This window comes from Zingiber officinale, chromosome 5B (assembly GCF_018446385.1).
Source record: "Zingiber officinale cultivar Zhangliang chromosome 5B, Zo_v1.1, whole genome shotgun sequence".
Taxonomy (NCBI): Eukaryota; Viridiplantae; Streptophyta; class Magnoliopsida; order Zingiberales; family Zingiberaceae; genus Zingiber; species Zingiber officinale.
In genome coordinates, this window is record NC_055995.1 from 90,193,506 (window position 1) to 90,264,608 (window position 71,103).

At 40.6% G+C, this 71,103-nt stretch overlaps 4 protein-coding genes and 1 non-coding gene across 8 annotated transcripts; 2 read left to right on the forward strand and 3 right to left on the reverse strand.

The window, feature by feature from the left end:
- The first annotated feature begins 728 nt into the window (after nt 1–728).
- On the forward strand, nt 729–2,900 carry LOC121984945 (WRKY transcription factor 22-like). 2 transcript variants are annotated; one of them, XM_042538134.1, is made up of 3 exons: nt 729–1,160; nt 1,494–1,637; nt 1,916–2,452. In XM_042538134.1, exons 1-3 carry the CDS (start codon nt 787–789, stop codon nt 2,355–2,357), a joined length of 960 nt encoding a protein of 319 aa, XP_042394068.1. In that variant the 5' UTR covers nt 729–786; the 3' UTR covers nt 2,358–2,452. The 2 variants fall into 2 exon arrangements, 1 of the variants encoding a protein (XP_042394068.1); XR_006113026.1 differs by adding an exon at nt 2,521–2,900 and having other exon boundaries at nt 760–1,637; nt 1,916–2,387.
- A 2,318-nt stretch (nt 2,901–5,218) lies between these two features.
- TRNAL-CAA lies at nt 5,219–5,302 on the reverse strand. Its single transcript has one exon. It is a non-coding gene; the product is annotated as a tRNA-Leu (tRNA).
- A 1,351-nt stretch (nt 5,303–6,653) lies between these two features.
- Nucleotides 6,654–11,989, reverse strand: LOC121984946 (bZIP transcription factor 1-B-like). 3 transcript variants are annotated; one of them, XM_042538136.1, is made up of 13 exons: nt 11,785–11,989; nt 11,366–11,661; nt 11,194–11,259; nt 10,980–11,066; nt 10,242–10,325; nt 10,070–10,129; nt 9,810–9,979; nt 9,654–9,708; nt 8,276–8,318; nt 7,927–8,204; nt 7,496–7,573; nt 7,284–7,409; nt 6,654–7,169 (listed from the first exon to the last, which is right to left on the reverse strand). In XM_042538136.1, exons 2-13 carry the CDS (start codon nt 11,414–11,416, stop codon nt 7,035–7,037), a joined length of 1,233 nt encoding a protein of 410 aa, XP_042394070.1. In that variant the 5' UTR covers nt 11,417–11,661; nt 11,785–11,989; the 3' UTR covers nt 6,654–7,034. The 3 variants fall into 3 exon arrangements, with proteins under 3 accessions (XP_042394070.1, XP_042394071.1, XP_042394069.1); XM_042538137.1 differs by having other exon boundaries at nt 7,927–8,114; nt 8,175–8,204; nt 11,366–11,989; XM_042538135.1 differs by having other exon boundaries at nt 11,366–11,989.
- A 395-nt stretch (nt 11,990–12,384) lies between these two features.
- Nucleotides 12,385–24,441, forward strand: LOC121984947 (probable plastid-lipid-associated protein 3, chloroplastic). The gene is made up of 3 exons (XM_042538138.1): nt 12,385–13,117; nt 23,384–23,579; nt 23,966–24,441. The coding sequence occupies exons 1-3, from the start codon at nt 12,483–12,485 to the stop codon at nt 24,281–24,283; spliced, it is 1,149 nt and encodes a 382-aa protein (XP_042394072.1). The 5' UTR covers nt 12,385–12,482; the 3' UTR covers nt 24,284–24,441.
- Nucleotides 24,442–24,612: 171 nt separating this feature from the next.
- LOC121984948 (nucleolar protein 12-like) lies at nt 24,613–27,146 on the reverse strand. The gene is made up of 6 exons (XM_042538139.1): nt 26,463–27,146; nt 26,318–26,376; nt 25,728–25,797; nt 25,466–25,588; nt 25,242–25,373; nt 24,613–25,062 (listed from the first exon to the last, which is right to left on the reverse strand). Exons 1-6 carry the CDS (start codon nt 27,105–27,107, stop codon nt 24,775–24,777), a joined length of 1,317 nt encoding a protein of 438 aa, XP_042394073.1. The 5' UTR covers nt 27,108–27,146; the 3' UTR covers nt 24,613–24,774.
- Nucleotides 27,147–71,103: the final 43,957 nt, after the last annotated feature.

Genomic DNA, 71,103 nt, shown 5'->3' on the forward strand with positions numbered 1-71,103 from the left:
TCGAACAAGTTAGCACTTGCCCCCCTTTTATAGCCATCAAAGTCGTATGTTTCTAACTCATGGCAAAGTATGACAAGGTGAATTTAGCGATTAAACTCGATAACGGTATTAGACTAAGTGAGTAAACATGTACATGGATGTGTTGTTCATTTTTGAGACACATATATGACAAATTGAATGGCTATATGCATGTTATAGAGAAAAAAGGAAGCATTTTTTAGACAAGAAATTTAGGGTTCCGTAAATCATTTGATTTGACAATTCAATCGAAATCAAAATAATACAAAACACTATTTCATTCAAGAAGGGACGATGTCCTATATAATATTGCCAAAACACCAATACAATGCCACATGAAACTTAATGCCCCTATTAACAACTAATTAAAGAAACTATCTATTATCAACAAGAATTAATCCAAACACCACAAGCTTAATTAGAGACAGACAAAGATTAGCCAGTAGCTAACTAACTAATTAATGAATGCATCAAACTAGAGCATCATCAAAAAATGAAGGTTTAATCGAAATATATATCCTCAGTAAATTGTAGTTTATCCTTCCACCAATCAGCTAAGTAAAGAGGGAACATGGATCCTGTTGGAAATCCCTCAACCTGATAAAACAAATGCTAAATCCACAAGGATGATTAATTATTAATTAATTGTTTATTTTTTTCTCTCTTTCTCTCTATTTAGTATTTAGAGGAAGTCAGCTTCTTCTACATATAATAATACAACTTGATCAGTCTCCTTGAGTCCAAAGGAGTTCTTCTTTCCACATAGTCATGTGTGACTTCTTCTGGCCAAGGGTGGAGAGCAACAGCGGAGAGCTTGAGGATGTCGTCCGATCAGGCAGCCGAAGCGGCAGCCAGTTGGAACCGGCGGCCACCGCGGAGGAGGAGATGGGTTTCCCTTTGTCGAGAAGCCTCGGTGTTGAAGATCCTAATCTTGTTCACCTGCCTCTCGAGTTCTTGGATGTTGGGGGAGAGCAAGATAGCTTGAACAGGCCTTGTGATGACTTGCTGAGGGTTCTACAGATCTCTCCCGGAAGGCCGTCACAGCAGCCGCTGCCGGTGGTGGTCATGGCTGGTGCTCCAGTGGATCACGGCGGTGGACTACTTGAGATCTCCTCTCCTATGGCTCAAGGGATCAAAAGAAGGTCATACTTATTCTCGATCGACATCAATATCTTATGGATCATTAATTGCTTCTTGTCAAGTTTAATCTCTTCGATCGATCACATATACATTTCATAGTTGTTGAAGCTAATTACTAGCTAGCTAGGTTTAAGCACATTGAAATGGAGGTAGTTAGGGTTACTTCCTTTCTTGCTTAATTGATGGATCTCATTTCTCTTTTTCATCTCGAGTTTATAAATTTGTTGCCAAATTATAGCATCCAATAATACTCTTTTAGTGATCTATAGATATGTTGTTCTAAGTTAAGTATACTTTGTGTTTGTGTTCGTGTTTTTGTTTGTATGCTTGTTCAGAAAAAGTCAGGCCAAGAGGGTGGTTTGCATTCCGGCACCAATAGTGGCAGCGACCGGGCGACCAAGCGGTGAGGTTGTTCCTTCTGATCTATGGGCTTGGAGAAAGTATGGCCAAAAACCTATCAAGGGTTCTCCTTATCCAAGGTAAAAGGTTTTATATATATATATATATATATATATATATATATATATATATATATATATATATATAGAAAGTGAAGAACAAAGAAAATTAAATCTTGTTAATTTAATCATCTTTGTTTTTATACTAATTAATTATTGTCAAGTACAAGCAATGTAGAAGTTAATAATTAAACTGAATAAGTTAACAATGGTTTGACATGTTTAATGATCTTAATTTATTCTTCTTCTTCTTCTGTTAATTATGAAACAAAAATTGAATTATTTTTTGCAAAAAATAGGGGTTACTACAGGTGTAGTAGTTCCAAAGGATGCTCGGCAAGGAAGCAAGTAGAGCGCAGCCGAACGGACCCTAACATGTTGGTCATCACCTACACCTCTGAGCACAACCACCCTTGGCCGACTCATCGCAATGCCTTTGCAGGATCAACTCGATGCCATGCCCCCAAGAACCACCCTAAACCAACCCTAGAAGAACCGGTCGAATGCGTAAAGCAAGAAGCACTACACATTGAGTCGACCGAACACAAGGCAACGATGGACCGAGCGGCCGAAGAAGAAGTCGACTTCGACCTAACCACCAACAATCAGACGGCCGATGAATTGGCAGGGTTCAAGGGGGTCGGCCTAACGAGCCGAACCTTAGACATCGAAGGGAATTCAAGGGGGGACAAGAGCTTAATGGACATGTTTGACTGGTCAGAAGCTCTGGACTTGAACTGAGCAATAAGAAATACTGATCTGAACAAAAAGGTGTGTACTAAGAACACTAAGAATTACTGAACTTAATTAATTCAGTAGATAAAACTTTTTCTCTATATACTTTTTCTTTTTGGTTTTTGTGATTTGGTATCCTTGGAGTTTGTGACTTTTGGTTGTTTAACAGAAACAGAATGAAGATTATGAGATGAGATGAGATGAGAGAGGGTTAAAGGAGTTGAGATAGGGAGGAATTGAGGCCTAACAATTGTTTTTGGGGTTTGGAATATTTTGGGATGGGACAGAAAGCTGAGGAACAGAAACCCTAAACAGTTGCACCAAGTACAACATGCATGCTCTGTGGATGTGACTAGGAATGCCTTAAAATTTGTGCGTGATAAGGTTTCACACTTTTCTTCTCCTTCTTTTCTCTCTCTTACTTATTCCTCTATCTCTTCCTTCTCTTCATCTTTCTCTTCTTCTTCCTCTTCTATATTTATGTTAAATTTAAGTCTAAAATGACAACGGTATTATAGAGACGAGCTGCCTTCTAGATGATTCGTACAATTAGTATAATGAAATTTGAAATGAGTTTGACGAAGTTTGTTCACAAATTAAGCATTTGTTAAATGGGGGTTTCAAATGAAATCTATCTTATTGTAGTTGTGTTTGAAAATTTAGTACTCGTGTGAATGTTTATGGATAATATTATCAAAATTTATGAAGAAATTATGAAAAATAAACCTCAAGTGAAAATTTCTTAAATGTTATGCTAAGTAAGAAGTAAAACTTGCACGAGGAACTAACAACACGCAAAAAGGAAGAGAAAAGAGACGAGAAAGCAAAGGGGTAACAATAGACATAAAGGTGGATCAATCGGAGAGGATAAGATAATGGGGCTACTCGTGAATAAGCTCACGTGACTACAATCATGTGAACTTGGAGATTTTTTTTTAAAAAAAAATAGTAAAAAATACATTTTTTCTAAAAACACCCCAACTATTTTTTAAATTTTTTTTATAATTTTTAAAATCTAAGAAAATTAATGATAAAGTAGGGCATCAATTAATATTTTTTTTAAAATTATTTTTCCCCTCCTTTTTTTATTTAAAATAAATAAAAGGAAAAAACCATTTAAATGTGGTTGAGTTGGATGTGTACCTGACTTGTCATGGACAAATAAAATCAGTGATACTTTTTGTCTCCTTTGGACGTACTCAAACTTCAGTAAAATAGTGAAGGGAAAAAGATTGGTGCAATTTAATTAACCCACACGTGCAATTGCTTAAGGTGCAACAACTTAATTACCACCTAATTTTTTTAAATTATATGTAACTTTTTCATAATTATATTGCTTAAGGTGAAACAAACCCTCACCCTAACAAATGCATGCATTTGCATTGGAGGTTGATGATTAGGATCTTGCTTAGTTCTTTGTTAACTCTTGTACTAATTAAAGAAGAGCTTCATAAAACATATTGAAGAACTCTTTCACTTGTTTAATTAATTCCTAGAATTAAATTCTCTGGTTAATTAGTGCAAGAAGTAAGAACACTCATCTCCTCCTTTCTCATTATTATTAATATAATGCTGTGAGGTTGGAATTTCAGATCATATGATAAAAAGCAGAGAAATAGTTCCAGTGTCTCCTCCAATAATTAACTTATGGTCTTCTTTGGCTGATGTGAAGTGTGAGGAACATGGAAAGCACTGTGGCCATTAAGCAGCTGTTGGATAAATGTTATATTTATGCCAGGAGAAGAGAAGAGAAGAGAAAAGAAGGGAAGTGAAGCGTGAAGCAAGAAGCACTGTGGCACTGTGAAAAAAGAAAAAGAAGCCTCTCTCTCTTGGATTGGATTGGCTTGCTTTTCTCCTTCAATTGTCATTTCATCATCATCAGCAGCATCAGCTTCAGCTTCAGCTTCTTCTCGCTTGAGTTCATGTGCTTTGACAATTCAGTTCTGCAAAAAGCTTCTTCCCAGTTGGTGCATGATGCCCTCCATCTCAAGCCCCATCTGCACTGCAAAGAATCTGCATAGGACGACGACAGATCATTAAGTCACTCGCTCAATCGATCGGACGACTAATCATGGCTGGGTTCTCAAACCTCAGTGGAAAGCCTGATGCTCTGCAAATAAAAAAAAAAAAAAAGGCCGAATCTTTCTTTAATTTTTATATTAGATTTTATAAACATCACTTTATTTTAAGGTTAAATTATCCTAAATCCTGCAAATTCAACTTTGTTCTCAGTTTCAACGTCAGAAAACAAAAATATTCTTTACTATTTACATGTAAACTTTTCTTGCATTTAACTTCCTTCCAATTTCCTAATGCACATCCATTTATGTAGTTATCCTATTTTAAAATAAAAAAGTCCAAATCCATTGGTTAAATGGAAAAAAATATTTAATTTGATAGAAAATATATTAAATTTTAATTTAAATGTACTATATTTAAGAGGAATTATATCTTATTTTAATTTTTTTAATAAAAAAATAAAGATAATTAGATAAATCAATATGTATTTAAAAAATTAGAGCAAAGAATAATTTAAATATAAGAAATAAGAATACATTTTTTCTTGACATAAAAACTAAACACATAATTAATTTACTCAAGATCATAGGGCTGAGTAGAAAATATATATATATATATAATCTTTATACAATTATACTCTACTTATATATATCATAAGTATATCAAATTTATTTTATATTTTTAAAAAATGCCTAAATATGAAATAATTTTTAAACATATTGTTTGCTAAAATATAATATATACGAGAAAAACTCTCCTGGAATTATGAATTTTATTTTATTTTTAACAAAAGTTTTTCTGGCATCTTTGATATTGTTACAAATTAAGAGAAAAAGAGATATACATCATGTCAGAAGTGGGATTTGAACCCACGCTCTCTCACGAGAACCAGAACTTGAGTCTGGCGCCTTAGACCACTCGGCCATCCTGACTCCTACTTCAGTAATCATATTACTTTATATATTATATTATATAGTGATTTTTCCTCACATGTAAATATCTAATTACACTCCCCCAACATTTTCAGTCTGTCCATCAATTATACCAAGAAAAATAAATTACAGAATATATAACTAATCATCAAATTATTTTGTACTATGTTCAACTCTACTCAGACTGATAAGCATCATTTGTACCTTCATTAAATTTCAATTCTATGCATTGACGTACTCAATTGGGCTTTGGATTTAATTATTATTATTATTATTATTATTATTATTATTGTTTTAATAATTTAAATGTCCGAACTTCACCCCTATTAATCTTGGAAATACTAATTTCCTCTCTTAAACTTTTCTATTATTGTTACTTTTCCTTTTTCTTTTGATAGTTAAAAGGTCAAAATACTATCCAAACTTTATAATACTATAAATTGTATTATCGTAATATAGATATCATTATAATACATCCTAGAATTTATGTAAGCACATTCAATGATGCTTTATTACTAATACGAAACTGAAATTCACTTGATCCATTTCACAGATTTGATAATTCAGAAAAACTTTTGATCTATTTCACTTTCCATGGAGCGTTTTTACAAGTGTAACTATAAATATAATTAGTTATCACGCACATGAATTATATATATAATATAATAAATATATACGTATAAATTAATATCCAGATCTATAAATTAAAACTGATAAGGGTATACTAGGTCTATGCAATAGTGCAAGACGACACTCGAAAATCTAACAACAATAAACTATTGTAACAAATTCTCTTGTAACAATTAAAAGAATAATATTACACTTGATCTTAATAAAAAAGACTTAAAAATGTATATTTTTTAACGTCATTAATCCAAAATATTTATAAAAATTTTTTTACTCGTGATTATCCATCATAAGATGTGAAATTAAAAAATAATGTAGCAGTATATATTTTTTATATAAAAAATAATTAAAAAATATTAAAATTATTTTAACATAAATTTTATTTTGTACTTCATCGAAAATTAATTATTAAAACACCCAGATTTATTATTCATAAACTCTATTTAATGCTGAATAAATAAAGTTAGATGAAAATTAATTGATGCTCCTTCACCAAACGCACTGAAGGGACAAGTAAGGTGCGTCCAATCAATCTAACGTCAATTCAACACTACCATTCTTCTACTGCACGTTAAATCTTTGCTGCAGCCACAGAGAGAAAAAGCGAGAACCAATAAAAAAACAAAAAAGTAAGTCAGCAGTTTCCTAACTTTCAACGAGGAAATGTCAACTTCGAAGACTGCAATCTGCATCCACTCGACAAAATAACTGCTTATGTGCACACTAAAAAAGAACTAGTCATGAACTATTTTATATAAACCATTCCTTTGAGAAAAAGGTTACACTTAATACAATGCATGAATCAAGTTAATTAGGAGCTGGTAGTAATTCTACTCTGAGTATTGTACAATATTGAATATGTTAAACAGATTCAGTGCATTATCACTCACACAATCAGTCTTATTAGGTATAAGGAAAACTACATGGCTTTGCCTTAACTGCTAAAAAATCAGTCGAGACAACACCCCGTGTAGACCGCACTGACGATGCAATGGCCAAAAATAAGTAACCACATCAGATTTGCTACTATGCTAAGAGTTGGAGAAGTTGTCGTGGATTAGTTAGCGTTGTGTTTGGTCGATATGTTATTGAAGCAGCTGTGATGTTAGTGATCACCCAGCTGCTTACTGTCTGATTTCCCTGCTTGCGGATCAGAATCTAAGTCAATCTGTGTGTTATCGTCTTGCTGGTTATTATCAATTTCTGAGGCTGATACTTTCATTTTTCCTTGCATTCTCTCCTGTAAAGATATATATCAGCAATCCAACTTGAATTGAGTGAGCATGAGGAAGCAAAAAAAAAAAAAAAAAAAAAAAAAAAAAAAATATATATATATATATATATATATATATACCTTAAGAGAAGCATTTTGGGCGAGAAGTTCATCATATTCTTTCTTAAAGTTGTCTAATTCTGCTCTAAGAGCCGTATTCTCCTCTTTCAGAACCTCCACACGCTGAGCCACTTCTTCGTACTCTGCCTATATAGGAAAACAATTTGAAATCAATAATTACCCACATATTTATCTTGTAGAAGTCTATTCAATTTTAGGTAGATGTATTAAACCTGCTTGCGCAACCTAGAACGACGTGCTGATTCCCTGTTTGACTGTTTCCGTCTCTGCCTTTTTAGTTCTCTTTCATCCTTAATTCATAACACAACTAATAAAATCAGTTTCTAAACACAAACTGTGAAATCAGGTATAATTGAAAAACATGGAATGAATAGTTTCCTATTTTCTCTGATGGTTACAGTATATTGAATAGTAAGTAACATAAATTAAAAAAGATCAATCTTATTTTATTTGACATGGAATGCTTTCTCGGTTACTTATGTGAAACCTACATGGTGTGACATTGAATGGAAAATAAGCAATAATCTTGGAGACTGAACGGATGGATTAAAAAACTTTTAGTGGTATAAAAACCTAAATGCTGAATTTACAGTTAACGAAAATAATAAAATAAAGCCAAAAATAAGGTAAGCTGAGAAAAAACCTGAAGCCATATCTCTGATGGAACCTTTTCACTTGCTCCAACAAGTGTGCCAGACACTGTTGTTCCTGTGGCTGGTGCAGTAGGAACCGTCCCAGCTGGAGGGAATGCAGATGAAGCTGGAGTAACCCAGTAATCCATTCCAATATTCAAGTTTGTAGTAGGACCAGCAACAACTCCAGGTACTCCAGCTGCTAGCATAGGCATTAATGGCATTGTCTGATGTGACATCGCATGTGATGGTGTAATACCTGTGGCAGTTGTGCCATTCGTAGTCGTCTCTGCAATAAGATAAATTTCATCCAACGTACAGGTCAATATAACTATGCATGTTGTTTAAATTGATGCCTACCATCCAGAGTCTTCTGTCTGCCAACTGTCTTTGGTTCTGAGTCCTATAGAATTTTATCACGACGTTAATGCATGATCTACCAATACTTAGTTTAAAGAATCTATTGTGCACAATCAGCAAAAAACTTAGCAAGCTGATACGAGAGAAAGAATACATGTCAACTTCTGATATTGAAGGAATATCATATTCATGTACAAAATCAAGTGGTAACTGAACAAATTGTGGAAAAAAAGAAGAAAAGCAACAGGTTATAGCTTCTAACAAGAAGTAGAAAGCATCCTCATCACTAGATAGCTTCAATGAATTCTATTTTCCATTCATTACTAAAACTGCAATATATTTTTTCAAAGCAAGTGAATGTTGCTCCTAGGTCATAAGATTGTGCTACCTTCGCCATACCTATGAACAAAGCAAAGTGTGAGCCCCGTCTTATGGTGCAAGTGGCTCATTCTCCAATCCTAGTGCTGATCCTATGTTAAATCCTAGAGAAAAAACTACATATAAAGATTTCATCTAAACAAGTGATATATGTAATGGGATAGATAAATGGGAATTTTTCACAATTTTGGCATATTAAGAAGTCCTTAAAAGTGACTTTGACTTGTTAAAACTTGAACTTGGAAGATTCCACAAAAAGCACTGATCTGCTAAAGGATTGGTTTTAAAATGATGAAAGAGAAGAAAAACAACTTCTGATAAGAAAAATACTGTTTCTAGTCTTTTCCTAACTACTTCAGGAACATTCATCATTTAAGACTACAAAGTTCCATTGCATATAGAAATAATGTTGAAACTACATTTACCTGTTACTCGAACTTAAAAAAAAAAAAAAAAAAAAAATCAGCCCGATGCACGAAGCTTCCGCCATGCGGAGTCCCGGGGAAGGATCCATTGTACGCAGTCTTACCCTGCTTTTTGCAAGTGGCTGTTTCAGGATTCGAACCCGTGACCTTTTGGTCACATGGCAGCAACTTTACCATTGCGCCAAGGCTCCCCTTCTGTTACTCGAACTTTAACATGTGGAAATTGGGCATGCAACATTATTCACCATGAAATTCTTAACATAGCTAAGGTTAAGTGCAATGAGGTAGCAAATAATACATGCCCATCAGTCCAAAAGAATTTAAGCATTGTTTGGGAAGATGTTAAGATCAGTACAATAACAAAGATAGCAAGTCGCAAAGACACCAATATTGATCAGCACTACTGCAAAAACAAATTTCTATAAATGAATATAGGAAGTGTCAACAGTGGCGCTAGACAAATCCCAAGAATCATCAACATTCCAATATATGATAGCTAACATGAAACCTTATAGTGCAACACTTATGTTCACTTCCACAAACATTTAGCAAGCAATAGAGGAGGAATAACTCACGTTCTGAGAATTAGCATCACTCCCTTCACTTGAATCTTCACTTCCACTATCATTACTGCAGCATGAAATTGAAATTAGGATTATCCAAACTAAAAGGCATAATATACTTGATGAACCAAGAATCATGATGATACAATCATTAGAAGATTTTGTTACCTATAAGATAAGATTCCATTAGGCGCTCCTGATGGCTTATCGATGTCAGTATTGCTTTTTCCTGTTATCATATTCAAACTTCCAAGACTTCCCTTTGATCGTCTAAAGGGTTTCTTTTCCTTTCCCTCAGATGTCTTTGCATCTCCTTCAGTGCTAGGAGGCATATTTCCCTGTGAGATGCAAAAACATGAGGCACATGAGTCTCTATCCTCACTAGCTTTCAGAAGACAATTTAACTGTTGTATAAGCTAGGAACTCACACAAACTTCAGCATTTACATTCGGAGAAGGTATACCATAGGGGCTGATTGGATGTGAACCCTGGACATATTTTAGTGTCGAACAGAAAATTAGTAGAGCCATAGATGGAGAAAGCAAGTTTTCTTTCCCTCTTGAAAATATTACTTATTTTCTGATGCCTTAATAGACATACCGGTGGGATGGATGGATGTGCATATATTCCATGAGGATACATCACAAATGGTGGTGGTGGTGTACCATAAGGTGGCATAAGGTGCTACAAGAAGCGAATGAGAATTATCAATACAATTGACCAGTGTGACAGAGAAAGTCAACTATATACTACAAATTATCACCATCTCTATACGTCCATAATCATTCATTTTATCTAAAAAAATAAAAAGGGGCTATTTAAGGAACCTAAAAGTTTAGCCTTTGACTAATAGCTCAGGGTTAAATTTGAAGGAAATCAAACAGACATGTACAGAAGTCAACAAGGAAAGAGATCATATAAGAATGTAAAATTATGCAAGAAACTTGCTCTAGACATACATAATTATGAATACGGCACATGCCAATCTTAATAAAATTCAGAATATTATCCTCTCTGTTCATCTAAATTAGACGGCATCAAAAAAAAGAAAATTTTGATCCAACATGTGGTACTCAATTCATCATCTGAAATTTGAATGAGTGCAGCAATGAAGCACCTCCAAGCTAGATGATCATAGCTGATCAACACTCCTATAAGATTATTCATGTTAGGCCAATGCAACAATTTATTTAAGCCAACATATCTACCTCAAATGGACCAAACAAAGTATGAATTTATCGACAAAATGGATTCCACTTTTAAGTCAAATTACCCCCTATACATCTGAACGCTAGAAACATGGAAAGAAACACGAGCTAACTGGCAACTAAATGTCACCTGAGGTCCCCACATATAAGGATGAGCTTGGGGACTTGACACCACTGGGGCATGGAAGAAGCCAGGTGGAGGAATCGGTGAGTATGCCTATTCAAATTACACACACACACAAAAATTATTACAAAGGGCGGGATTGCATCTGAAGACCACACACAAGATTTCTTGTAGAAGCTCAAAAACAGAACACAATTCAGACAATAATTTCCACAATCACCTGAAATCCAGACCAATCCGTGTAGGCTGCTGCAGTGGGGCTGGAGCTGGTAGCTCGTGGCTGCTCCTGAAGAAAGAAAACAAAAAAAAAAACTTAAAAAAAAGTTAAAGATAACTGTAGATTCGGACAAGAGCGCCCAACAATATACAACCACAAGAGCAAAATACGGAACCTGCGCAGTCGATGTTTTTGGCCCCTTGCTATCGGTCTCGCTTCCACCCATCTTCTAACAGAGATCCACCTTCAACCTGTCAGTAGTCACACGCTCGTTTTCCTATTCCTCTTCTCCACTTCTCTCTCAAACCATCACTCAAGAACATCAAAAGAGAAAAACTTTGCCTTGAAGAAAAGAAGTGAAGAAGAATTTTCAAGTCGCTATCAATTTTCAGTAGTCAACAGCCAAAAAAAAAAGTCACTCAATTCCGGTCAGATCTCACTCCAAAACCCTAACTCGTTCTCAACTCCAAACTGCCAAAGAAAAATCAACCATGCACTGAGAAAACTCTACTAGATAAGCGAAACCTGTATCAAACGAGATCAGTGGCTGCCAAGAGTAAGGTTTTTGTAGTGAAACACATTCGAAACCCTTACAAGATGGCAAGCGATCACCACACGGAAGAAAACGCCGTCGGCCGCAGATTCCGAGCTGAAAGAGAGATCAGGAGCCGACAAACCACGCGGAGAAAGCTGGGTGGAGCGATCCAATTGGCTGACCCCAGCGGAGAGGGTGGGAGTGAGGCAGCAATGCACGGTAGAGCAGGAGGCGGAGGAGGGAGCGGCAGAGGGCAAAACAGGAATCCAGCGGCCATTTATTTATGTGGAGAAAACTCGCGCAAAAGGGGGAACATAAAATATCATTTTTACCCCTTCAACTTTATCTCTTTGCAAAACAAATTCCTATTATTTATTATATAACAAACAAATATACTCACCAATTATTTTTTTAAAAAATTAAATAAATTTAAATGGAGTGTTCGATAATATTTATTAATAATTATTTTAATAAATTAGTGGATCCAAAATCTACACTACGGATCCAATTCGTTCGTGGCTGTGAAATATTCGCCTGCGTAGCCCAGCCCAATAATCCGCTCTCCTGATTCCAAATGTACACGAAACACCACCTCAAGTGTATTCTATATGAGCGCCCACACATAAAGATCGATCAAATCATCATTTGAATAGAACCGTGTCCTTGCTGATACAGGTGATTTCTACAACTTGCAGAGCACAGCGCCGCAGCCATTGCTTTAACAGCATATCTCCCGCTCCGGCTTGTCCCGACGCAAATGGCGGCGCTCCTGCCTTCCTCGCTGCTATCGCTCTCCTCCTCAGCCGCGGCCTCTCCGAACTCTGGCGGCTCCCTTCGCCTACTCCCTTTCCTCTTCCGACCGACCCTCTCCTTTGTTTCTCTCTCCGCCTCCGCACAAATTCGTCGGCCCTCCTCTGTCTCCACCCGAGCGGGAAAAGGCCGGGATCCCCGAATCCCCGACGAATGGGGGGAAAAGACGGAACCTGAAGCCGAGCGGCCTTCTGCCCCGGATCCTCCCGTGGACGAGGACGAGTGGGGCGCCGAACCGGGGCCCCCGAAGGACGCTGCGGTAGGCACCACCGACGAGTGGGGAGAGAAGGCGGAGCCCGAGGTGGAGGCGCCGTATCCGGCGGATCCTTCTAGGGATGAGGACGAATGGGGCGCGGAAGCAGGCTTTCTGTCGGGGAATGGAACCCCTGTGCCGGAGGATGATAAGCTCGGGGACTTAAAGCGGTGCCTTGTGGACTCGTTGTACGGCATGGAATTGGGGCTCAGAGCAACGCTTGAAGATAGAGCCGAGATCTTGGAGTTGGTCAACCAGCTCGAGGCCGCCAATCCCACTAAGGCTCCGACTGAGGCACCGGAGCTTCTTGATGGAAATTGGATTTTATTGTGAGTCCCTCGAAATTCATCCCCTTCTTTTTCTTGGATCGATCTAATTATTCGAATACATTGCTCAAGGAAGATCATTGCATAATATATGAATACAACATTATTCTAGTGTAAGTAGCTAGCGGATTTTGGCAATGTGAAGTGATCTAAGTTTTGTTATGCACTTTTACTCGAATACGTTGCTAAAGGAAGATCATTGCATTCAAATATATGAATACAACATTATCCTAGTGTCAGTAGCTTGCAGATTTTGGCAATGTGAAGTTTTCTGAGCTTTATTATGCACTTTTATTCGAATGCATTGCTCAAGGAAGATCATTGCATTCAGATATACGAATAACATCATCATAAAGTCGGTAGCTTGCAAAATCATGGCTATGTAAAATATGTTTCTATGTATCAAGAAACTGAGCAGCTGTATGTTTGCTGATTGATGATTCTTTATCTTTTGACATCTATGTTGTGGCATTATCTAATAGGTTCCTCTTGGATAAGTGAGTTTCTAAAGACAAACTTATGAACATTATCAATAACCAGATTAGTATAAATGCTGATAATAACTAATAAACTGACGTTTAGTGATACAATGAATAAGGTAGGACTCCCAAAGTTGGGGCCAAAGTCAAGAAGGCGAGCTGATGTGGCAGTCAAAGTCAAGGAGGGGTCAAGTTCTCCTGGCTCGATGGGGAACCGAGTTCTCTTGACTTGATGGGGAACCAAGTCCTCTTAGCTCAATGGAGAACCGAGTCCTCCTAGCTCGATGGGGTACCGAGTCCTCCTGGCTCGATGGGGAACCGAGTCTTCGTGGCTCAATGGAGAACCGAGTCCTCTCGGTCTAATCGGAGCTTCTAGACATACGACCCGATTAGACTCTTGTCCGATCGAATGCCGAGTCCCCGAGATGGTCAACCTTCCGCAACTGACTCAACCAGTCCAAGGGCAATGTCCGACCGGACAATAGATAAGACTCGGTCAACCCACCGGTCAACCCACCATTGAAGTGTTATGATTAGTAGCTTCTCAGTCCAATGACCCAATATTCCTTTTTGGCATTTTGTCTAACCGTTGTTAGAGAATCAATTGAATATTCCTTGTGTGGCCTGTACGGTGGAAGCTTCCATATTGTATATGCAGAGGTGACTGGCCTAATTTAGGAAAGACTGCGGTGTGTCAGATTGATTGGTCATATTTTAGAAATACATTGATATTCGTGCAGAGAGAAAACAACAATATATAAGGGTTCTCCACCTAAAGGCGCAGGTAAGCTGCTTTCAGAGTTTACAGTTCATCATCCATGTTCTTTATTTTCTCCTCCGTCTAATTTGAGTGTCGGAGTGCTTGTGCCGAGGACCCCACCCTACCTGGTCACTAACGCTTTCTTCCTCCTTTTTCTTTGACACATAGGCTTGATCGCGACACCAGGTTCCTCTTGCTCGAAGTCTTCTCGCGATCAACTTCAATGCCACCTCGCCATTTTTCTCGATTTTAGATAGGATCACATTTGGCGTCGTCTGTGGAAACTTCGCCCGTTTCTAAAACTTCCTCCTTTTTCACAACAGTTACCTTATCGCAAGAAGACTTGGATTTGCTTGCGGCCGCCAAAGCATAGAAGATAACACAGCAATAACAAGCTGTTGGACACCCTTTGCCGAACGACCCAACATTCTCGGTGACAGGACCTCACACCGAGCGGAGAACTAGGGCAGAAGGACCGATGGAATTTCCCCCGGTCCCTCCTCCAACTGGTTTCAATCAGGTACCTGTACAGCCGATCGATTTTCTCCCGTGCCCTATCTCCGATCGCATACCACAGGGCGTTGTTTTGCATGCCTTTCGATGACATGGGCCGCACAGAGAGGTCCCAAGGATCATCCTCGAGAGACGCACCCGCTTGGGATCCGTGGAAAGGGAAGGCTCTAGTCCTCCGTGGCTCCCTCGAACGATCGAGTATGTTGTTCTACCTAGAAATATTAGAGGATAAATTGCCGCCCCATTTCCAACCTCTTGCAATTGGAGAGTACAGGCGCGATCGACCTGGAGGACCACCTACTTAAGTTCGAAAATGCAGCCATCCTCCATCAATACTTGGCACTTGACTACTCTCTTGGGATCCGTGCAAAGATGGCTTAATCGACTTCCAGTTGATCCCATATATAGCTTCAAGGATTTCTGAAAGGCGTTCCTCCACCACTTCGCCATTAGTTGTTGGTACCATAAAACCACACTGAGTTTATTCGCTCTCAAGCAAGGACCGAAGGAGGCATTGATGGTATACATCATGCAATTCAACCAAGTAGCCATGGACGTTCCCTTAGCTACTCTAGAGATATTGGTGAATGCCTTCTTCCATGGGCTCACAGATGGGGACTTCTTCCGGTCCCTTATAAAGAAGCCCTCGGGGATTTCGATCACCTGCTAGGAAGGGCGACCAAGTACATTAACATGGAGGAAGCTCAGTCCGCTCGAAAGAAAGAAGTAGTCGTGCCTGCTCTTGTCACTGCCTCAAAGCGTTGAGCTCCTCTCCCTCCTCTGCTACACAAAGTACCTCGATCGGGTCATCCCCCACATCCTTACTAGCAGAAGCCAAGCACGGTCCAACATGTGGAAGCCGCTTGGACTCCGTTCCTTGAGCCCCGCCAATGGGTCCAGTTGTTGGCACTTACCATCGGATGAGAACTCACAACACTCATGAGTGTTATATATACAACCAAGGGATGCACCAAGCGGCCAACTAAGGGTTCCGCCAACGATCGCCGTCTCCACATAATCGACGCTATCAATGACTGAATGGACCCCAGAGTAGGGCCTTGGGAATGCTGATCGGAACCCCAACAACGAGACAACCGAGCCCCGACACAAGCCCTTGTAGAGCCTCCACGTCAATCGACCTAACAAGAAGAAAACCGACAGCAATGTCGCTCGGGGTGACATAGGCATGATAGCAAGGGGCCGACCGACGAAGATTTCAACTGGTCCAAAAAGTCACATGTCTGCCGACTAGAGATACACGCCATTGGATGCAGCCAAGAGCAAACACGAGGGCTTGAAATCAGTTTTAGCTTCAAGGACTTAAAGGGGTGGAAGTATCCTATGATGACACCTTGATCATCAAGGCCGTTATAGCTAATTACATCATCCATCGAACTTTTGTGGACACAGTAAGTTCCGTCAATGTCATCTTCAAGAAGGCATTCGAGCAACTGTGGACAAAGAGGAGTGAGTTGCAGCCCATGACAATGTCCTTGTACGGATTCATCGACAATGAAGTGCAGCCGATTGGACATATCACAGATTAGATTGAGTATCTCTCTTGGGGAGGAGCCCTTGATGAGGATTCGTCGGTCAACCTTCATAGTGGTGGACGCGCCTTAGGCCTATAACGTGATTTTAGTTTGACCGGTGTGGCACGAGTTCTGAGCGGTTATCTCAACCTTCTGCTAGAAGATCAAGTTTCCCGTCGATGACTTAGTAGTGGAGGTGAAGGGGGATCAACTGGTAGCACGTAAGTGCTATGTGGATGTTATCAAAATCGAAGCTCGTACAACACTCAAGGTCTAGCGAATGGAGGTCAATGCAATACATGAAGTGCCATCGACGTTGCTTTACGAAGAAAAAGAAGTGCAGATCCATCCGGGCCGATCGGAAGCTACCATTCAGATAGCAATCGACTTGACCTCAGAATTCAAGGCAGAGCTGGCCGCATGTTTAACGCGCAATAATGATGTGTTCGTTTGGACGACCTAGGAAATCACAAACATATTACCAGTCGTTATGGAACACATGCTCCATGTCTTTCCGGACGCTCGACCAGTCAAGTAAAGAAAGAGAGATTTCAGAGCCGAGCAGAACAAGATCATTCGAGTGGAGGTGGACAAATTGCTCGAGACAAGACACATCCGAGAAGTACAGTTCCCGAGTTGGTTAGTCAATTTAGTGCTGGTGTCCAAATCAGGGAATAAAAGGCACGTCTGCGTGGATTTTCAAGACTTGAACAAAGCGTGCCTAAAGGATTATTACCCCTTGTCGCGCATTGATCAAGTGGTGGAATCGACTTCTGGCTGTGAGCTGATATGCATGCTGAACGTGTATCAGGGTTATCACCAAGTCCTATTGGCCAAAGAAGACCAAGAGAAAGTTAGATTCATCACTGCAGAAGGAACCTATTATTATAATGTTATGTTGTTCGGATTAAAAATATAGGTGCTACTTATCAATGACTTATGAACAAAGTATTCTAGAAGAAGATACGAAAAAATATGGAGGTGTACGTGAAAGACATTCTGATCGAGTCCCTCCGAGACATTGATCTGTGCGTAGACATAGATGAGACGTGCTGAACATTGAGGGAGTATGGACTCAAACTCAACCCCAACAAGTGCTTATTTGGAGCAAAGAGCGGTCGTTTCCTTGGGTACATAGTGACAGAGTAGGGGATCGAGACCAACCCAAACAAAGTGCAAGCTCTCGGGACATGACTCCCCCACACAACATTAAGGAAGCATAACAATTGACCGGACAAATCACAGCTCTATCTTAGTTCATCTCGAGATCGTCCAATCGGAGCCTACCATTTTTCAAAGTATTTCGCCGAGCCGCCAAGTTCCAATGGGATGCCAAGTGTGACAGAGCGCTGGAGGAACTTAAGGATTATTTGTCTACTTTGTCTGTACTCGCGAAACCCATAGCCGGTGAGCCGTTGTGGGTATACTTGTCCACCATTGAAGGAGCAATCAAATCAGTCTTAGTGAGGTAGGAGGGCAATGAGCAGCAACTAGTATACTTCTTAAGTCATTTATTGAAAGATGCCGAATGTCGCTGCACCGCTCTTGAAAAATTAATGTTTGAGCTAGTCTTAGCCGTTCGGAGATTACGTCCATACTTTCTTTCTCACCCCATTATAGTATTAACTAATAGCACTCTGGGTAGAGTATTCATGAACTTAGAGGTCTTGGGGAGGCTGATCAAGTGGATCACGGAACTAAGTATGATATACAATATCAACCTCGAACGACGATCAAATCTCAAGCATTGGCGGACTTCATGACGGAGATATAAAACCTGGGGCCGGAGGAAACGTGGAAGATCTACGTGGATGGATCGTCCACCCGACAAGGCAGCGGGGTCGGAATCCTTATGGTATCACCCCATGAAGATAGGCTACAGTTATTCATTCAGCTTGATTGCCGAGCCACAAACAATGAAGTAGAGTATGAAGCATTGATACCCGGACTGCAAGTCGCGAAGCACGTGGGGGCCGCCCGAGTCTTAATTCATTTGGATTTCTAATTGATGACTCAACAGTTGGCGGACAAATTTGAGATCAACAGCGAGCGGTTAAAGTTGTACGTAGAAGCCTTTGAGAAATTGAAGAAAGGGTTCCAGGAGGTGACCTTGCAAAATATCCCCCGAGTGGAAAACTAGAAAGCAGATGAGTTGGTCAAGTTGGCTGGGGCCTTGGTCCCTCAGACATTGGACATGCCAGTGGAGCAAGCACTGTTAATAGCCCATATTGAGTGGCAAGTCTAGCTAGAATTACAAGGTGACTAGAGAGCGCTGTTGATTTCGTTCCTCTAACAAGGGAGTTTACCTGTCGACTCGGAACAAGCACGTATGATCAAGAAAAGGTCGTTCGGTTTACATTGGTGGGAGATCATTTATACAAGAGGGCTTTCTCTCATCTCTTGCTTAAGTGTATTGGTCTGGAAGATAAATAGTACATTCTGCAAGAAGTTCACCAAGGCTCCTACGGGGATCACATAGGTGATCGGTCACTCGCCTCTGCAAGCCAACTCGACCAAATTGGAAGCTACTTGTTTGTAGTGTCAAAAGCACCAAAACAACCCACATCGCCCCATAGAGCTTTTGAAAACCTCGATTGTTTTGTGCCCCTTCGATCAGTGGGGAATGGATATCGTGGGGCCCTTCTCGATAGCACCGACTCAGAAAAAATTTCGGTGGTCGTGGTTTATTTTTCCAAATAGGTGAAAGCCGAGGCTCTGGCAAAGATAACCGAGCGGATGGTTATTAAGTTCATGTGGCAGAATATCATATGCCGGTACAGAATTCCTCACAAGCTCGTCTCAGACAATGGAAGACAATTCTAGGGTCGTAAAATCCGGAGTGGTGCTCGAGTTATGGTATCTTGCAGCCTTGTACTCCCGTGGCGTATCCTCAAAGCAATGACCAAATAGAAGTCACCAACAGGGAGATCATCAGAGGCCTCAAAACCAAGTTGGATTATGTCGAAGGGAGTTGGGTTGATGAACTGCCTAGTGTGTTATGGGCATATCGCAGTACCCCTCGGGAGGGCTCGTTTATGGCGGAGAAGCAGTTGGCCCGATTGAAATTGGCTGGGAGTCCGATCGGAGGTAATTGTACGAGGAAGACAATTCTGGAGCTCGATCTAGTGGATGAGGTCAGAGATAAAGCAGTCACCTGACTAATGGCGTATCGTCAATGGATAAAGCAAAACTATAATCGGAGGGTCATCTCAAGATTTTTTCAGGTGGACGACCTAGTTTGGAAGCAGATCAAGCCGATGGGAGATATTTGTAAGCTAGAGCTGCAATGGGGTGGACCATACAAGGTAGTGCAAAAGCTCGCCTCGAGCTCCTACTGTCTCCAAAATGCTGAAGGAAAGAATTTAGATCGGCCGTGGAGTGTAAATTATCTGCAACCCTATCGGGCCTAAGAGTATGCTTGTAATGCATTTATATATTCTTTTGAGTATTCACGCTTAATGAAAATCAGGCAAACTCAGTTCAGAAGACAAAAATTCTAGACTCTCGAGTTTTAGTGCCGAGTTATAAGTGGATTTTCCCGTGCCCTTTGACCATCCGGTCGAAGGTTTAATTCCAGACTCTTGAGCCTTAGTGCTGAATTATAAGCGGATTTCCCCGTGCCCTTCGACCATCCAGGAGGTTCAATTCCAGACTCTCGAGCCTTAGTGTCGAGTTATAATCAGGTTTCCCTGTGCCCTTCGACCATTCGGTCAGAGGTTCATTTCCAGACTCTTTGGCCTGGGCAGCAAGTTATAAGCGGGGTTTTTCGTGTCTTTCGACCATCCAGTTAGAGGTTTAATTCCATACTTCTATGCCTTAGCATCGAGTTATAAGCGGGTTTCCCCGTGCCCTTTGACCATTCGGGTGAAGGTTCAATTCCAGACTTTTGAGCCTTAGTGTCGAGTTATTAGCGAGTTTCCCTGTACCCTTCGACCATCTAGTCGGAGATTCAATTCCAAACTCTTAAGCCTTAGTGTCAAGTTATAAGCGAGTTTCCCCATGCCCTTCGACCATCCGATCAGAGGTTCAATTCTAAACTCTCGAGCCTTAGTGCCGAGTTATAAGGGGGTTGTCCCGTGCCGTTCGACCATTCGATTGGACGTTTAATTCTAGACTTTTGGGCCTAGGCACTAAGTTATAAGTGGGTTTCCCCGTGCCATTCTATCATCTAGTTGGAGGTTTAATTCCATATTCTCGAGCCTTAGTGTCGAGTTATAAGCGGATTTCCCCGTACCCTTCGATCATTTTGTCGGAGGTTCAATTCCAGACTCTCGAGCCTTAGCGCCGAGTTATAAGTGAGTTTCCCTGTGCCCTTCGACTATCCAGTTGGAGGTTTAATTCCAAGCTTTTGGGCCTATGCGCTAAGTTATAAACGTGTTCCCTCGTGCCCTTCAACCATCCAGTCAGACGTTCAATTCTAGACTCTCGTGCCTTAACGTTGAGTTATAAACGGATTTCCCTGTGCCCTTTGACCATCCGGTCGGAAGTTCAATTCCAGACTCTCGTGCCTTAGCGTCGAGTTATAAGTGAGTTTCCCTGTGACCTTCAACCATCCGGTCAGAGGTTCAATTCCAAATTCTTGAGGTGGATTTTCCCATGCCGTTCGACTATCCGGTCGAAGGTTCAATTCCAGACTCTCGAACCTTAGTGTCGAGTTATAAGTGGATTTCCCTGTATCCTTCGACCATCCGGTCGGAGGTTCAATTCCAGATTCTTGAGCTTTAGTGTCGAGTTATAAGACGGTTTTCCCGTGTCCTTCGACCATCCGGTCGGAGGTTTAATAGCAGATCCTTGAGCCTTAGTGCCGAGTTATAAGCCGGTTCCCTGTCTCCTTCAACCATCTGGTTGGAGGTTTAATTCCAGACTTGAGCGTCGGAGTGCCTGTGCCAAGGACCCCTCCCTGGCCTGGTCACTGACATTTTCTTTCTCCATTATTCTTTAACACGTAGGCTTGATTGCGGCACCCAGTCTCTCATGCTCGGATTCTTCTTGCGGTCAACCTTGACGTCACCTAGCCAGCGCGTCATCTTCCCGCAGACAACGTCAAATTTAATCCTGTTTGAAATCGGGGAAGATGGTGTGCTGGCAAGGTGACATCGAGGTTGACCGTGAGAAGATTGAACAGAAGGGACCTGGTGCCACAATCAAGCCTGCGTGTCAAAGAAGAATGAAGGAGGAAGAAAACTTCAATGATTGGTCCAGGGAGGGGTCCTGGCGCATGATGAACAGTGAACTCTGATAGTGAAGTTTACCTGTGCATGTAGGTGGAGACCCCTTGTATATTGCTGCTTTCTCGCTGCACGAATATCAATATATTTCTAAAATAGGACCAACCAATCTGACACACCGCAGTCTTTCCTAAATTAAGCTCGTCACCTCTACTTTTTCAGGATGGAAGCTTCCATCGTACGAGTTGCGCAAAGAATATTCCTTTGATTCTTTGACAATGGTTACGCAAAAACGTCAAAAAGGAATATTGGGTCGTTGGGCTGAGAAATTACTAATCATAACACTTCAACGATGGGTTGACCGAGTCTTATTTGTTGTTCGATCAGACATTGCCCTTGGACAGGTTGAGTTGGCTGCAGAAGGTTGACCATCTCTAGGACTTGACATCCTATCAGACGAGTCCAATTGGGTCGTATGTCTAGTTGCTTCGATCAGGCCGAGAGGATTCGGTTCTCTATGGAGCCAGGAGGACTCGGTTCCCCATTGACCCAGGAGCACTCGGTTTCCTATCGAACAAGGAGGATTCGGACTTTAATCGAGTTGAGCATCGGAGTGCCTGTGTCGGTGACCCCTCCTTGGCCTGGTCACTGACATTTTCTTTTTCCATTATTCTTTGACACGCAGGCTTGATCGCGACACTCGGTCTCTCGTGCTCGGAGTCTTCTTGCGGTCAACCTTGACATCACCTAGCCAGCGCGTCATCTTCCCTCAAACGACACCAAATTTGATCCTATCTAAAATCGGGGAAGATGGTGTGTTGGCTAGGTGACGTCGAGGTTGACCGTGAGAAGATTGAGCAGGAGGGACCTGGTGCCGCGATCAAGCCTGCGTGTCAAAGAAGAATGAAGGAGGAAGAAAACTTCAATGATCGGGCCAGGGAGGGGTCCTAGCGCAGACACTTCGACGCTCAAGTTAGACCGAGGGCGGGGACTCGACATCCGATCGGACAAGAGTCCAGTGGCCATATGTCTGGAAGCTCTGATCAGGTTGAGAGGACTCGGTTCTCCATGGAGCCAGGAGGACTTGGTTCCCCATCGAGCCAGGAGGACTCAGTTTCCTATCGAGTTAGGAGGACTCAGTTCCCCATCGAACCAAGAGGACTCGGACTTCAATCGAATTGGGAGGACTCGAAATTTGATCGGATAAAAGATCCGATCAGCTAGAGTGCTCGGCCTAGCTCTGAGTGTTGATCCCTTCTTGACTTTGACCGCTACATCAGCTAACCTTCTTGACTTCAACCCCAACTTCGGGGGCCCTATCTTATTCACCGTATCATTTAGTTTCCCGTCACTACTTGTTTTCATAATCCTAGAACCTTGCTACGAATATTAATTACATGATATGGGTGAGGAATCTTAAATAGTTAGCACACATGACTTTTGTTGCTTATAATAGGAGATAAAGTGACAGACTCATGCTATATAGGGTAGAAAAACCATGAAAATATTAATGTTCAGATCTCAAGCTTGAATGTAGATAGGTAGATTGCAGATTCTGTAGTTGAAGAAAGTGAATCTTTGCTGAAAGTGATGATGGAATTCATCCTGATGCATAATGCTTCCATTGTAATTTTGTGAAATATGCTTATTACAACATATACCTGATACCGATACCCTTGGTTCTTATACAATTCTTAAGTTTTTCTAGAAAATTAATTGACTATTAGGTTTCTGAACCATTAGCCAAAAAAGAAGTGACTTGTGCCTTATTACGTTACTGATTGTTTTGAGCTAATTACTGGTTGTGTTTTCTTCAGGTATACAGCATTTTCGGAGCTTTTACCTCTTTTAGCAGTTGGAGCAACACCCTTGTTGAAAGTAAAAACGATATCTCAAGTTATTGACAGTAAGACACTTGAAATCGTAAATGCCACAACTCTCTCCAGCCCATTTGCCACCTTCTCTTTCAGTGCTACTGCATCTTTTGAGGTTCAAACTTCATCCAGAGTACAGGTATCTTCTATTAGATCAAAAGTAATTTCTTATGCTGTATTCTCTGAAAGGACCTCAAATTCCCTCTTTTCTCGTTTCAGTTTTCTCTAGCTAGAGAGAGGTAATCTCGTGATGTTCAAAAGTGATTTCTAGCTTTAGATTTGTTGATTGCCAAGGCTAAATAGATGGATAAGAAAATTGATTTCATCTGCCTTTCATTGGCCACTCTTTGTGCACATTAATGACTTCTAGAAACACATCACTGAAGTAATTGATCTCGCCAAAGACAACACAGCAAGGTTTTAATTTCTCAATCAGTAACCAACATTTGAACATGTCGGCACACCCAATAGGTTCTATTCTTCAAGTTTCAAGAAAGAAGCATTTAAGCATTTGTGTCTACACAGGTTCAGTTCAAGGAAGGAGTCTTTCAGCCTCCAGAGATATCATCATCATTGGACTTACCAGAAACAGTAGATATATTTGGCCAGAAGATTGACCTGAAACCTGTTCAACAGACACTGAACCCCATACAAGAGGCCGCTGCAAACATAACTCGTTCCATCTCTGGCCAGCCACCTCTCAAAGTTCCACTGCCTGGAAACGGAGCTGCGTCATGGCTTCTGATAACGTACCTCGATCACGATTTTAGAATCTCAAGAGGCGATGGGGGTTTGTTTATTCTCGCAAAAGAGGGAAGCCCTTTGCTGGATTTACTATCCTAAAGCATTAGGTATGTCAAGCGATTGTTGTTCATGCTGCTGAACTCACTCCCTATTGAATCATGTATAGCATATACTTAAGGATGCAAATCATATCACCTTGAGCTACTTTTTTCTTTCTAAATTTGCATATAGTAATCAGATATCGTTTTCTCGAATGAGCCTTAAACTGTCTCCATGTTCTTAATTATCCATTTTCTTGAGGTAATGTTAAATCATGGTGTTGATTTGTTAGAATACCAGGCAACAAAGGGATGCCAAGAGTCTTATCTGTATGAAAGAGACCTTTGAACTCGTATCACTGAATGAGAAGAACATGAAATGGAATGAGATAGTAAATAAAATGATTCATAAATCCCTAAAATTGGAAAAGTTAATTTACAGTAAAACTGATTTTATATTTTTCTTTCCAGTGAGAAAAAAGAAGAATGACAGTAAAAACATAATTGAAGAGATTTGCCAAGATAATAAAGTACAATTGAAACAAGTAATTTCTAAACATGATGTCTTCTCGCTTTCTTTTTCGCGTGATTAGCCTCCGGGGTGCGGTTCTCCTGTTTTCGTTTCTTCAGGAGTTCCTTCACCTTTCGGACGACAACCGGAGGTTGTTTGGTTTTAGGAGCCATCTCGTCTGATTCTCCATCCCTCTCTTGCTCACGGCCCTTCCTTTTTGACGGTGCAACACTTGCTGATGTAGCATCCAATGATTTTGCACGGCGTACGGTAAGAATGTGATCTCTCATCTTCCAGTCCTTTTTTGAAACAACCGAACCAACAGCATCCTGCATAATTTGCAATGAATATGATCACTGAACTCATTTTTTGTTACTGCATCGAGTAAAGACTGGAAAAGAGAGGCATTTTGGCATCACACTCAAACTCCATAACATACTATAACAAAAACAACTAAGCCATAATCGAATATGTAGATCTAACGGGGATGAAGACTAGTCAAGCATACCCGTGATCGAAACAAGACATATGCAATTCCCTTCCCCAAGCTCGTATAAGGATCCCTAACAACTCGCACAGCTTCCACATTGGATGTTGTTGATTCACCAGAGCTATAAAACAAATGGTAAAGCTCTTCATCCTGTAAGCATAAAACAGTAGATAATTATAGAAAACCCCAAAAAATAGAATCAAACATCAATCCCCTTTTGCCAAGCATAAAGATAATCACACCTTCACATCAAAGGGAAGGTTACCCACAAAAACAGTCCTCTTTCTTTCATACAGTGGAGCCTCTCCTTTTAGCTTCTTATGTGGTGGGCAAGCCATATCAACACGAACATGGTTCCCGCGAAACTAAAAGCAAGCATAGGTATCTTAGGTTAAATGTCAATAAACTATGGCACATTTCTGATGAGAAACATAAAGAACTACAACTCGTGATCATCTTTCTTTCCTGTTTTTGGTCAGAATTTGAAACAAGAAAAGAACTTACTAATGTCATATTATGAGATAATGCAGCCTTAGCTGATTGCTCATCTTTAAAAACAATATATGCATGCACACTGTCATATAAGAAGAAAAAAAATGGTCACACATTAAATAGTAAAACACCAAACATTAGGAATGTACTGGAAAAATAAATGCATGATTTCCTCTTGGCAAGCCCGTTACAAAATCGCAATTCAAATTGCATTGAGTTGTCTGAATCACAACGAAGAATGCTTGAAAAATACTTCACCTACACAATAACAAATATCTCAAGAATACAACCACAGGTTTTAATTCTGGATTAGAACTATTTTTGTAATGTACAAGCCAAATGTAAATTATCACAGTAGACCACTGATTAAGCTTTCAAGATATCTGTTTGGTAACAAATGATATATGTGTCAAGCCTAACTCCGAATTATTTCATCTTAACTTGAAATAGCAACAGAATAGCAACAAGCACTAGAAAGCAGCTTAATTAATAATGGTCGACAATGATGTGATGAAAAACATGGAAAAGAATTTAAGAAGAGTACAGGGAAATCTAATGCAAGATATCTAATCAGTAGTAAATTGTTCAAACAAATCACTGACCTATGAATAACACCATTAACTTTGCCCTCCAAAATTGCAGCTTTTGTGGTTGCGTTGCTCTGATCAAGAAAAGAGAACAGTGAAGAATGAGATTCGTGTCAAAAGGAAAGGAAAGAAGCCACGATTCAAGGTTTCAAATACTCACATCAATGATCGGTACTGATCTAATCCTGATAGAGTCGATCTCCCCGTACTTTGCGAATTCCTTCAGCAGAGCCTTTTGAGTGGTCTCCTTCAATGGCAAATTGCCCACGAAAACCGTCCTCACGAGCTCGCTCTCATCATCAAACGGTTCCTTCGATTCCACCAACTGCGATGACTTCAAATACGCCGCTTTCCTCTTCTTCCCAACTACGGCAGTCCTCTCCCCTTCAGAAGAATCCTCCTCATTACCGTACTTCCGCTTCGCATACTGTTCCTCAATCTCGGCCCTTTTCCTCTTCTTTCTCTTCTTCCTGGAACACTCGACCTCGGGACCATCACCAAGCTTCACCCTTTTCTCGGGAACCGATGCGGGCGTCAAATTTACCTTCTCCCTTTTCTCGGGAACCGATGCGGGCGTCAAATTTACCTCGTCAAATTTTCTCTTCCTGGCATGCGAGGATCCCCCGGCGCTCTCTTCGCGGCCCAACGACAGCTCCGCAAACCCTAACTCCTGCGCCGGCGCAGGCGGGTCGACGGGGGCCTCCCCGTAGGAATTGCTCCTTAACGGGTTGGCGGCGGCGGCGGAGGAGGAGAGAGATTGGACGGCGCCGGTCTCCTGATCGGGATCCTTCCCTTTCTTCCCCATTCGCCGATTCGTTCGAGTTCGCCGTCGAACGTAGTTGGGCGAGAGTCCACGAGAAGCAGCTCCAGGCTTTTATCTGTGGGTGGTCATGGGCTCCATTGATGGGCTGCTATTGGGCCTCTAAAATATCGTTAAACCAAAGAAGTCAAGATATTTTGGTTATATATATATATATATATATATATATATATATATATATATATATATATATAGGAGTGATCTCCTGCGCGCTTGCACAGTGTGCGACTGCGCGCGCGCAGGAGATCGCTCGTTTTTTTTTTTTTAATATTTTAAATTTAAAAAATCAATTAAAAAATTTAACATTTCCTTATATAAATTTTTAATACCTTAATATATCCCTTCACCATATTACAATACTCAATAAATACTTAAATTAATTTTATTTTATTTTTTTTTAAAACCAAATACTATAACCTAATTGGGAAGCCTAAACCCTAGAGGTAAAATCTAAAAAAAAAAAAAAAAAAAACTTTAACATTATAACCAAAGCCTGAACCCTATAAATAAACTCTTAAAAAAATATTTTATTTTTCATTTTTTAAATTATTTTTTAATTCATAAATAAAAAAAATAAAAAATAAATAAAAAAACAGTTGTTATCCTGCGCGGCACGCACAGTCGCGGACTGTGGCGTCGCGCAGGATAACAAATATATATATATATATATATATGCGCGACAGTCAAGGTGACACTAACGCGGATAAAAATATAGCATTTTCTCCTCTTCAAAAGACGTAAATATATTGGCTCTCTCTCATCCGATCCTTTCCCTTTGTTCCCGTTGTTGGTTTTCAAAACCAAAGCCCTAAACCCTCTTCTCTCCCATCCCGCTCCTCTCTTCTCCCACGTCAGACCCTAGACCCAGACCATCTTCTTTAGCGATCAGCTCGTGTGGAGTCAGTTAGGACTTTCGTCCAACCTATACTACTAATCTCTCTCCTCTCATTTTTCTACTCGTGTTTTTTAATGGCGCATTTCATGGGAGTTGCAAATGTATGTTGAGTGTTTATCTTTTACTCATCGTTATTTCTATGAACCAGTTGCTTAAAAATCACTGCAAGATACAATTCAGTGGTTGATTTCGAAGGAACATGATTCAGTGGTTGATTTCGAAAGAACATGATGATGCTGATCTTTAAAAATAGACACATAGATGATATTTTTCAAAAACTAGTACTAGCGTACTATTGTTTTGCAAAAAATCAAGTTCCTATAAGCCGGTTTATTCAAATGGTCATATTGTAGCTGGCTTTTGCAAACTAGCTAGCTATAACATAGTGCTATTTTTTCAATACCAGCTACAAAGTTGTACTAGTTTGTAGCTATAACGTTGTGCTGGTTTGTAAAAATCAGCACAACATGTGATGATTTCCTTAATTATAGAAATATTATTTTTGCATATATACAATTATTTATTTATGTTAATAATTGATATTTTACTATGGGATTCCAGTCATCAGTTGTTGTTAATCATAAACTCCAATGGACGAGTATTTTAGGTCACTTTAATCATTTTTTTTGGTCGTCCAAAAATGAAAGGATAAAATCATGGTTCTGTTCATTTAAATAATCGATACAAAACGATCATCAAACAGCCTCCTTTTACTGCTTTTTTGGACATACAAAATACTCAGCAAATTCATGGTCTACTCGTGAATATATTTCAAAGTTAGGATTCAACATCTCAAACCTTTATATTTTCAGGTACATTTTCTAGTTTTGAAAGTTAGAAGTGCATAATAGAAAACTAATCAATTTAAATTTTCAAGTGTCTCAGTAGTTTTTATTAGAAGAGATGTATCTCTGTTGCTTGGTATTTCAGATAGAGATGCTTATGTTCCTATGAACTTAGCTAATACATTGGGTGACCTCTTTCTTACTCACTTTTCCCATAAAAAAGAACCTACTAGATTAAGAATTGAGGAGTTGCTTAAATTCTATTCTCATAGAGTTGAAGTAGATGTTGATTTTTTTAATATTTTATAAATTTTATATTTTGTATATATTTGTTTATATTTTATTTTCGTCTAGTACATATAAGGTTCTATTAGTCTTGTGGATATTATAAATGATTTTGAAAATCTAGGTAGATTCAATTAGGTTGAAGCAATTCATCAATTTATTACTCCTCAATTACCTACCATCAAATATCTTTTTGCACCAAGTCTGACATCCCATACGACTACTTCAATTCCATATCTCAAGGATTTGTTGGTCTTTTAGCTGTAAGTTTTTTTTAAATAGTAAATGTGGTTTTTTTTATATGAACATTATTATGTATGTAAGATTGCATCTAATGTTGTAGGCATGGTTTTTGGAACATGTCCCAATCCAAAAATCATATAATACTGAAGGCGCAAGAATAAATAAGTGGAGGTCTACTCATTCCCATATTAGTAGGGTGAGAGCTTTGTTGGAGCAATTATAACTTGAAGAGGTAAATATCTAAGACTCTCACCTAATTCCATATTGTAATTGTTAAATAATTATTTCTAATTTGATACGTTATTAGTGAACTAGTCCTACCCCTTATGAAAAAATATTGGTAGAAAATCTCCCTCAATTCGATGTTACTCCATATCCATTAGAGGCATCACCAGTATATGATATAGAAATTAGTTGCCCAACTGATAGTTAATACCCTAAATGTATTATTCATCAGAACTGAATTAAGAAGCTAACAATGGAGAACAATTAGTTAAATGAAAGGGTGAAAGATTTACTTAGAGTAATAGAAAATCAGGGCATCTTGGCTAAATTAAACGACCCTATAGTGGATCCTCATCCTGAACCTATTACTTCTAAAATAAGGACTAGGAGAGGTCGTATCTTAGTCGCTATGATTACAAGGATACTCCTATTGATAGTACTACTTAGTTAAAGCTGTTACCTCTGAAGAAGAGAAGCAAGATAGAAATTAGCAAGCCTTCAAAGAGCATCACAATATCTACAGCTAGTCTTGACCGGGGAAAAGAAAAATTGATATGGATGATAGAGAAGAAGAGGGAGATGTATATCAATTCCAAAATTAAATTATAAAGAAGATGCCAAGAAGAAGGTTGAAAGAATTGACATATTTAACAAAATGAGAATGCAAGCCATTGTAATAAGTCTATATATACACATTAATTAGTTTTAGTTGTTTGATTTCAATCACTAATTATAATTTTTTTATGGTAGTATTTGAAAAAATAATTTAAAACTCCCAAGAAGAAAAAAAAAGAAAGATGAAGATGTGACCTACTTGTTAAATACATTGAAAAAACTAAAGTATGCTAGTTTCAACCCTCATTATATAGTTATTTTAATTCCGTGACAAGTATAAAAATTCACAGGTTATAATATTCATTGACCTAATTGAAAGTAGATGATTTTCTTTTTAGGCCTACTACAGAACATGGGATGAACCACCTTTTTGTTTAACTACGACTTCCTTATTCACTGGTGTAAATGCTAATGTGTTTACAAGAGGGGACTTAATTGATACATATTGTTCGATTCTATTTAGGGGGGCCTCTAATCTAGTACGTTATACAACAACTCTATATATTTTTCAACAAGTTTCACCGTAAGAAATTTAATTTATTAGATAATATATAATGGTTGAATATGTTGTATTAATTAGTTGCTTATATATATATCTCTTTGTACAATTGTAGTCAATATCAGAATATCTATGGAAAACTACCACGACACAAATCAAAAAAACTGATAAGGTAGAGGGAGAGGTTAAGTATCTTTTTATACCTATTACCACAGGTGATACACATTTTCACTTGCTGTCTATGGACACAAAAGCTATGACTTTCAATCATTACAACTCTCTTGCACATACTCATAAATCACCATCAGATTTTGAAGCATTGGTGAGAAAACGATATTCTTATTTATGATACTATTGAGTATAAATTACAGTTGATATTAGTTTTTGCTTTTTATTCTTATAGGTATCCTAAATAAAAGATTTTTCTCATGAGAAACATGCTTTTATTCATCCTGGTTTTTAATATCACTATCCCTTTGCCAAATGAGTTAGTGTCATAGTTGATTGTCCACAATAAGAAGCCAAGTCAGTATAAGAGTCAATATGAATATGTAAATTTATCTTAAATTTGAAATACTAAATTGCTCATGTTATTTACAGTAATGACTATGGCTTTTTTTGTGATGTAATACATTAGTTGTCTGCTATATGATTTGAAGATGGAATTCAAATAAGCAGACATGAAAAAATTTAGAATAGATGTATCAATATCAATTTTGAGGGACAAGTTCTCAATATTTCCATGTAATTATATATTGTACTCAAGGGCGGAGCTAGGATATTGATTTAGTGTAGGCAAATTGTAGCTACCGTTGATAGATCGGACATGTTGCGGAGGGCGCCTCCCTTGGTCCAATTTTGATTGCAGGCCAAACAGTAGTGCCGCAACTGAAGCTCTCCGTTTCACAAATAGTTCGTTGTGTATCTTGCTAAATTTTTTTTTGCGTCATCTGTCTATTTTTTTTTTCTTTTTTTGTGTCATCTGCCTTTTTTTTACAACATCTCCCTAATTTTTTTCTTATACTTGAATGGAAAACACAACAAGAAAAGAAGTGTATCAACATGCATGTTACTTTCGGCATACTACATATTCTTGTTATGCTGTTTAGTTAGGAAAAAGGAAATACTAGAGGAGAGAATCATAAAATTAAGGATGATTTCGGTGCCTAGGCCCAAAACAGAAAAAATAAAATATAAAAAATTAATATTTTTGTTCAATAATATATTTGAAGTGCAATGAAATTTTATAAAGAATTTGGAATTGAAAAAAAATGTTATTAACATGTATCAAATATTGTTGTAACAAGAGAAAGCGTCTTTTCTGTTTTTCATCTGGGTCATCTATTTTTTTTTTCCAAACTTGTGCTAATAATAATTTTTGTTTAGGTCCTGACTCAGTATGGGCAGCTGCCCACACTGGGTGTATGCTGGCTCCGCCCCAGATTGTACTGTAACTTGACTACTTGGGTAAGGATTGTAAAGATAATATTGTGTACTTTTGTTACTTGTATATCTACTTTTGTAAAATATAAAGAGCTATGGTTTCATCAGTATTGTATTATTTCTATATTATATTTGTAACAATATTAGTAAAGGTAGCGGTGCTGATTTCCCAAGTACAACGCCATGAGGGAGTTGGTTTTCCAAGTACAATGCCACAAGGAAGTTGGTTTTCCAAGAACAACACTACGCTATAGCTGTATTTGGAAAAACATCGCCATGGTCCATGTCACTTGGCACACGACCATAAATTCAGGTTGGAGTCTCATAATTAGGTTTGAAGGGCATAAATAGATTTACACACTCATCCCTTCCTATCAATACCAAGATTTCAGGAATCCAAGGCCTCTAGGTCAATCAATGGGTTTCGATCAAAACCTATTGATGGACCTAGAGAGGTCGGATCGAACCCATTCCAAGTTCTATGTGTTCTTACAGCTCACACAACTCAGAATATGCTCTCAATTACTATTTAATTATCTACCCAATGCTGGTCCAAATGGTTTAAAGATTTGTAAAGATAGTGGTTTTCCAAGAACAACGCCATGCCAGAGCTAGCTTTCAAAGAACAGTGTCACGCTATAGCTGGTTTTGGAAAAACAGTGCCATTGTCTGTGCCACTTGGCACGTGACTATAAATTCAAGTTGGAGGCTCAAAACTAGGTTTGAAGGCCATAAATAGATTCTACACACTCGTCCCTTTCTATCAATACCAGGATTTCAAGAATCCAAGGCTTCTAGATCAATTAATGAGTTTTGGTCAAAACCCATTGATGGCTCTAAAGGGGCCAGATCAGACTCATTCCAAGTTCTATGGGTTCGTATGGCTCATATAAGTCTGAATATGCCCTCAATTACTGTTTAACTATTTTCCCAATGATGATCCAAATGGGATTAAGCTTTATTAATATAGTGGTACTGGTTTTCTAAGAACAGTGCCATGTTAGAGCTAGTTTTCCAAGAACATCACGTCGGAGTTGGTTTTCCAAGAATAGCATCACATTGTAGCTACTTTTGGAAAAATAGTGCCATAGTCCGTGCCACTTATTAGCACACAACCATAAATTTAGGATAGAGTCTTAAAACTAGGTTTGGAGGGTATAAATAGATTTTACACAATCATCCCTTCCTATCAATACCAGGATTTCAGGAATCCAAGGCTTCTAGGTCAATTAATGGGTTTCAGTCAAAACTCATTGATAGACCTAGAGGGGTCGGATCAGACCCATTCCAAGTTCAATGGGTTCATACGGCTCGCACAAGTTCAAATATATCCTCAATTGTAGTTTAACCATCTTCCCAATGATGGCCCAAATGGGTTGAAGCTTTGTTATCATAGTAGTGCTATTTTTACAAGTACAGTGCCACGTCGGAGCTGGTTTTCCAAGAATAGCGACACTTTGTAGCTAGATTTGGAAAAATAATGCTACGACCCTAGTGAGTAAAGCTAGGTAGTAGAAGTCCTGGTGAGTGAAGTCGGACCCTAGTGAATGAAGCTAGGTGGTGGAAGTCGTGGTGAGAGAAGCAGAACCCTAGTGAGTGAAGCTAGATAGTGAAAGTCATAGTAAGTGAAGTTGGACCCTAGTGAATGAAGCTAGGTGGTGGAAGTTCTGGTGAGTGAAGCCAGATAATGAAAGTTCTAGTGAGTGAAGCTGGGTAACCCTAGGAAGAAGTAACCCTAGGTAATATGTGACTGAAGCGCAGTCGACCAGACCAGTGAATTATTAATAATGCTAACACTATTTTTCTTTACCATTTTATATCTATTATGCTAATTTAGTATTGTAGGTAAGTTATAGTAGATCAGCTTGGTCAAATACTAAGTAAGGCCAGAGAAAGTCCAAACAGGTCTGAAGGACCAAATATTTAACAGGTAAGTGGAGGTAAGCAACTGAAGGAGAGATCCAGTGAGGACACATTCCCGGTGGAGGGAACAGTAGACGTCATTTTAGCTTAGGTCCATTTGGAAAACCTAAGTTGATACCTTGACTAGATTCTGATCTCAAGGAGATAGGATCTAATTACTACTACTATCTTATTGTATTGTGCTAACTTTATTTTACAAAATAATATATTTTAGTTGCCTAGACTAACTCTTTTTTACATGAAAGAAGAGGTTGAAAAAAGAGTGTCTGTGTGCCCAGAGTTGATCCGAGCGCCCGGAGTTGATTCGGGCGCTCAGACCAGCTTCGCTGGGCGGGTGGCCAGGCACCCGGGCAATTCGGGCACCTAGAGCTGGTACAGGCGCTTGGACCAAAAAATTTATCCAGAAGTAGGGATGTAAAGGAACCAAACGGTTTGCGAGCTATTCGAAGCTCGATTCGGTAAAAAGCTTGTTCGAGTTCGTTCGTTTATCTTATCGAGCCGAGCTCGAGCTCGATTTTGAGCTCAACAGTTTTATCGAGCCGAGCTCAAGCTTAAGGATATTCAGCTAGTGAGCTCGCGAACATGTTCGTTTATAGGCTCGCGAGCTAAAAAAACGAGCCTTAAAACGATCCTTAAACCGATCCAAAAAATGAGCTCTAAAATGAGCCTTAAAATGAGCAAAAAAAAATGAGCTCTAAAACGAGCAAAAAACGAGCTCTAAAATGAGCTCGAAAAATGAGCTCTAAAACGAGCCTTAAAATGAGCTTTAAAATGAGCAAAAAAATGTGCTCTAAAACGAGCCAAAAACGAGCTCTAAACGAGTCCGAAAACGAGTCTGAGCTCGCTTAACGAGTTATGCTCGTTAACTTTGATAATCGAGTTAATAATGAGCCGAGCTCGAACTATTTGTGAGCTTGATAATTCTAAAACAAACCGAGCAGGAGCCTTGTGATAAAAGCTCGATTCGAGCTCGAGCTCGAATATAACTTAAACGAGCCAAGCTCAAGCCTAATACTATTCGGCTCATTTACATCCTTATCCAGAAGCTGAGTTGGAGAGCATCGACTGGCCGAGCCCACGTCAATGGTCCAAGCACCCGGAGGGGGTCCTGGCACTCAGAGGTGGATAAACTTCGCTGATGAAGTTTCGACGAGAGCTTGTCACTTCAGCACAATCCAAGAACTCGAGAGGGGATCCAGGCGTCCAGATGGGCCTATAAAAGTAGCCTTTAACTAACATCTTGAGAACAACATCTGCTATGACTTTCATATTTGCGTACTACTCCGAAAAGGCTCCGACGACACCAAAAGGCTGCTCCCAAGTTTGAAGAATGAAGACTTCTTCATATTTCCTTTCTGTTTGTCGGTAACGTTTATATTTCAGCTATTGTACTTAACTTTGTAAATTCATTTTGAATTGATAGTGATTGTCCATCGAAAGTACTCTTACGTGCAGATCTTGGAGTAAGAGTCGTCGAAGGCTCCAAACCAAGTAAAACTACTTGGGTTAGTTGTGCTTTCACTCTCTTTTTCGTTGTGTGACTTATTTTAAATCATGATTTTATATTAACAGTATTCACCCCCTCTAGCGTATTTATGGTCCTACAATAGCTACCAAATGGGTCAACCTACGAGGACAAAATGCTTTCCTACCTAGAAGAAAACCTTGAGCATTATGCAATCACAATGGCATGACATGCTTTGCACGTGGACTTATCATGCAAAGACACGTGGCAAGAAACATGCAAGCCATGTGGCACTGTCCTGATTGAGCCATGTTGACTGAACATGAAAAAGAGAATCATGACAAATTCTAACTGATCCATATGGACATACGGTGCCCCGACCGCAATCCATGTGTAAATAGCGTTCATATAAAATTAGTTGGGTTGGTACAATTCAGGTCCTGAATTCGCACTATCTCCTATACTCTATACCAGTCTTAATGTCACTCAACTTTTAATATGGGACTAATCTCTCATTCATTACTAATACAGTGAATAAGGTGGGCCCCTGTATCGGATCAAAGTCAAGGAGGTCAGTTGATATGACGGTTAAAGTCAAGGAGGGGACAATTGTAGGATCAAAAAGATGCTAGAGGGGGGGGGGGGGGGGGGGAGTGAATAGTGTTTGCCATTTTTTCCAGAATAATGAGTTTAAACAACATAGCGGAAAAGAAAAAATGAGAACACACAAACAATGGCTAACACAAGTTTTTTTATTTGGTTAGGAGCCTTCGACGACTCCTACTCCAAGGCCCACACTCGTGAAGTAATTTTATTGGATAATCACTATTAGTTCAGAAATATTTACAAAATTTAAGTATAAGAATTGCTAAATAAACATACCAACAATGGAAGAAGTAATTGCTTGAACGTTGGTTGTAGAGTAGCATTTTGGTGTTGTCAGAGTCTTCTCGAAGCAGCGCGCGAGTACAAAAGTCGGAGCGAGTGATTTTTTGGAGTTGCTGGTCAAAATCCTTTTTATAGGCTATCTCCAGGCACCCAGACCACCTCCGACGCTTGGAGTGCAGAGGTGGTTGTACCTCGTCGAAAGTTTATCTCTGCAACTTTTATCTATCACTAGGTGCCTGGACTGGTCCTGCTGTCTGGACCCTGACGTGTGCCATCCACTCAGTGTCTGCCACGTCAGTTGGTTGCCCGCTGGCTTCACCTCTTGCTTGGCACTTGGAACCCTTTTTTATCCTTTTTCCTTCCTGTATCATAAAGTTAGCATAACAAGTAATAATATAGAAATGAGTAATATATTTGACAGTCTCCGGACTACTCGATATTAACGTTAAGTTTTTCTATAAGTCAGACCGACGCCTATTGTTTTCTCAACTAGGAACACGTCCTCACTGGATCTCTCCTCCAGTTGGTTACCTCCACTCATCAATCGCAGACTTCTTTGATATCAGATCCCTTTACCTACCAGGACTTCCTATCAAATCTCAACCAATCTGGACTTTAGCCAGTTGTCAACCCAACTTGTCTTCCTAGATCTCAACCAATCTGAACTTCATGTCAGCTATCAATCTAGCCGGATTTTAGCTTAGCGTTTCAGTCTTCTAGACCCATCAAGTTCATATCCTGCACACTTGGTAAAAGGATTATATCACAACATAATTTAACTTTAACCTTTGTCTTACATTAAAATTCGAGTTTGATTATTATTGTAACATGCACCAACACCAACACTCAGGGTTAGTGCAACCCATCATTCGACTGGACCCTCGGTCCAGTTGGAACCTAAGCACCTAAGTATTGATGAAACTCTAAGCTGAGTCAGTACCATCCAGAGCCAGGTCCACTTTATCACTCGAGGATAGCACGATTAACTATTTCAGTCGAGAAATCTAGTCGATCGGACCTATGGTCCAATTGGAAAACTGGACACTCAATCTGATAGAACTTTAGGGCCAAACGGAGAAGCCAAGCGAAGGAAGAGTCCCTGATGATATTCTTCAAATTTGACCTGATTACTCTTACAAACGACAATCGATCGTACTACAGGAGGGACTCGGTTAGTTTGCCAGCTAAGCATATTAAGGGCCCCTCAACCTAATAACCTCATATCCCTTTTTAACGTTTTGTGCCATGGATGATAGAGAATATTCCATATACAAGTTGTACACTAAAAGCTTTAACCCTGCCAAACACAGATATTGCAGGTCCATTTTAGGAAATGTGTTAGAGTATTTTTATGGTTTGTCCTTTTTTAAAAATGTTTTGAGATTCATGCATAAACAAACAGTAACACTATAAAAGGGGGTCTCCATATACAGGTGTAGGTACGCGACGCTATGCAATTTTACGCATCCACATCCATTGTTCATCTTATCACTCAAGTATTCACTGACTTAAGCGTCGGAGTACCTGCGCCAGGGACCCCTCCCTGGCCTAGTTGTTGACGTTCCTTTTGACATGCAGGACCATTCAGAGCTATCTTTTCCAACTAGGAGTCTTCACCCAGTCAACATCAGAGTCATCTACCCAATACGTATCTTCTCCTCTTTCAGATAGGACCAAATTTGATGTTGTCTATAGGAATATTTGCCTACATCTAAAATGCGAAGATGGATGAGACTAGATAACTCACTATAGTAACTTTGTCGCAAGAAGATTTGGAATTACTAATAGCCGCGTGAGCAACTTGTAACGACCCGCCTTCTACTACTAGGCTGTAAGGCCGATCGCTACAGTTATGCTGAGCTAACTGTGCGAAAAACTGATCTAATTTAAATTTTAGTTGCTAACTGATAACTATTCTTGGTTCTACCTGTACTGAAGGATGTAATCTAAAATATACCTAACATATACTACATCCCTTATGGTCAAGGAGCTGAAATAAACGTTTTCCAGCTGTTATCAGACCTCCCAATCGATCCGTTGATCGATTGGAACGTCGGATCGATCCAGGGATTTATTCAGCCGGCTACTGTACGCGGGACATAGGTTGGATCGATCCAGTGATCGATCCAGCACGCTACTGTGCTCGGGACGATATTCTGGATCGATCGGCTGATCGATCCAGACTGACCAATCGATCCAGGGATCGATCCCCGAACCTTCTGTTCGCGACAGAAATTACTGGATCGATCGGATGATCGATCCAGAAACCTACTGTTCGCGGAGCAAGTTGCCCGATCGATCAGCTGATCGATTGGGACCCCCCAATCGATCCACCGATCGATTGGGGTGTTTGATTTCGCACTGAAACTCTGATTTCAGCACTGGTTCGTGCCAAAACCTCACACTACAACTATCTATGCATGATAAACTATTCTAATAACACGTAGTAACAATTCTAAACTTAAACCAAAGCAAGGTTTACTGGTTCATGGCATTTTGACAACTTAAAGTGCATGAAGGTATGAATTTCCAAAAGTTCTAACTGCTTAAACTTGCTAAGGTTCAAAAGTGTCCAAAACATGAAAACTAAACTAATAAACTGTAAAGTGCTAAAGTAAATGCTAAATCCTCAGAGGGTCTTTCATTCCAGTTCCTGCCACACACATCCTCATTTGCATTGACCTCCAGCCTCCACTGCTAGTCCACTTTTCCTTTACCTTTATCTGCAGTATAAGAAAAGTAGTATCTGTAAGCTAACAAGCTTAGTAAGAAACCATCTACCTCACAAAAACATGCGACGATGCAATATGATTTTTAAAGCATGCCATTTGAAATAAACTGATTAGGCTAAACATATAAACATGGCATATGATCATACAAGCATAGCAATCAAGAACTGAACATGAGCTATCATAATGTATAAGCAAGGAAGGGCTAAACTGAAGCTAAACTGGTACTGAATTCAAACTCAACTAACATATCTGATTTTTATGAGTTTTGAAAACTAATACATAGTAAGTGAAAATACATAATCATGCTGTTTGGGCCCGACAACTGTACTTGCTGTGCGCGCATCCCTAACTAGACCCGGGTTTGCAAGTCCCGAATTTAGTAGGGTTAACTAGATTATCTAAACCTAGGGACGACTGTGGGAGTCCAACCCAATGGATATCTGATCCAGTACAGTGCCACTGAAAATAAAATACCGAATATAGCTAACTGTTTTAACTTGCTGTTTCTAGGTTATCTGAACCTAGAGCTAGGTTATCTGAACCTAGAGGCGACTGTGGGAGCCCACCCATTGGACCGTAGTCCCATAAAACTGAACTAAACTAATGTGCTGTTTTCAATGCTTCTAATGCATTTAACTGAGCTATTAAACATAACTGAGGTGGTATTTAGCTACACTAACATTTTACCGAACACTTGGTGGGCTCCAACTCTCTCCTCTAATAGGGAGATCACCTTTAGGCACCCGACAACGTCTAGCATCTCCAACTAAAGGAGAACAACGTGTCCGGCCCGTCTAGAGGTGCTCATCTAGATCCCAAATCCTCGAGGAGGGTTTAAACACACCCTATGTGCCGAAAAACCTGCATATAGCTAAAACTAATGCGTAGGAAACCAAACGGAGCTATTATACCGCAGGTGAGGGGTTTCTTACCTCGTACGCTAAATTCCTTACAATTCTATTCGCTAGAATTCCGGTGGAGATGACCTTCTCGACGACCCGCTCACGTCTTCGCGTTCCTCTCGCGGAGAAGAACCTCTTTCGTGTTGGAGTCGTCGCCGGAAGATGAGCCGAGAGTCCTTGGGTTTGGGCGCCGAGAGAGGAGGAGGAAGAGGTGTGGGCGGCGGTGAGGTTTTTGGAAGAGGGATAGGTCACGGTGAAAAGAATGTGCCGAACCAAAACAAAATAACCCAACTCCCACTTAACCTTCCTATTTATACTAAAGACTTAATTCGCCCAACTCCAATATAAATTTTATTGGTTCCCTTTCCTTTCAGCACGGCCCTGCTGGGTTCAACTGGTTCCCAACATTATCCCTAAGCCATAGGTCTCGGGTTCGATTCCCGCCTAAGCTATTTTGCGGTTCTAATTATTTTTGCTACTTCCGTTACTTGGAAAATTCCGGAAAAATATCTAAAAATTCCAGAAAAATAACAGAATATTTCTAAAATAGTTTTGAGAATTTTTTGGGCGTTACAATCCCCCATACCTTATAACTTAGAACAATTCTGGGTACTTCTGTCTCATGCCATCTTCTGTCTCCCAAGTTGCCTCTTCTGCTGTGTGACTGTGCCAAATGACTTTGACTAATGGTACTTCCTTGTTCCGCAATTTCTTAACTGCTCGGTCTATTATCTGAATAGGCCGACTATCATAGCTGAGGTCTTCGCGGATCTGTACCGACTGGGGCTCAATCACCTGAGTGGCATCTGGGGGATGCTTCTTCAGCATAGAGACATGAAATACATTATGGACAGCTGACATTTCCTGGGGTAGCTCTAGCTCATATGCTACCTTGCCCACTTTTCTGATAATAAAGTATGGTCCCACATATCTGGGACTAAGCTTGCCCTTCTTCCCAAAACGCATCACTCCCTTCATGGGAGCTACTCTGAGGAACACTGCATCCCCGACTGAAAACTCTTAGGGTCTGCGCCGTGTATCAGCATAACTCTTCTGGCGGCTCTGAGCCGTCTCTATCCTCTGGCGGATCTGCTGTATAGATGCTGTGGTATCTGCAACTAGATCTGTCTGAAGCTCTAGTTCTTTCTGTTCACCACTCTCATACCAGCAGATTGGCGATCTACACCTCCGCCCATAGTGAGCCTCGTAAGGTGTCATGCCGATAGTGGCCTGATAGCTGTTGTTGTATGCAAATTCTGCTAAGCTCAGATATTTGCACCAACTTCCCTTGAAGTCTAGGGCACACGCTCGGAGCATGTCTTCGAGCACCTGATTTACTCGCTCCGTCTGACCATCTGTCTGGGGGTGGAATGCTGTGCTGAATTTTAACTTAGTGCCCAACGCTGATTGTACACACTCCCAGAAGTGTGATGTAAATCTGCTGTCTCTGTCTGAAATAATGGTACGTGGGACTCCATGAAGTCTGACGATCTCCTGGAGATACAACTGAGCTAGCTTCTCCATGGAGTAGGATATCTTGATAGCTAAAAAGTGGGCTGACTTAGTCAACCTGTCGACTATTACCCAGATGGCATCAAAACCATTCGTGGTTCTGGGTAGTCCCACTATGAAGTCCATAGAGATATCCTCCCACTTCCATTCTGGAATCTGTATAGGCTGCAGAACTCCTCCTGGTCGCTGATGTTCTGCCTTGACCCTCTGACAGGTGAGGCAGATGCTAACATATCTGGCGATGTCTCGCTCATCCCGGGCCACCAAAAGCGGTTCTTCGGTCTTGATACATTTTGGTGGAACCGGATGCATCGCATAGGGTCCTGTGAGCCTCATCTAAAATCTGTCTCCGTAGCTCCTCCCGATCCGGAACACGAGTCTGTCACCAAAATACAACACCCGCTATCGGACACCCTAAATTCTCCACTTCGATTCACTAGCCCTTGCTTGATTTTCGAATTTCCTGAGCTGTCTGAATATCACCAAGCAAGGTGGACTCTAAGGTCATAGTAGAGAGCTGTCCAACGATGAGTTCAAGACCGAAATCTACGATCTCCTTCGTAGGGGCATTGACATGGTCAAGAGATAATAAGGTAGCTGGATTTTCCGCTAAGTCGTCGGCTACCTTATTGGCTTTCCCTGGGTGGTAAAGGATGTCTACATCATAGTCCTTGACCAGCTCAAGCCATCTGCGTTGTCGCATATTTAGATCCTTCTGAGTGAAGAAGTACTTCAGACTCTGATGATCTGTATACACTCTGCACTGAGCTCCATATAAGTAATGTCTCCAAATTTTGAGAGCGAACACTACTGCTGCAAGTTCAAGGTCATGAGTAGGGTAATTCTTCTCATAATCCTTGAGTTGTCTGGAGGCATAGGCGATCACCTTGCCATTTTGCATCAGTACTGCTCCTAATCCCAACTTAGAGGCATCACTATAGATGTCAAAGCTGCTGGTGTCGTCTGGTAGAGCCAAAATGGGAGCACTGGTCAATCTCCTTTTTAGCTCGCTGTTCTCACAATCCTCTGTCCACTGAAATTTTCTGTTCTTTCTGGTAAGAGCAGTCAGTGGGGAGGCTATCCTGGAGAAGTCCTCTACAAACTTCCTGTAATATCCTGCTAATCCCAGAAAGCTCCTGATCTCGCTGGCGTTCTTGGGTCTCTTCCAGTTACTTACTGCTTCTATCTTGCTGGGATCTACCATAATACCATCCTTTGAGATGATGTGACCCAGGAAGGACACCTGATCTAGCCAAAATTCACATTTCGTGAATTTGGCGTACAGCTGGTTCTGCTGAAGGGTCTGCAATACTAGTTTCAGGTGCTCTGAGTGTTTTTCCTGAGTTCCTGAGTAGATAAGAATGTCATCGATAAACACAATAACGAACCTATCTAAATATTCTCTGAATACCCTGTTCATAAGGTCCATGAAAGTAGCTGGAGCATTTGTCACGCCAAAGGGCATGACTACGAACTCGTAATGTCCGTATCTAGTCCTGAATGCTGTCTTGGGTATGTCCCCTTCTTTAACCTTCACCTGATGATAACCTGATCTGAGATCTATTTTAGAGAACACTGCTGCTCCCTTTAGCTGATCAAACAGGTCATCTATTCTGGGAAGAGAATACCTGTTCTTGATTGTGACTTGGTTCAGTGCCCGATAGTCTATACACAGGCGCATGCTCCCGTCTTTCTTCTTCACGAACAATACAGGTGCTCCCCATGGTGAGTGACTAGGACGGATGAAGCCCTTGTCAAGCAGCTCCTGTAGTTGCTCATGAAGTTCCTTCAGTTCTGCTGGAGCCATGCGGTAAGGTGCTTTGGAGATAGGATTTGTACCGGGAATGAGCTCTATCTCAAATTCGATCTCCCTGTCTGGTGCTAAGCCTGGTAACTATTCAGGGAAGACTGCTGGGTAGTCACATACGACTCGGACCTCTGCTAGCTGTTGGTCCTTGTCCTGACTGGTACTGAGTACGTGTGCTAAGAACCCCGTACATCCTGAATCCATCAACCTCTGTGCCTTCATAGCTGAGAGAAACTTCTTGGCTTTTCTCCTAGGTTCTCCGACAAATTCGAACTGTGCTTCTGCTTCGGGTTGGAATATGACTTTCTGTTTACGGCACTCGATGGAGGCACCGTATTTGATCAAGAAGTCCATAACGAAGATGACATCATAGTCGGTCATATTAATCACTATCAGATCGCAAAAGAGCTCTCTGTCTGCTATAGTGACCGACACTGCTCTGAGCCAGTGCGTAGACGCCATGATTTCTCCTGAAGGTAACGTCGTAAGGAACTGGCTACTGAGTACCTCTTCTCAAAGAAATGCCCTGGATATGTATGAATGGGTTGTCCCAGTATCGAATAAGACAGTTGTACTTTGCTGTAACATACTAATCTGACCTGTAACAACTGTCGAGGCATTTGCTGCGTCCTCTCTGGTGAGTGAGTAGATCCTCGCATTGGTCGTAGCTGGAGGGGCTTCTAATCTGCCCTGACTGATATGTGGACCATCTAAAATGGCCTGCATCTGATGTAACTGAGCTGGCTAGCCTCCGTACTGAATCAGCTGTGGTGGAGGAAAGCTGGCCTTGTTCGGACACTGCTTGGCCATATGCCCTTCCTGTCCGTATTCAAAGCATCCTCGTGTGCCCTTACGACAAATTCCAGGATGAAATTTCCCACAAGTAGCACACTTTGGATAACTGGGCTGCTTGCTGGCTGGTCCTCCTTTTGGGTAACTCCCTAGTTTGCGCTTGTTGCTGGAGTTCCCTTTCCAGTTAGAGCCATGGGAGCTATGGTCCTGCTGCTTCTGAGTGTCTGAGCCTCCTTGACCTTTAGCTTCTGAGAGGACTTGCTTCTGCTGCTTGATGCTATTCTGGTAATGCTTAGTGATTAGAGCACTGCTCACTAATTCTTCTGTGGTTTGTGGCCTATGAACGCCACCAGCCACGTTCATTGCTATTTTCGTCCTCAGCATCTTGAGCATCAACCTTATTCGTTCCCTTTCTGTGCTGACTAGCTCTGGGCATAGACGAGCCAACCTGTTGAATTTCTTCACGGCTTCCTCAACTGATAGGTTGCCCTGGCGAAACTCAGTGAACTCGTCATAGTGGCGGTTGGTAACCCGCATATGAAAGAACTCCTCAAAGAATTCCTTCTCAAAGTCAGCCCATGTCATCTGGTTCACTGGGCGCTTCGTTCTGATTCTTTCCCACCACATGCGTGCATCTCCTGTCAGGCAGAAGGAGGCACACTTCACCTTCTCGTGCTCCGGCCAGTCCAGAAGCTCCATCGTGCTCTCCAGTGTTTTGAACCATGCTTGTGCATCCCATGGTTCACTAGTGCCTGAGAAGTTCTCTGGCTTGACTCGCTGCCACTGGATCAAATAGGCTTCCTTTCTTGGCTCAGCTGCTGGGACTGCAGGTGCTAGTACTGGTGCTAGGGTTGGTGCTGTAGGCTGAGCGGGTGGAACCTCTAAGACTTCTGGAGTCGTCAGATTCGGTTTTGGGGTGACCGTGGGGGTACTCTGCTGATTAGCCTTTAAGGTGGCTATTTCCTGTTGCTGTTCAGCTAGCTGCTGCTGTAACTGAGCCACTAATGCTGTAAGGTCTGGAGGAGGCACTGAACTGCCTGCCTCTTGCTGGGGCTCAGTAGCTAGTGCCCTTCTAGCTGGGCGTCCTCGTGCCATTTCTAAAGACATAAAGAACATGTGTATAACTAATACTATCACAGTTATATAATTACTGATATCATGTTCAAAGACTATCTCATACTAACAGGAAGTAGGCATATAAACATGAACTGTAACTAGAAAGCAAGAACAATAAAGAGAGGGGAGGTATTCTTACTTGGAAGCTGCAGGTACAATGCTGATGTGTGTGTAGGAAGTATGGAACACTGCTCTGATACCACTCTGTAACGACCCGCCTTCTACTACTAGGCTGTAAGGCCGATCGCTACAGTTAAGCTGAGCTAACTGTGCGGAAAACTGATCTAATTTAAATTTTAGTTGCTAACTGATAACTATTCTTGGTTCTACCTGTACTGAAGGATGTAATCTAAAGTATACCTAACATATACTACATCCCTTATGGTCAAGGAGCTGAAATAAACGTTTTCCAGCTGTTATCAGACCTCCCAATCGATCCGTTGATCGATTGGAACGTCGGATCGATCCAGGGATTTATTCAGCCGGCTACTGTACGCGGGACATAGGTTGGATCGATCCAGCACGCTACTGTGCTCGGGACGATATTCTGGATCGATCGGCTGATCGATCCAGACTGACCAATCGATCCAGGGATCGATCCCCGAACCTTCTGTTCGCGATAGAAATTGCTGGATCGATCGGATGATCGATCCAGAAACCTACTGTTCGCGGAGCAAGTTGCCCGATCGATCAGCTGATCGATTGGGACCCCCCAATCGATCCACCGATCAATTGGGGTGTCTGATTTCGCACTGAGACTCTGATTTCAGCACTGGTTCGTGCCAAAACCTCACACTACAACTATCTATGCATGATAAACTATTCTAATAACACGTAGTAACAATTCTAAACTTAAACCAAAGCAAGGTTTACTGGTTCATGGCATTTTGACAACTTAAAGTGCATGAAGGTATGAATTTCCAAAAGTTCTAACTGCTTAAACTTGCTAAGGTTCAAAAGTGTCCAAAACATGAAAACTAAACTAATAAACTGTAAAGTGCTAAAGTAAATGCTAAATCCTCAGAGGGTCTTTCATTCCAGTTCCTGCCACACACATCCTCATTTGCATTGACCTCCAGCCTCCACTGCTAGTCCACTTTTCCTTTACCTTTATCTGCAGTATAAGAAAAGTAGTATCTGTAAGCTAACAAGCTTAGTAAGAAACCATCTACCTCACAAAAACATACGACGATGCAATATGATTTTTAAAGCATGCCATTTGAAATAAACTGATTAGGCTAAACATATAAACATGGCATATGATCATACAAGCATAGCAATCAAGAACTGAACATGAGCTATCATAATGTATAAGCAAGGAAGGGCTAAACTGAAGCTAAACTGATACTGAATTCAAACTCAACTAACATATCTGATTTTTATGAGTTTTGAAAACTAATACATAGTAAGTGAAAATACATAATCATGCTGTTTGGGCTCGGCAACTGTACTTGCTGTGCGCGCATCCCTAACTAGACCCGGGTTTGCAAGTCCCGAATTTAGTAGGGTTAACTAGGTTATCTAAACCTAGGGACGACTGTGGGAGTCCAACCCAATGGATATCTGATCCAGTACAGTGCCACTGAAAATAAAATACCGAATATAGCTAACTATTTTAACTTGCTGTTTCTAGGTTATCTGAACCTAGAGCTAGGTTATCTGAACCTAGAGGCGACTGTGGGAGCCCACCCATTGGACCGTAGTCCCATAAAACTGAACTAAACTAATGTGCTATTTTCAATGCTTCTAATGCATTTAACTGAGCTATTAAACATAACTGAGGTGGTATTTAGCTACACTAACATTTTACCGAACACTTGGTGGGCTCCAACTCTCTCCTCTAATAGGGAGATCACCTCTAGGCACCCGACAACGTCTAGCATCTCCAACTAAAGGAGAACAACGTGTCCGGCCCGTCTAGAGGTGCTCATCTAGATCCCTAATCCTCGAGGAGGGTTTAAACACACCCTATGTGCCGAAAAACCTGCATATAGCTAAAACTAATGCGTAGGAAACCAAACGGAGCTATTATACCGCAGGTGAGGGGTTTCTTACCTCGTACGCTAAATTCCTTACAATTCTATTCGCTAGAATTCCGGTGGAGATGACCTTCTCGACGACCCGCTCACGTCTTCGCGTTACTCTCGCGGAGAAGAACCTCTTTCGTGTTGGAGTCGTCGCCGGAAGATGAGCCGAGAGTCCTTGGGTTTGGGCGCCGAGAGAGGAGGAGGAAAAGGTGTGGGCGGCGGTGAGGTTTTTGGAAGAGGGATAGGTCACGGTGAAAAAGAATGTGCCGAACCAAAACAAAATAACCCAACTCCCACTTAACCTTCCTATTTATACTAAAGACTTAATTCGCCCAACTCCAATATAAATTTTATTGGTTCCCTTTCCTTTCAGCACGACCCTGCTGGGTTCAACTGATTCCCAACATTATCCCTAAGCCATAGGTCTCGGGTTCGATTCCCGCCTAAGCTATTTTGCGGTTCTAATTATTTTTGCTACTTCCGTTACTTGGAAAATTCCTGAAAAATATCTAAAAATTCCAGAAAAATAACAGAATATTTCTAAAATAGTTTTGAGAATTTTTCGGGCGTTACACAACTAGATTAGTGCAACAATAGCAAGCAGTGACTGGTGTCTTCTTTCCAACTACCCGACTGTATCTGTGACCTACCCGCAGGCCGAGAGTGGGACCTAAGTGGAAAGCCCAACTGGGTTCCAACCGATCCATCTCTCTTGGTCGCCTTCCCGCAAACACTTGCGCATCTGACTAGCCTCTCGCTTGTGTCGCCATCATCGATTGCATATCACTGGGTGATGTTCCACCCACCCCTTAATGATATGGGTCAAGTGGAAATACCTCAAGGATTGCCTTCAGAAAATGCACCTACCTTGACCTTCGGAAAGGTAAAGATTCGATGGCTAGTGGCTCCCCCGAGTGGCCGAGCATGTCCTTCTCCTAAGAAATCTTGGAAGATAAACTGCCATTCTGGTCCCTATTGATCGAAGAATATGGAGGAGTGATTGATCCCGAGGATCACCTGCTCAAATTTGAAAATATTGTTATCCTTCATTAGTACATGGATGGAGTCAAGTGTCGAGTATTCCTCACCATCATCTCAGGCTCGACATTGAGATGGTTTAACCAACTCTCTACTGAGTCCATCTATTACTTCAAGGATTTCTACAAAGCATTCCTTTATCACTTAACTAGCAGTTGTCGCTACCATAAGACGACACTGAGCATGTTTTCCCTCAAAAAAGGGCCCAAGAAGATGCTAAGAGCTTATATTAAAAATTTTAATCAAGTGGTTTTTGACGTTCCCTCTGCCATCCCAGAGATTTTAGTGAGCACCTGTTGGTGTAGGAAGTACTAGACGATTGAACCTGAGTTTTGATTATGTCAAAGGGTCCAAAGTTAAGTTGTCCTGTGATCTAACAAGGTTGATTGAGCTTGTAGAAAAGTTCTAAGTTGTCTTAGGCAAAAGTTCTATTGGATTCTGTTGGATCGAGTAATTCATCAGAGGGGGGGGGGGGTGAATAGCGATTTGGAAATTTGAGTAGAAAATCGAGTACACAGCGAAAAGATAAAAGCGAGAACAGAACAATGTTAACACAACCAATTTTACTTGGTTCGAAGCCTTTAGCGACTCCTACTCTAAGGTCCGCACTCGCTGAGTGCTTTTGTTAGGCAATCCACTAGCAGTATAAAAATTTGATTACAAAATTAAGGTACAAGAACTTTGGAAAAGAAATACTGACAACAATAAAGGAAATAAAAGGCAGCATGTTGTCGGAATAGCTTCGTAGCGTCGCAGGAGCATAACACAGCAGAGCAAGCGTTGGAAGATCTTGTAGTGAGTTGTATGGTTCTTTGCTCCAGGGCGCATCCTCCTTATATAGGAGGCTCCGGGCGCCTCGAGTGTGATGTAGCTCAGCCAACCATAGAACTCCACGTGGCGACACGTGATGGGGATAAAGTTTGCATTCCGAGCGCTCGGATCCCTTTCGGGCGCCCGAACCTCCATTTTCCAACTACTTGCAAGAAAAATTTAGTCTGAGGCGGAATGCAAATTATACAACCCTACAAAACAAAGTGTTAGCATAATTTATATAAGGAACAAGTAGTAATTAGATTCCATCTCACCGAGATTAGAATCTAGTCAAGATCTCAACTTAGAGTTCCGAAATGATTCTAAATTGGATTAGCGCCTAAGTTCCCTTCCCGGGAACGTGCCCTCACAGTCACTCCCCTCCAGTGATTTACCTTTACTTACCTGTCAGACGTCCGGTCAGCCCGTCGACCCATCTGGACTTCGTGCTAGCTACCCGATCAGCTCGTCGACCTAGGAACATTGAGTTAGCATAGTAGATAAAAATAGTACAGTAAACCTAGGGTTACCTCCCTAGGGTTGCCTAGCTTCACTCACTAGAGCTTCCATTGCCTGGCTTCACTCACCAGGACTTCCTCCACCTAGCTTCACTCACTAGGGCTTAACTTCACTCACCAGGACTTCCTCCACCTAGCTTCACTCACTAGGATCCGCCTTCACTCATTGGGACTTCCCCCACCTAGCTTCACTCACTATGGCTGACTTCACTCACCGTGACTTCCACCTTGGTTAACCTTTGGTTAGAACTTACCTTTGCTAGTCATCTAGTCCTGACTAGACTTCTCTCTCCCAAACATCAAGTCCTGCTTGGGTCAACCCTTGGTCATATTGTTAAACATCGAAACCCTAGAGGTCGATTGCACCAACAATCTCTCCTTTTTTTATGTTTGACAATTTTCTTAAGTTAGGCTTGGGTCTTTAAGGGTTAATTATCAAGAGTTGAGAAATTCCTAAAAGTTTGAGAGGAGGTTTTAGATAATTTTTTCTAACTTAAGACATCACTCTCCTCCTTTGGCACACATCAAACGGATATAAACTTAAGGTTCTATTAGGTTTTGCACCAACAATGTGCGACTTTCGAAAGAGTAAACTTTTTTTTTTTGAATTAAAGATTTTAAAAGTAATTTTAAACAAATTTTCTAAGTAAGTTTTCAAAATTAACAACTTTTGAAAGTTTAAGTAACTCTTTGATAGTGCATTTTCAAAATTTTACAAGGTGTTCCATAAAAATTTGTAAATCAAGGAGTATTTTATAAAAGATTATGAAAATAATTTTTTAAACTCAGTTTTAAAGATTTGCATAAATTACTTTTAATCTTTTAATTAGGGCTCCCCCTTAACTTGACATATTCTTAGGACTTCTTGTTAACCACAAGTAAAACTTCCTATGTGTCTAGGGGGTCGATCCAAATTAAAAGAACACAAAGTTTGAAGGTGAGTTTTCAAAATATTTTCCAAAAAAACTTAAAAGTGATTGTGCACCAAAACCTTTTAAGAAGACCTTGTCAACTTAAGTTTTAAAATGTTTACTAAGTAACAAAATAATTTTTCAAAATATGTTAAGTCGTAACAATTTTTGAAAAGCATAGAGTGTTTTTTGTATAAAATAAATTTATAAAATAGTTTTCAAAATGATTAAAAAAGTTTTGAAAATATTTTAAGAATATTTTTCAAAGAAAGTGTGAGAAGGTTTTTCAAAATATTTTCATATTTATAGATTTTTCAAATATTTTTATAAAAATAATTTTTTAAAAGATTTTGCAAACATATTTCTCAAAAGCACCTCCCCTGACTTTAACACTCCCCCTGAAGTCAATACTAGGGTTTGAGCATAATTTCAAGGCTTTAGCACATTTGTCTACCTAAGTGTGTTAAGGAAATTGAGATCAGTAACACTCATATTTAGTACACTATTTCCATAAGTATTTCTACATCCTTATTATAATTATTCATTTAAGTTTAGTTAAATGTAATAATTTGTTATAAATTCAATTTAATACTTATTTGATTAAAACAACTTAAAATTTTCATTAATTGATTGAGTTAATTTAATGACATTCTTAGTTATAATATTTATTTCATTTTTTTTTGTTTTAATTTAAGTAGGATTAATTAAGTTTGAAGTCAGTATTAATTCGAAGTTAAATTTATTTAGGTTATTTTAAAAACAAAGTTAATAAATTAGTAGATTAATTAATCTATTTTAAATTTTTTTTAAAAACAATTTTTCTGTTAAACTAATTTTTTAAAATAATTTTTGAAGTAATTTTAAAGATAATTTTTAAAATAATTTTAAATTTAAGTTAATTTTTAAAATAATTTTAAGATAATTTTTAAAATAATTTTTAAGATAATTTTTAAAAAAAAATTTAAAATAATTTTTAAGATAATTTTTAAAATAATTTTTAAGATAATTTTTAAATAATTTTTTAAGATAATTTTTAAAATAATTTTTTTAGATAATTTTTAAAATAATTTTTTAGATAATTTTTTTTAGATAATTTTAAAAATAATTTTAAATTTAAGTTACCCTAAAATCCTAAACCCTAAACCCTAATTTTTAAGTAATTTTAAAAATAATATTTAAGATAATTTTAAAATATTTTTTAAATAATTTTTAAATTAATTTTAAAGATAATTTTTAAAATAATTTTTAAATTAATTTTAAAGATAATTTTAAAGATAATTTTTAAATTAATTTTTAAAATAATTTTTGATATAATTTTTAAAATAATTTTTAAATATTTTTTTAAGATAATTTTTAAAATAAATTTTTTTATATAATTTTTAAAATAATTTTAAATTTAAGTTAATTTTTTAAAAAAAATTTTAAAACAATTTTTAAAATAAGTTTTAATATAATTTTTTAAGTTAAAGTTAATTTTTTAAATAATTTTTTATTTAAGTTAATTTTTGAAATTGAATTTTCAATTTAATTTTATTTGGTTTAGTTTATTTTTAATTCAATTTTAGTTAGATTTAATTTAATTTGGTTTGATTCGATTTGGTTCGATTCGATTCGAAGTCCTTAGACATCTCACCCGATCTATGTTTTCCCCGGTGAGAGAACAATAGGCGCTAATTCGACCTAGGATTTCTGGTGGAAATCCGAAGTTAGAACTTGATAGTCTGAAGGCTGTCTAGTTATTTATTTACATATTAATTACTATTTGTCTAACTCTGTTTTGCAGGAAACTAACATATTTTGCAGGGTCGGACTTAGCCTTGATCGGTCGACTGAACGACCGGATCGGTCAAACGAACCCCAATACAGTAGGATCAATTTTCCAGAGATCAGACCAGGTTCGATCGAGGATCGGTCGACCAAACCTCGGGATCGGTCGACCGAACCGAGGATAAATAGAGACTCAGTCGAGCGGGGTTGATCGGATCGGATGAGGCGAAGATCATTAGCTGATCGGTCGATCGAACGGCAGGATCTGTCGACCGAATGAAGCCTCTATCCAGAGAGGCTGCATCTGGATAGAAGGTCGGGCGGGTTCAGCAGGTTCGGTCGACCGAACCTGGGGATCGGTCGATCGATCCGGGTCAAGTCAAAACTTGATCCCGAGATCAGAGGATCTGGATCAGGTTTGTGTTGGATCATAGACGTTCGATAGAGGGGGGGGGTGAATATCGATTAAAATAAAATTCGTCGATAAGAGTAAGCGTAGCGGAAAAAGTAAGCAATGCTAACACAGACCAATTTTACTTGGTTCGAAGCCTGTGTCGACTCCTACTCCAAGGTCCGCACTCGTTGAGTGCTTTCGGTGGGCAATCACTAGTAGTTCGAAGATTATTACAAACTAAGTGCTGAAATACTGATGAAAATAAAAGCAATACCGACAAAGGAATAAGTCGAAAAGGAAAAAGTGCATTGTCAGAGCTTCGTTAGCGTCGCAGGAGCGCAGAGCAGCAGAGCAAGCAGTAGAAGATCTTCTTGTCAGTTGTTGTACTTTGGCTCCACTTCTGACCCTTCTTTTATATGAGGCTCGGGGTGCCCCGGACCCCTTCCGGGTGCCCTGGTGAGATGTGGTAGGTCCAACCAGCGAGCTCCACGTGGCGACGACGCAATCAGGATAGAAATTGCCTCCCGGGCGCTCGGACCTGTTCCGGGCGCCCGGACCACCTTTCTCCAGAGATTCCTTCTCCTGCAAGACAAGGTTAGTCCGAGGCAAATATATAATATGTTGGGGTTGCAAGGTTGCAAACATAGTCCCATATTGGAAACACATAGGAAAAATCATGGGTTTATAAGAGAAAAGATATCTCCATTGGCATGAGGCCTTTTGGGGAGAGCCCAAGAGCAAAACCATGAGGGCTTAGGCTCAAAGTGGACAATATCATGCAATTGTGGAGATATCTAAATTCTTTTCGATCCTACAATTGGTATCAGAGCCCGGACTGCCAGAAGGTTTAACCGCCGACTGTGCACAAGAGCTATGGTCTGATTGAGCCATGTGGGTACAATATTGACCTCGAACAAAGAAAGTGGGGGCTCCTATGTTCGGATCAAGAGGACCAGACACCAGGCAGGAAGTCCTAGTTGCGACTAGGCAAGGAAGTCCTAGTAGGTCGGGTGGACCGAGGGGCAGGAAGACCTGGTGGGTCGAGGATCGGACGTGGGAAGCCTATGGTCCTTTGTTTGAGGGAGGGATTGTTGGGGTTGCAAGGTTGCAAACATAGTCCCATATTGGAAATACATAGGAAAGATCATGGGTTTATAAGAGAAAAGATATCTCCATTGGCATGAAGCCTTTTGGGGAGAGCCCAAGAGCAAAACCATGAGCGCTTAGGCCCAAAGTGGACAATATCATGCAATTGTGAAGATATCTAAATTCTTTTCGATCCTACATAATATGTTTCCTGCAAAACAAAGTGTTAGCACAGTTTATAAATTCAATATCAAAAGTATTACTTAGATTCCGTCTTTCCGAGACCAGAATCTAGTCACGATCTCGACTTAGATATTCGAAATGGATCTAAGCCGGATCGATGCCTAATGTTCCCTTCCCGGGAACGCGTCCTCACAGTCACTCCCTTCTAGTGACTTACCTTTACTCACCTGCCAGACGTTCGGTCAGCCCTTTGACCCGTCTGGACTTCTCTCCATCTATCTGGTCAGCCCGTCGACCTAGCTGGACTTCGTGCCAAATGTCCAGTCAGCCCTTTGACCCATTTGGACTTCGTGCCAAGCGTTCGGTTAGCCCGTCGATCTGCTTGGACTTCTCACCAAGCGTCCGGTCAGCCCGTCTACTCGCTTGGAATTCGTGCTAGACATCCGGTCAGCCCATCTACCTGTCTGGACTTAGCCTGCACAGTCGATCAGAGTGTTAGACAACAACAAACCTAACTTAACCTAATTTGTCATTCATCAAAACCTGAGTTAGATCATTAGTGCTAACCACACCAACAGTTTGAAGAGCCTATAAAAAGGGGTCTCGACCAACACTTCAGAGGCACTGAAAATCATACTACTTACTCTCCTGTGTGCTGCTTCAAAACGCTTTAACAACACTCAACTGTTGCTCCGACAATCAACGACTCTTTTACTCATCCTTATATTATCGGTATACTTTGTTTAGTTTTGTACTTATAATTACTTACTTGTAAAGAATTTCTGAGCTTTTAGTGATTGCCCACCGAAAGCGATCAATGATCGCGGGCCTTGGAGTAGAAGTCGTCACAAACTCTGAACTAAATAAAAGAAATCGTGTTAGCGATTACTTTTGTGTCTTTCTTTATTCCGCTGCGTTCTTTGTCACGCCCTAAGGGTAAGGTTATCTGAAAAAAGTTGGGCAGCACCTCCTCTGTAGCAGTGACAAATGAATCATGTATATATCACCCCAAGGCTACTCACAAGAAATCTACAGCCCACACGACTAGATGTAAACATAACCACACAGTTTATAAGTAGGCTACACGGCTGGAAGTAAACACAACTGCACAGTTAATAAATAGCCAACACGGCTCAAACAAAACACAGCGGAAGTCACAAAATAATGATCACAAAACACAATACAACTAACTGCGAACTGGCTCAGCTTGACACCACAATATCAAACCAAATAAAAGAAACCATAAAGGTAAACTCCATACAAAAGATACATATACACAAACTGTTGGAACCCCAAGGTTGTTTTTGTGTGATCAACAAGTTAAGTTAGGTTCTGTGTTGTTTTAACCTTGTGTCTAGGTGTGCAGGAACTTAGGAGCATAGGTAGTCGAGTGGAAGACGCAGTTAGCGTGAAGGACGGCAGTCCGAGGGACGAGGTGCTGCGGAAGAGTACACCGGCGGACGAGAAGGAAGCGTGCGGTGGTTCCGAGGGACGAAAGCCGGAGCGGAAGATTACTCGGGGAGCAAGAGATGCAGCTAGCGAGAAGGACGACACGCGGTGCGCCCCAGGGACGAAGACTGCGGATGAGTACGCCGGCGGATGAGAAGGAAACACACAGCGATTCCGAGGGACGAGAAGCCAAAGGGAAGCTCGCTCGAGAAGACCGGAACTTGGGTTTGGGTGAGCCTTATTCCGGATAGCATAGATCACCCAATCAAGTGGATCCAGAGCAGAGGACCCGGACGAAAGTCAACCAGAGTTGACTTAGCATCCGGGGCGCCCGGAACCCTTCCGGGCGCCCGGGAGTCAGTTTTTGACCGGATCGAGCTTTGACTCGATCTGAACGTTGGGGGATAAAATTTATCCCCCTAGGGCGCTCGGAACCCTTCCAGGCGCCCCGACCAAGGCTATAAATATAGCCTTGGTCCAAAAGCTTTAAATCAACTCAGAAATTTACATTCCAAACACTTGTGCGCTTCTGTTCTAGTTTAGCTTCTGTCTTTTGTGCTTTCACTGCTGTAAGAGGCTTCTCCGCCTGAAGGAGATATTTTAGTGCACGTTCATTCCTTGGATTAACAACCTCCTTGGTTATAACCAAGTCAAGTTGTGAGCCTCTTCTTTCTGCTTTTTATTTACTGCTAATTTACTTTATGCAAGTGTTAGCTTAAGAGTTCGAGAAGGGTTGTTCGTTTTTTTTTTATAGGGCTATTCAAGCCCCCCTTCTAGCCGGCCCAACGGTGCTACAAGTGGTATCAGAGCCGAGATGCTTCAGGAGGACTAACCGCCGAATGAAGCAACGAGATGGCCGGATCTAACATCCACCCGCCAAAATTCTAGGGGGACTTTGCAAGCTGGAAGAAGCACATGGAAGTATTTTTCGGTACCAATTTCGATTTATTACTAACAATGGAACTCGGTTTTGAAGCTCCCGAGGGCAAAGCGAAAACTCAATGGACAAAGAAAGAGCAGGCCGAGTACGTGGCAAACAAGAAAGCAGAATTCCATCTGTTAAGCGTACTTCCACCACAAGAAGTCAACCGGATCGGCACCTACAACTCGGCAAAGGAGCTCTGGGAAAAGTTCCTTGAACTACACGAAGGAACATCTGAATTCAAGCTTGCGAGATGGGATTTACTTCGCAACCAGCTCATCAACCTCCGTCTTGAAGAAGGTGAAACAATTGCACATCTACACTTAAGGATACAGGAGCTCATCACCGGACTTTCGAATCTCGGAGAAGAGGTAAGTAACCGAGATTCGCTCAGGTACGCATTAAATTCGTTCCCAAGAAATTCGAAATGGGCATCACTAGTAGATGCCTTTTACATTTCAAAAGACTTAGAAAAATTTTCATTAGAAGAATTTTCCTCGACTTTTGAAGTGCACGAATCAAGATGTGCAGGTACGAAGGAGCCCAAGAACAACGTCGCCCTCAAAGCCTCGAGAGATGAACTCGAGTCGGAATCTTCTCTCGACGACGAGGAAATGGTAATGATGGTAAGAAGATTTAAGAAACTTTGTAAATCCAGATCTACTAACCATCCGCAGGGGAAGAAGAAAAGGACAATCCGCTGCTACCACTGCGACGAAGAAGGCCACGTCAAGGACAATTGTCCCAAGCTGAAGAACAAGGACAAGTAGAAGGGTAAGAAGCCCATCCAAAAGCGAAAGGCCCTAAAGGCGACGTGGGATGATACGTCGTCCGACTCGGAAGTCAAGGCATTCTCCGGACTTGCACTGATGGCGAGTCATCAAGACGACGACTGCAAGTCAAGCTCTTCCGAGATGAGCATCGAGAGCATCGATGAAGGGGGAGCTTCGTCAGAAGAAAGCAGCAGTTCAGGGGGAGACACGGACAACGAACTCGACAAGGTAAGTCAGGTACGTTCTCTTCCTCCCGATAAACTTTTTAAATTTGTTAAGTTATTAACTAAAGACTGCTGTAAATTAGAAAAAGAAATAAAAATCTAAAAGTAATTCTAGCTAAATCTTGTCCCTTAGAAGAATTAGATAAATTAAAAATAGCAAATGAAAAATTGAAACTTGAAAATGATGATTTAAAAATTCAAATAGATAACTTGAAAAATTATGCATGTTCATCTAAAACTAATTTTAGAAGATTTAATAATTTAAATTGGTACTGTAAATATCACCCGGGACAAATTAAGAACATTTCAAGAAAATATGTCCCTAAAAGTTTTTTGGTTAATCCAATAGGCTGGAACCTATATTGGGTTTCGAAGTCATGCTTAAATTAATCTTAAAATTAAAATTAGCGCTTTAAGTGAGAAAATTAAACAAAGAATTTCCTTATGAGGCTTTGTCAAGGAAGTGGTTGTTGCTCCAATAACCAAGAAGGCCTAGTGCCTCGCCACGACCTGGAAGTCAAAATATTGAAATAAATGTTTAATTAACTTACTAATGAAGTATTAATACAAGAATTAATTAGTGCTTTAAAAAGGTTATTCAAAATATTCTTTCAATTTAGAAATTTACTTACTTAAAATTTTTTAAGTTGACTAAGTCATTTTCTTTACTTAGAAAATTTTAAATTTTTCTTAAAAAAAAAAAATTCTCAAATGATTAAGTTAGAAAAATTTCTTTCAAAAATAATCTTTACTTAGAATTTTTTTTATGTTTCTCTTAAGTTAAAAGATCTTTTAAATTAGAAATTTATGCTCAAATTACTTAGTAATTTTCCAAATTTACTAAATTTTTAACCCTTAGATTGTTTTGGAACCCCATTTTTTTTGTGATCAAAGGGGGAGAAGGATTAGTATAAGTCTAGGGGGAGGTAGACCAAACTATTAACTTATTTTATTTTTGCACTTAAATTACAAATTAAGTTAATTTACTTAAGTTTATTTAATGTCTATTTTAACCTTAGCTTAACTTGGGTTGATCACACCAAAAAGGGGGAGATTGTTGGAACCCCAAGGTTGTTTTGGTGTGATCAACAAGTTAAGTTAGGTTCTGTGTTGTTTTAACCTTGTGTCTAAGTGTGCAAGAACTTAGGAGCACAGGTAGTCGAGTGGAAGACGCAGCTAGTGTGAAGGACGGCAGTCCGAGGGACGAGGTGCTGTGGAAGAGTACACCGGTGGACGAGAATGAAGCGTGTGGTGGTTCCGAGGGACAAAAGCCGGAGCGGAAGATTACTCGGGGAGCAAGAGATGCAGCTAGCGAGAAGGACGACACGCGGTGCGCCCGAGGGACGAAGACTGCGGATGAGTACGCCGGCAGATGAGAAGGAAACACGCAGCGATTCCGAGGGACGAGAAGCCGAAGGGAAGCCCACTCGAGAAGACCGGAACTTGGGTTTGGGTGAGCCCTATTCCGGATAGCAGAGATCACCCAATCAAGCGGATCCGGAGCAGAGGACCCGGACGAAAGTCAACCAGAGTTGACTTAGTATCCGGGGTGCCCGGAACTGTCCGGGGCGCCCGGACAAGCCCGGGGCGCCCGGAACCCTTCCGGGCGCCCGGGAGTCAGTTTTTGACCGGATCGAGCTTTGACTCGATCTGAACGTTGGGGGATAAAATTTATCCCCCCAGGGCGCTCGGAACCCTTCCAGGCGCCCCGACCAAGGCTATAAATATAGCCTTGGTCCAGAAGCTTTAAATCAACTAAGAAATTTACATTCCAAACACTTGTGCGCTTCTGTTCTAGTTTAGCTTCTGTCTTTTATGCTTTCACTGCTGTAAGAGGCTTCTCCGCCTGAAGGAGATATTTTAGTGCACGTTTATTCCTTGGATTAACAACCTCCTTGGTTGTAACCAAGTCAAGTTGTGAGCCTCTTCTTTCTGCTTTTTATTTACTGCTAATTTACTTTATGCAAGTGTTAACTTAAGAGTTCGAGAAGGGTTATTCGTTTTTTTTTACAGGGCTATTCAACCCCCCTTCTAGCTGGCCCAACGATCCTACACAAACAAGTCCAATACTAATAATGCAAACGGAAGTAAAAATAGAAGTCACTCGATGTGACATGGGACTGACGGACAGGATCTCCAAGCGACTCCATAGATTCTTTACCTGCTACCTGGCGAAAGAAATCTAGTTTATAGGGTGGTGAGTGCTGGGACTCAGCGGGTAATAGACAAATAGTGCATGAACATAATAAAAACTAGATGCACAAAGGTATACAGTCTCAAGGGTACAATAGAAGATACTACAATGATAACATAGTAAATGTTCATACCTGCAACCATATCCTAGGCTAGTAATAGAAGGTCAGAAGTAGTATAGACCTATTACAGTACTACCCATAACTACAAGGGTAACATGTGAGGTATATACATATTACCAATAAGTAAGCCAGTGTCTAATCACAAATAACAGGTATATATCACAACATATGTTAGCATGATAGCGTAAGTAAGCAACAGCAGCATGAGCAAGTATAATAACAACATTGTATGCATGGATGGTCACTCCTGCCCACGCCTCTGCACCATGACCCCTGTATGGTCGAGAGGCCGGGTCAGTGACAGACTGTACACCACTTCAGCTACCACAATTTTTGAGTGGCCGAGGGGACAGTTGCATAGTAGCTAACTAGCTACGTCTGCGACGGGGGTCCCTGCTGCTCGTAACTCCAGCTATCAATATCCATGAGTGAGGGAGTGGGAGCATGACAGGACAAGCGACATCTCCTCCAACTACTACTACCCATGAGTGGCCGAGTGTGCAGTGTGGCCCGACGACTCACTCACCCACAAGGGAGACGTGGTCGCCTGCATGCATGCAATGACATAATGTACAAGATGCAACAGTCATCACATATATAAACAAAAATCAAGTATGCTACATGAAACTAGCATGCTCAATAAGATACATGAGTAAACAACAATCAAAACAGGTAAACATGGTATTTAGTATCTGCTAAATTTCATAGATGGCAACGAGAGACTGTATAGACATCAAATCGATTATCCAAAAATTGAGTGGATAAGTATCAAGCTTAGGAAGAAAATACGAGTGGAGTCAAGGTAAATACAATAACTATTTGAAAATATAGCTCATGCACTAAGGTCAAACTACTAAAGAATCAAGGTAAGAAGTACCCACCTTTATATGTCAATCATGCTACACAATCTCACGTTGAGATGCTCATCTCAAATCAACGTCCTGCAAATCACATATTGTACAGTTTAGCTAATCACATCTACAACAATTAGCCAAACTTCCAGACCTAAACTAATAGGGAAACCCCCTAATCGAACGATCATTAATTAACCCTAATTAATGATAATCCAATAATCCTCAATCAACCGATTGTTTCATCTTCCAATTCATATTCATATTTAGTAATTCATATATAACCAAACCTAGCACCATCATCAATTAACAAATCATTTAATCCATAGAGACAAATAACTTCATAATCATCATGAATCACTTAATTCATTACCAATTGATCAACTCATCCATAAACAATCACAACTACATTGGATTAAGCATTCCATAATCAAATTAAGTTAAACTAACTTGAATCAATTCCAACAACTCACCCAAATTCCAGATGTTCCCTTATTGATTCACAACCGGAGATGTTGGTTGGGGAAATTGGTATCCGAAGTAAGGTGGGGTTGCTGATCTCCCAAAACATATACCCTAAAACACAACCAACATCTTAATATATGAGAATTAGATTTAAATCTTAATCCACCACCCGAAACTAAACAATTTACCCTAATTCAGATATGCATCTGCTTTGTGAAGAAATCCAGACTCAACAACTATAAAAGTAGAGCTCTTATCTCATATCCGATGAGAGGATGGTGTCACAGCGATAACTAGAGCCAGGTGGAGGTGTTGCCCTCCAAATCAAATAACCCTAAGTCAACAATAAGTATAGATCTCATACCTAAATCTTCTACTAGAGGTAATTGGTTACCTTTAGTGTGTTTGCTAGCAGCAAGAAAGGCTCCAGCAGCCACTGAGTATCGGAGATGATGGCCATAGTAGATGCGATTGAGTGCTGGAGACGATGGTCATGATACAACTTTGACGAAGGTAAACAACGCTGTGGAGATAGGAAATCCAGGGACCGTTTTAGTTAGCTTCCCAAGTCGGAGGAGGTTAGCTCAACCCTTCCTGCACTGTTTCCCCCTTCCGGCACCGCGACACCTAGTAATCGGCCGACGATGAGATCGAGAGAGAGAGAGAAAGAGAGAGAGAGAGAGTGGCGATGTCTGGCGGATATGGGCGGCGGTGGTGACACGAGGCAAAAAGAGTAGCTGGGAATTGGGAGAGGGCCACTGCCTGAGGGAGAAGATGATGGATCTGTGCAGTGCTAGGGCACATCGCCAGCCAGCGATTATCGTCGGCGATGAGTCGGGGAAGGAAAGACGCTCGCGAGGTGGGGATCGGGCTGAGATAGGAGAAGGAAATCGACGTAGTGAGGAAGAGGGGTAATAGTTAGGTTCATATATTAAACTTTAGGTTAATTAACCTAATTAACTCCTAATGTAATTGGAATATCTAAACAGGCTTTCTCCAAGAACAATAAATTTGTCATCTTTAAACCTATCATACGACCTCCGTTTAAATATCTAAAAATTTCAGAAAATTTTATAAGATTATTTCTCAAATAACCTTATTATTTTTAAATTACTGTATCTTACATTCTTACTTTGTGTTTTTCGATAAACGAACGAATTAGCCACGAGTACTATTCACCCCCTCTAGCACTTTATCGATCCTACAATACCTTCTCCCTGTTGGTGCAATTTCCCTTGGGTCAAAGTTGGCTATGTTGACTAAGCTTGAGTTAGTTCAAGTTTGAGTCTTGATGTTTAAGTTTTAATGTTTGACAATATATGAAGATTGTTGGTGTAATTGTCCATTTGGGAGATTGATAGTCAAAGGTTGACCAGAAGAGTCAAGTAGGTCAAGGTTGACCGGATACTTGACTGAAAAGTCCTAAGTGTAGGTTTGGAAAGGGTAAGATCAATGGAAAGGTTGGCAGAAGAAGAAAATCTAAGTGGGTCAGTGTTAACCAGACACTTGGTGTGGAAAGTCTCGGTGAGTGAAACCATGCAGCTAGAAAGTCCTATTAAGTGAAGTTAGGCAGATGCAAGTCTTGGTGAGTGAAGCCAGGTAGTTGGAAAGTCCTATTGAGTGAAGCTAGGTAGATGAAAGTCCTGGTGAGTGAAGTTAGGCAGCTGAGAAAATCTTAGTGTGTGAAGGTAGGTGGTGAAAAGCCCTGGTGAGGTGAAGCCAGATAGTTGAAAATTCAGGTGGGTCAAGGTTGATCGGAAACCTGGTGTGTGGAAGTAAGTCATGGAGGGCTGAACACTTGGCATGAAACGGTAAGTCCAAGTGGGTCAATGTTGACCGAATACTTGGCATGAGGAGAAAAGTCCAAATGAGTCAAAGGATTGACCAAACACTTGATGACAAAGTTCTAGCAAATCACGATTGACTGGATGTTGGGTACGGAAACTCTAGACTTGGATTAAGCAAGTTAGGCTTGGAACAATCGACTAGGGCAACCAATTGTTCCTAAGCTAGTCGATTAGGTAATCGATTAGGATGTTCTTGCGAGAACACAGAAAGAGCTTGAATCGATTGGTTCAATTGATTAGGCATGGCCTAATCGATTGGGTTAATCGATTGGTTCAATCAATTAGGCTTGGCATAATCAATTGACCAATCAATTAGGGTAGGTTGTCACAATAACAGAAGGTGGAGGAATTGATTGACCAATCGATTCTAGCAATGTGAATCGATTAGGCATGTGTTTTTATCACGAGAAAGTGAATCGATTGAGGCAATCAATTAAGAAGACTTAATCTATTGGGCTAATCGATTAAGGCTTTTTCGTGAGTGACTAGAGACTTGAGGAATCAATTGGGTAATCAATTAAGACTCTCTAAATCGATTGGAATGACTCACCAATCAATTAGGGTTCAAAAAGAGTCATTCTGTAGGTGCACAAATGGTTGGATGACGTGACAATCGATTAGAGAAAAGAAAAATCGATTGGGAGGCGTCGAAGAAGCCTAGAATAGGGCTTTCACCGAGATTTGTAGAGGTAGAACTCGTCGCCTTCTTCTCTGATACTCATCACTAGTTTTTGGTAGCTTAGGGTGAAGTGTTGCTGCAAAACTCTTCACCTTCTTCTCCAATACTCATCGTCGGTTCTTGGCAGCTTAGGGTTGAAGTGATATTGCATTTCCAAGCTTACAAGAGGCTTCTACATCAACAAGAGACTAAGCAAGAAGAGATTTTTCATTTATAATCTTGCATTTACTTCTTGCATTGTATTGTATTCTTGATGAGAGTGTTGAGAGTATTGTACGAGGTTTCTCCATCTCCAGAGTGTTTCTGAGAAGGATTTCTTTCTAGTGGATGTGTGATAGAGGGTCGGATCCTTGGATTATTCACCTCATTTGAGGTGGATACCAAGTAAATTCTTTGTGCTAGTATTGGAAGCTTTGCTTCGAGTGTTTTCTACTACAACATCATCATTGAAGCAAGCGAGGTAGATGAGTTATTCACCCCCCCCCCCTCTAGATCCTGGTGACCCAACACTCCCAAGGGCTCACAAATGGTGATTTCTTCCGATATCTCATTAAGATACCTTCGAGCGACTTTGATCATCTGCTTGGATGTGCCACCAAGTACATTACCGTGGAAGAAACTCAGCCCACTCGAAAAAAGAAGGTTGCCCCTTCTGCTCCTACCTTTGCTCTCGAGCATTGAGTTCCTCTCACTCTACCGCCTAAAGGGCCCCGATTGGGTCACCAATCGCATCACTACGAGCAAAGGTCAAATGCAGTCCAACATGTAGAGGTCGAGTAGATACGATTCCCTAAATATCATCGATGAACTTCAATGTTTTGTACCTATCACCGGTCAAGAATGCATAATACTGAATATTTCTATCAATATAATCAAGAAATACGCTGAGTGGTCAATCAGGGATTTCACCAATGATCGCCTTCCCCCAACCGTCAGCGTCACCGCTGACCAAATGAAACCCCAAGGTGAAGCCCTGAGAGGGTCGATCAGAACCATCAATCGCCCCAGCAAAGAAATAACCAAGTGCCAGATTGGGCCTCTGCAGAATAGCCCCATCAGCTGACTTGAGAAGAAGGAAATTGTAGCAATGCCACTCGGGGTGACATTGGTTTGATAGCGGGCAACCCAACCTATGGTGATTCCAATAGGGTTAGGAATTTGCATGTCCGCCAACTAGAAATTCATACAGCCAGGTGTAGTCAGGAGAAAACACATGCACTAGAGATCAGTTTTGGGTTCAAAGACTTAGAGGGGGTGGAGATACCCAATGATGATGTATTAATCATTGAGGCTGTTATAACCAATTATAACATATATCACACCTTCATTGACATGGAGAGTTCTGTTAATATTATTTTCATAAAGGTGTTTAAGCAGCTATAGATAAAAAAAAAGTGAACTCCAGCTAATGATCATGCCTCTGGGGGAGGAGCTCCCAATGAGGACCTATAGGTCAAACTTCATTATAGTGAATGCGCCTTTAGCTTATAATATAATTTTGGGATGACCAGTGCTGAACGAGTTCCAAGTCATTGTCTCCACATTTTGCTAGAAGATTAAATTCTCGGTTGACGACTCGATCGGCGAGGTGAAAGGAGATCAACTGGTGGCACGTGAGTGCTACGTGGAGGTGGTCAAACCCAAAGCTGGCGTCACTTGAAAAAATCAACAACTGGAAGTTAACGCCATTCAAGAAGCTCTCCCGACTTTGGTTTATGAAGAAAAGGAGGAAATGTAAATTCATTCCAGTTGATTGGAGGCCACCACTCAAGTAGCAGCCGATCTGAGTCTAGAACATAAAGAAGAGCCGATCATCTGTCTAACACGCAATAATGATGTATTTGCTTGGATGCCCTAAGAACTCATGGGTATCTCACCAACAATAATAGAGCATGAGTTGTACGCCCGCCCGAACGCTTAGCCAATCAATCAAAGGAAGGGAGATTTTGAAACTAAGTAGAATCAAATCATTCCAGAAGAGGTGGACAAACTACTTGAAGTTGGGCATATCCATGAAATATAATTTCTGAGATGGCTAGAAAACGTGGTGTTGGTGTCTAAGCCTGGGAATAAATGGTGAGTCTGCGTGGATTTCAAAGATCTAAATAAGATGTTCCCAAAAGATTACTACCCTCAACCATGTATTGACCAGGTGGTGGACTCAACTACTGGATGCGAACTGATATGTATGCTGGATACATATCAGAGCTACCATCAGGTTCCTCTAGCCAAAGAAAACCAAGAAAAGGTTAGTTTTATAAGTACAGAGGGAATTTACTATTATAATATTATGTCATTTGGACTAAAGAATGCAGGAAAAATATATCAATGACTTATGAACAAAGTGTTCCGAAGGTAGATTGACAGAAACATGGAGGTATACGTGGATGATATACTAATCAAGTCCCTTCGAGCTATTGATATATGTGCAGACATAAAGGATACATGCCGAATCCTGAGGAAATATGGACTCAAATTGAATCCCAATAAATGCTTATTTGGGGCCAAGAGCAGATACTTCCTTGGCTATATCATGATAAAGCAGGGAATTGGAGCCAACCCGAGCAAGGTGAAGGCTCTCCAAGACATGGCCTCATCGCACAATTTGAAGGAACCATGACGCTTGATCGAGCGAATCATGGCTTTATCCCAATTTATCTCAAAATTGTCTGACAAAAATCTACCATTCTTCAAAATACTCTGTCGAGCCACCAATTTTCAGTGGGATGTTGAGTGCGATAAGGCGCTAGAGGAGCTCAAAGGTTATTTAGCTTCTTTACCTGTACTTGCAAAGGCCATAGCCGGTGAGCCCCTAACGATACTTGTCTGCCACTAAGAGTGTTGTCGGATTGGTGTTGATACGACAGGATGATAAAGAACAACAACCTGTATATTTTTTAAGTCATTTATTAAATGGCGCTGAATGTCGCTACACCGCTCTTGAAAAACTAGCATATGGGCTAGTTTTAGCCAATTGAAGGTTACACTCTTATTTTCTTTCTTATCCTATAATTGTATTGACTAACAACACCACCTTGGGTTGAGTGGTCATTAACCTAGAGGCTTTGAAAAGATTAATCAAGTGGACTATAGAGTTAAGTGAATATGACATATAGTATCAACCCTGATCGACCATCAAAGCTCAAGCATTAGCCAATTTTACGACAGAGATACAAGACCCTGAACTAGAAGAAACTTGAAGAATTTATATAGATGCATCATTCACTCGACAGGGCAGTGGATTCAGGATCCTTATGATATCCCCAAGCAAAGATAGGATGCAATTATCTGTTCGGCTAGAGTATCAAGCTACCAATAATGAAGTGGAGTATGACGCATTAATAGCCGATTTGCAGGCAGCAAACCATGTAAGGGCTTCTCGAGTCCTAATCTACTTGGACTCTCATTTGGTAGCTCAACAATTATCATGCAATTTTGAAATAAACAATGATCGGTTAAGATTATATGAGAAGTATTCGAGAGGTTAAAAGTAGGGTTTCAAAAGGTGGTGCTACAAAAAATTCCCCGATCAGAGAATCAGTATGCAGACGAGTTAGCCAAGTTGGCTAGCTCTCTAAGCCCATGGACTCTAGATAAGCTAATTGAGCAAACATTACAGATAGCTCACATTGAGTGACAAGCTAAAGTAGAGATAAAAAGTGATTGAAGAGTGTCATTAATCTCATTTCTTTAGTAGGGTATTTTACCAGTTGACCAGAAGCAGCTCGTTTGATCAAGAAGCGGGCCAGTCAGTTCACATTGGTGGGAAATTATTTATACAAGAGAACAATTTCTCATTCTCTACTCAAGTATGCCGAATTAGATTATATACAATACATTCTATAAGAAGTACATCAATGTTCATGTGGAAGCCATCCGAGAGATCGGTCGCTCTCTCGGAAGATTCTACTAGCTAGGTATTTTTGGCTCACTCTACAGGTAGACTTGGATTGACAAGTAGCAACTTGTTTATTATGTCAAAACACCAAAATATTCCACACTGACCTGTAGAACTATTAAAAACCTCAATTATTTCCTACCCGTTTGACCAATGAGGTATAGATATTGTAGGACCCTTTTTAATGGTATTCGGTCAAAGAAAATTTCTGCTAGTAGCTGTAGATTATTTTTCCAAATGGATGAAAGTCAAGGTGCTGGCTAAGATAACCAAGCAAATGGTCATCAAGTTTATGTAGCAAAACATCGTGTGTCGATTTAGTATTCCTTATAAGCTTATTTAGGATAATGAAAGGCAATTCCAAGGATAGAAGTTCTAGGAATGGTGCTCAAGTTATGACATTCTGTAAGATTTTACCTCCGTGGCTTATTCTCAAATCAACGACCAGGCAGAAAGCCAACAGAAAAATCATTAGAGGACTCAAAATTAGACTCGATCATCTCAGAGGAAGTTGGGTCAATGAATTGCCCGTTATTTTGTGGGTTTACCACACTACTCCTTAAGAAGCCATGGGTATAACTCCTTTTCATCTGGTGTATGGTGGAGAAGCAGTTATACCAGTGGAATTTGACATAGAGTTCAATCAGAGGCAATTATATGATGAGGACAATTACGGTCAGTGCCTTATGGAGCTCAATCTTATAGACGAAGTTAGAGATAAAGTAGCCGCTTGACTGATGGTGTATTGGCAGTGAATGAAGAAAAACTACAATCGAAGAGTCATCCCCATATTTTTTCTGGTCAGTGATTTGGTCTAGAAGTGGATTCAGTCGGTTGGCGATATTAGTAAGTTGGAGCCACAATGGGGCGGACCATATAGAGTGGTGCAACAGCTTGCCTCGGGCTCTTATTATCTCCGAGATGGAAGGAAAAAAAACTAGGTCGACCATGGAGTGTGAATCATCTACAACCCTATCAAGCTTGAAGGTATGTCTATAACAATTGTGTGTATCTTGTTGAGAGTTTATACTTAATGAATGTAGGCGAATTCAACTCAAGAAGCCTAAGTCCTAGACTCTTGAACCGATTGACCGAGTTATAAGTGAGCTTGCTCTCATGACCAAGTCTCAAACTCTCATGCTGATCAACGAAGTTATAAGTGAGCTTGCTCTCATGACAATGCCCTAAACTCTCGTGTCGATCAACTGAGTTATAAGTGAGTTTGCTTTCATGAAAAAGTTCCAGACTCTCACACCTATTGACTAAGTTATAAGTGAACTTGCTCTCAAGACTAAGTCCTAGACTCTCGAGCTAATCGACGGAGTTATAAGTGAGCTTTCTCTCACGACTAAGTCTCAGACTCTCATGCTGATCCGCCGAGTTATATGTGAGCTTACTCTCATAACCAAGTTCTAGACTCTCATGCCCATTGGTTAAGTTATAAGTAAGTTCACTCTCACGACCAAGTCCTAGACTCTTGAGCCAATTGGTTAAGTTATAAGTGAGCTTTTTCTCATGACCAAGTCCAAGACTCTCATGTCGATCGACTAAGTTATAAGTAAGCTTGCTCTCACGACCAAGTTCTGACTCTCATGTAGATTGGCCGAGTTATAAGTGAGCTTGCTCTCACGACTAAGTCTCAGACTCTTGCCCTGATCAACCAAGTTATAAGTGAGCTTGCTCTCACGATCAAGTCCCAGACTCTCGAACTGATCAACTGAGTTATAAGTGAGCTTTCTCTCACGACTAAGTCTCAGACTCTCATGCCAATCGACTGAGTTATAAATGAGCTTGCTCTCATGACCAAGTCCCAGACTCTTATGCCGATCGACCAAGTTGTAAGTGAGCTCGATTTCATGACCAAGTCCCAAACTCGCTAGCCGATCGGCCAAGTTATAAGTGAGCTCACTTTCATAACCAAGTCCCAGACTCTCATGTCGATCAACCGAGTTATAAGTGGGATTACTCTCATGACCAAGTCCTAAATTCTCATGCCGATCGACTAAGTTATAAGTGAGCTTGCTCTTACGATCAAGTCCCAGACTCTCATGTCGATCGACTGAGTTATAAGTGAGCTTTATCTCACAACCAAGGTTCAGACTCTTGAACTAATTGGCTGAGTTATAAGTGAGTTTGCTTTCATGACTAAGTTCCAAACTCTCAAGCTGATCGACCGAGTTATAAGTAAGCTTATTCTCATGACCAAGTTCCAAACTCTCACGTCGTTCGACCAAGTTATAAGTGGGCTTGCCTTAATGCCTAAGTCCTAAACACCACTGCCCTGCATCAAGTTGCATATTTGAACCAGTAAAGTGAGGATACTCCAAGGAAAAGAAAAATCATGGAAAAATGCTAAGAAGAAAAAGAATTGAAGGCATAGATGCAAGATAATATATATACATTGAAGAGGCACAAGTTCTTAAGTCTTATACAGAATCAAGGAACTTCTAAGGAAAAGTCTATTAGGTAAAGTCTGGGAAGGCATCCGCTAAGATGTTATCTAAAATCTTCTAGCAGTGTATAAAGTTCCTAGGGATGTCTGCCATCAGATAGCCGCCCTGCCTCAGTTGCTTAATGGCCATGTCTAATCCATAGCCAAACGTTTTAGATGTCTGATCGGAAAGCATCTGATTGAAGTTCTAGGAGCGTAGATACTCCACTCTAAACGCCTCTAGACAATTGAGCTCTCTCTCCTTATATCTTTCTATCTCCACCTTTGAAGCTTCTAACTCGGCCTTTAGAGCCTCTAGCTCAGCATTCTTAGAGTCAAGTGCCGGTTGTTTTTCTTTAAGCTGAAGGTCTTTAACAATCTATTTGGTCATTTGACTGGCTTGCTCCAAGACAAGTGCAATCTTTGCTTCTTTGAGCTTCTAGGCTCGGGCCTCTTTATTTTTCAAATCGAGATCTTCTATAGCCCTGACCTTCCAAGCATTCATTGAGTGGAGATGGGCATCAGAAGTGTTCAGCTGTTGCTTGAGCCTCTCAATTTCGATCACCTGGTCATGACCCTTATCCTTTTCTACTGTAAGAGCCTGGTCGGCTCTTAATAGTTGTTCTAACTGGCTTTCTAGCTTGCCCTTTAGTTGAGCTATTTCTTTTTGTAGCCGATCAATTGGGCCTTGAGAAGTGCCTTCTCCCCCAGCTGAGTCCTTCAGAGTTTTATTTTCATAACTTAGCTTTGCCATTTTTTAGCATAGGGCCAATCCACCTACCCAAAACTAAAAAAGCAATAAGAGGTTAACAAGAGGTGCGTGTGAAAAATTAACATGTGATAGGAAAGAAAGCTTACTCCAGTAATATCTTGAGAGAAGCAGTCAACCAACTCTTCAGGAGAATACTTAGTCATGCACGCTCGAGCGTCAGCCCAAGTCTGAATGAGTGGACCTTACACTCTTATTGTAAGTACCTCGGGTAAATTTTGATGTGATCAACCAGGTTAAGTTAGGTTCTGTTGTATTTGATCCCTGTGTCTAAAGGTGAAGGAACTTAGGAACATAAGAAGTCGAACAGAAGATGCAACTAGTGAGAATGATGGCATGGGAAGTGAGTCGACGAGCTCGGTGCATCTGAGAGACGAGGTACCGTGGAAGAGTACATCGGCGGACGAGAAAGATGTGTGCAATGATTTCGAGGGATGAGAAGCTAGAGCAGAAGACTACTCGAGGAGAGAATGCCAGAGTTGGGTTCGAGTGGGCTT

Bases quoted from the DNA above. Each gene is read 5' to 3' on its own strand.
- LOC121984945 (XM_042538134.1), top strand. From the start codon at position 787: ATGTGTGACTTCTTCTGGCCAAGGGTGGAGAGCAACAGCGGAGAGCTT. The intron at 1,161-1,493 runs GTCATACTTATT...ATGCTTGTTCAG, and splicing joins GCTCAAGGGATCAAAAGAAG to AAAAAGTCAGGCCAAGAGGG. The intron at 1,638-1,915 runs GTAAAAGGTTTT...TGCAAAAAATAG, and splicing joins AAGGGTTCTCCTTATCCAAG to GGGTTACTACAGGTGTAGTA.
- LOC121984946 (XM_042538136.1), bottom strand. From the start codon at position 11,416: ATGGGTGGAAGCGAGACCGATAGCAAGGGGCCAAAAACATCGACTGCG. The intron at 10,326-10,979 runs GTGACATTTAGT...CGCTTCTTGTAG, and splicing joins CTTATATGTGGGGACCTCAG to CACCTTATGCCACCTTATGG. The intron at 10,130-10,241 runs GTATGTCTATTA...AAATATGTCCAG, and splicing joins CACATCCATCCATCCCACCG to GGTTCACATCCAATCAGCCC.
- LOC121984947 (XM_042538138.1), top strand. From the start codon at position 12,483: ATGGCGGCGCTCCTGCCTTCCTCGCTGCTATCGCTCTCCTCCTCAGCC. The intron at 13,118-23,383 runs GTGAGTCCCTCG...TGTTTTCTTCAG, and splicing joins GATGGAAATTGGATTTTATT to GTATACAGCATTTTCGGAGC. The intron at 23,580-23,965 runs GTATCTTCTATT...GTGTCTACACAG, and splicing joins AAACTTCATCCAGAGTACAG to GTTCAGTTCAAGGAAGGAGT.
- LOC121984948 (XM_042538139.1), bottom strand. From the start codon at position 27,107: ATGGGGAAGAAAGGGAAGGATCCCGATCAGGAGACCGGCGCCGTCCAA. The intron at 25,798-26,317 runs GTCAGTGATTTG...CTTATATGACAG, and splicing joins GTTAATGGTGTTATTCATAG to TGTGCATGCATATATTGTTT. The intron at 25,374-25,465 runs GTGTGATTATCT...TTATGCTTACAG, and splicing joins ACCTTCCCTTTGATGTGAAG to GATGAAGAGCTTTACCATTT.